We start from the raw sequence: 72,089 nt of genomic DNA on the forward strand, positions 1-72,089 counted from the left end.
TCAATGAGTGCCAAGGCTACATCAATTTTCAAAGACCCCGATGTAGCAAAAACATTGTCTACTATACATGACAAATATGTTGTCATACCAGCAGACAAAGCCCAAAACAACATTGTTTTTGTCTGCAAAACGTTTTATATCCAATGTTTATTATCAGAGGTAGACGTAGAAAATAATAGCAGTGATAAGACCTATACTACTACCACTCTCTCCAAAGAAGAGACTGTGGAAAACCATAAATCTGTGCTATCCTCTTTTGGTCTCTCTACCAAGGACGATGATTGTGATTTACCGTCTATGTACTGGATTCCTAAACTTCACAAGAATCCATACAAACAACGTTTCATAGCTGGATCTGCAAAATGTACCACCAAACCTCTTTCAAAACTTTTAACTTCTATACTCACAACTGTCAAAGAGGGTCTACAGTCCTACCACAACACTTGTTACTCCCGTAGTGGTATTAATTCAATGTGGTTCCTGAAATATTCGAAAGATCTTTTGGAGACAATCAGTTCAAGACTATTATCTGAATATAATAGCATTAAAACCTATGATTTTTCAACAATGTATACTTCTATTCCACATACTCAGTTAAAATCCCGACTTAAAAACATTATACATCGTTGTTTTTTTCCAAAAAAGATGGTACACCTAGATACAAATATATAGTTCTTGGTAGAGATTCCTCATTCTTTGTAAGAAATAATTCCAAATCATCTTTCAAATATACAGAGGAAGATGTTTACAAAATGCTGGAATTTTTTATTGACAACATATTTTTCCAGTGTGGTGAACGTGTTTTCAACAAACGGTCGGCATTCCAATTGGAAAAAATTGTGCTCCTTTACTTGCTGACCTATTCCTTCACTCTCATGAGGCTGACTTTATAGCTGATCTGATAAGTAAGAAAGAATATCGTTTGGCTAGATCCTTCAATCTCAGTTTCCGCTATATAGATGACGTATTATCTTTAAACAATCCTAATTTCGGGAATTTGATACATCGCATCTACCCAAAAGAACTTGAGATAAAGGACACTACAGACACTGTGAAGTCAGCCTCATATCTTGACCTACACTTAGAAATCGATGGTAAAAGAAAACTATTGACCAAACTTTACGCCAAACGTGATGACTTTTCATTCAGAATTGTCAACTTTCCTTTCATCTGTGGCAACATCCCTTCGGCTCCTGCGTATGGAGTGTTCATATCACAACTCATACGTTATGCCAGAGCTTGCCGAAACTACGTAGACTTTTTGTATCGCGCTAGAACTCTAACAAATAGGCTTCTGGAACAGGGTTATGTTGCTACAAGATTGAAGTCATCATTACAGAAGTTTTATGGTCGTTATCATGAACTGGTGGATCGTTATGGTGTATCCATCAGCACCATGAAAACTGATTTATTCAACGGGTCATAGTTTTCCTTCCCTCGTTTGTCTACCCCGGACTTGACTTTTTATGAGCAACTCGGCGGATGTTTCTGGAAAAGCAGAGGACGCGTACCCTACCGGTGCACCTGGTCCATGCTCCCAGTTTTTAGAGGAGTCCGAGTTGCTCATTTACTTTTGTTACTTTGTATGTATGATTTTAGTTACTTTATGTTCTTTGTAGTGTATGTCTGTTTTCCATGTCTGATCTTTGTCCCTGGATTACATTCTTTTGATTACCGCTATAACCTTGGTTCCCTTGATTACTCTTGAACATTGAAACCACAAGAAACTGTACTTAATTTTGCAACTGGACGAAATTCCATTAAATGTTTAATTCAAATACGTGCCATTTACTTTTCTTTGCTTCATCATAATTATCACCATGAAAATCTTGCAATATGCAACAGGCCTACATGCATTCATTTTTAATACGGTAATTATATAATTACTCGATATTAACCTGTGTCATTTTCCATCAAATTGACGCCTTCAATGTGTCCCAAATAATAAATACGAGTGTCATATCTTATCGGTGTTTTGGATCGTCATCTCATGAAATATACAAATCACCTGTCAATCACAGATCACTATTCCGAGAACATTGGGCGAAATGGTTTGTCCCGGCAGAGGCCGCGGATCTCCTAATTAATATTTAAAAAATGGATATTTAAATAACGGAATCAAATTCCGGAGAGGAGTGTAAAAAAATATTTGGATACTTTCGGAAACCACCATCTAGAGGATTTGATGAAAATGTGCCGATTGCTATAGAAGTTATAGGATAAACTGGAAAAAGGAAAATACGACTAAAAATTCTCAAGATGAGATGTTTGCAAATTTTGTTTTCTCTCATAATATTTATTTTAGCTGGAACCGGGTCAGCACAAAAATCTCCAAGATGGATGACCGGTAAGTGTAACAAATTAACCAATTACTTCTCATTGTATATAAAGCACACTACAATAAAATAAAATAATAAATCGTAGAAAAAAATATTTCTAAAAACAAAATGTTTACATACTGACAAAGAGTGCAATTCACTCTTCCTATTTAGGAACTTCTTACATATTGTTTATACGTGTATTGAAAAACGTCGTGATTTTGTTTACATGATTTTGTCGTAAATTAAGTTAGGACATAGAGATTAAAAATCGTAACGACTTGTCCGTCTCACCATGGACTAAGTTGCACGTTAATCTTAAACGATCGATTCATTCTTTAAACATGTTTATTATCAGTAGCTTACAGAAATGATTCAGTAGATATTTTCAGAATGGGGACCAGTTTTGCGAACACCTTCTTCTTATTATCATATTATGTAGGGACTAACATGTGAAAGGAATTTGTATTACTTATACATTGTAAAATGATCATGAATAGCGTTGTAGGGCATAACCACAGTAATTGCCCGGCTCTTTCAAAATATAATCATATTTTGGGTTGTTCTCTTCCTCCTGGGCTATAATCCAGTATATGTATATAACTTCAATTATTTATGTTTGGTTGCTTATCAGAATCGTATGGTGTCTATATTGAGAACCATCATGACACATAAATACAGTACGTGTATCATCCAGATATACAAAGTATAAATATAGTAACATACATGTATGTCAAATTTTCCTCACATCACACTCCATACCATGCAGATCCAAGACACCAATACTAAATCGAAAGCTTGGTCGAGCCCTTCATTGGTTCCAGTGGTTGATATGGGACAAGATATGTAAGGAAAAAAATCATGCCATGTTCTATTAACGTATTTCAATATGAATTCCATTAATCATCTGTAGTGAGATATGTTATTTTGTTTGACGGGCTGTTACCTCGCTTGCGGTTGTACGTGTATTTGACCGTTGATGTTCACCCTGAAAGTTGAAAAAAAAATGGGTTTTTTTATCAGTCACATGTATACATGTACATACACATGTTTGATCAAAGCGATATGAATGTGTATTGTCTGTAGAAATAATGCTCGCTTGAAATTATTTGATTCATTTAAAGTTACAGAGCCGTTGTGATACAAATAAATATTATAGATGTAGCCTTGAAATGCTACTAACCAGACTAACACTATCAATGTGAATATGCTTTTGATGAAGGCGTAAACAAAATTATTCAGTCTGATTCTTATACAATGCACACTGAATACATGTAGCTTTCCCTGAAGTTTAATATGGCCCGTGTATGTAATCTATTATATACACGGGCCATATTCAATTTAAGGGAAAGCTACATGTATTCAGTGTGCATTGTATAAGAATATTAATCTGCATATCAGTCTGGTTTCTTCGTCCAGTTTCTGATATTCTGTTCTTCGTTCTAACTATAGTCGCTTTGTTTTTACTTGCACGTTTATGTATTTAAATAGATGACAACCATGCACCTTGTTTCTGCTACATTTTGAACTTTTAGGTTGCTTATTTAAGTTATGTAGGGTTCGTTTTTGTTGCTGTATTTTATTAATATTTGCGAAGAGTTAAATGTTGTTTCGACCTCTATAATTTTACTAAAATGCTGGTTGATCTAACATGTTTTTTTCTAACCGCATCTCTCTTGGTTCCTCTCTCTATGTACGGATCAAGTTTTTCAAATTGAAAAAAAGGCATGAAAATATTTATCGAGAAGAGCGATAAGGGTGATATTTAACTTGTTAAGAAAAGTCCAAATTTCATTTTAAAATGCGATTTTTTAATTTAATAGGTCTGCACCTGTTACCTTACCTGCTCTGGGGTAAAAAAAAAAACTTTTCGTGTTGTTAACTTTCAATGTTTCCCTATCGTAAAACAGCTAAAACAATATCAAAGCTAATGTATTTTATCGACAATAAATATGTCATTTTTGTATTACGTACATAATTTATCTTTCCTACAAACATTTATTTTTATATCCTAAGACGTGGTACGGTATATTGACATCATCTGTTCTTTGTTTAATTAGATACATGTAGTGGATATATTTATACATTCACTGTCGAAGTACATGTAGGGTATAGAGCGTAGAAATAAGAGAGCAGATTGAATATTCGCAAAATTCTTGGTAAATTAAAGGTCCAGATTTTGTCCTTGACCTCATGATAGTAAATCAAAAATAAAGTTACAATACAAGCTTACACGCTTCAACCACATTTTCGATTCATGTAAGTCTTCGGTCATATATTTCTTAATCTGGTATTTTGAGTTAAACCACAGGAAACGTCTTTATATCGCCGGCTTCCGACTAGAAATTGGAAAAAAAGTTAGTCCTTGGAAGATGATCGTTGCCGTTGTGTTGCATGTAACATTACTCCAGCAATGCTGGAGGTTGTCTGTCAAGCTATTTTCTGACTTGGTTGTGTTATGAAGGAACCGAAGTTAAACCGCTTACATTGTAGGAGTACTTGTAACATTTGAGTTTAGGAATTAAATCGAAAACAAAACAAAAAAAAAATCAATACTGTATCAGATATTTTTATGAAACGAGGTTGGAATGAAGTATTGCAAAAAGATTTAAAAGTAAAAAATGTTACATACAGTTGAAATCTATGTTTTATATCCGGATGTTTTGTTTATAAAATCACACAAAAGGCGTTCATATAAAACTGTTCTGTTATATCGTATATACGTACATGTATTATGCATAAACTGAAATAATTCAAAGCAAAACAAAACAAACAACAAACATTCTGGGAGTATTGCATGAAAATACAAAGTCCTTTAGCCGAAGAAAATTGTTGAAGGGAACAGAATTCAAACGCTTCGTACATAATTTGTTAACGAGAAAAGTGCAGAAAAAAAATCCTAAGGCCAAGGAAAACTCAGCAAAAAAAGAAAATAAGCGGCGTGGAACAAAGTTCATTGTACACTGCGATGTAATGCACTTATTTGAAATGCAAGCATGGCGAATAGTGTCGAAAACTGAGTTTGTCGGACAAAATGCAAATCTATTAAAGCCCCTTTATGAGAAAGTTGCCGCTTGGGGACTAAAAACAAAAGCAAATAAAGCCAGATAAAGTCAAAGGGGACTATAGTTATTTTTTGTTTGTTTGTTGTTGATGAACATCTATCATGTAGCTTGGAAAAAAAATGTGTAAGAGCTATTAGGCTGCGCAAAACATTTTCTAGTCAAAGAGCCAACAATATGCTTGTTTTGCAAATGTTGCAAAAAGGTCTAAAAATTTCCACTCACGAGTTTGGCGAAAGAACTGAACCAATTCACCCCGAAGTAAAAAACAACCTACTTTCTCAGTTGGATGTAAAAAATGTATTCGTACCAGCTATACTTGTACAAAGTCATGCATAATGCAATTTGGGGAAGCTTCCGTATCCTACCTTCTGAAATTAAAACTAATACACGGTTGACATTTTTTTCCTTTAGCTACACGATATTAATAATACTGTACACTGTATTTTTACATAAGGTCACGTTTCACATGAATTAACATTATTTTTTTCAGTGGAGATTGGAAGATAAATGATTTTTTAAATCAATTCATATGAAACCATGTATTATTATTATTAGAAAGAATAATTATTTATTTCTAGTCAGTTTGTCAATTATTCAACTTCAATATCAGGAAGCTGTTGATCACATAAAATGATTCGTACGACCTTTCAATGTATTCTATTAGTTTCGGATATACATGCAAGATGCCCTTGTAATGTTTTAGTTTGTTTTTAATTTTTAGACATTTCACTCTTATAATATACTGTGCATAGAATTTTATACATTTCATTCTCTGTATTAATCTAAATTACAAAATAAACTGCACTAAAATATACACAGTGTTTAATTTTGAGAATGGATTTCAAATTACGACTTGAGATATACAGGACTGGAATGAAGTAGGGTTCTGGTCCAGAAATGCATGAATGGTTTGGACCCAGGCTGTTATTTTTTTTAATTGTTTTTAAATACGCGCATAATAAATAAACGAAGCTTTATAACAAACGGGGGTTCGCAACAATAAGTTACACATGCATGTCGATATAAGAATAATGTAAGCGGCGAATCCATAAAACACTGTAAAATGCAATCTTGGCTTGCAGTTACATGCAGTATACAACTTTCTCTAAAAGCGCAGCTCTAGAATAAATAACCAATGAACGCCCGTACTGAAGAACACATGATTATTTCTATCGGTATAATAATTGTTTTTTGGTCTGGGTTTTTTCTGTTGCACATACTAATACCAAAATACCCAATAAATCTCTGAGAATTTTATATTTTGACAATCATGTTAAAATGATTGTGCTGGCTTCAATAAAAAAATATGGCATATGGTTAAGTCTATAAAATATTTTCGAACTAGTGTTTAATTCATTTTTAATTGACTTCAAGTAAATAAAATACAGATGATGGTACGATGAACGGTTGCATTTCTCAACCTAGTTTCGTGATAAACCCTCGAAGCTGAAATTTTATTAATTGTCAAGTTGAGTTATTGGGAGGTAAATTACTCCGGAGTCAAAGTTGTAAATAAGCAACGAAAATATCAAGTTGTTGAATAAGTTTAGTAATCTTTTTAATGTGATCATATCCTCAAAAAAATCCTTGGTAAAGTGTCGTTTTGTAAATAGTATAACTACAGAGTATTCATCAATAACAAATTATTGGAGCGTTTTGTAAACATAGTCTATATAAAGATATTGTTACTATATCGCAACCGAATTAATGTGTGGTGATACATCCATAGTGAATTTACATGCAGATCAAACCTCAGGAGCAGATTTTATGTCTTCCATTTAGATACAATAAAATGGGTGAAAGCAATGCGCAAATTAATTTTATTAGAGAACCAAGTTAGTAGACCATGTATATATATTAACACAGCTTCAGTTTTTCGATACGAATACATTTTCGATGCTACTGCTTCGAATATACATGAAGAAGACCAGGCATTTTTCGCTTTGAAATATCGTTCACAGTTCTTACAATATACATTTATCGATATTTTCGAATCGTCTTATTGCTTTTCTTGATAAAGTCATTGTTGAATATTTTAGCAATAAATCACCCTAATGAGAGCAGATTTGAGCTTCTAAAAGTTTTTCTAACATTTTCTCATATTATATGTTGTGTATGCCTTGAGCAAATGAAATCGTAGCACTATCATTTTGTTTTAGGTTTCAACAGCTTATGGAATTTGATTGCTGACACAACTCGGAGATCGATTGAGGGCGTTACCAAGGCAACAGGTTTCGACCTTTTCGGAAAGAACCGCTTGAAGTCGGCTGTGCCCACACCACCTGCCGTATTTGATATGCCACCTCCTGACAGACTGCATCAAGAATCAAATTTTGCTGAGCTTGGGCACGAGGCAAAAATTCCCCCGGAAGCACATATGTCACCCGACATACGCATTCCTAAGAGAGCCATGGCTACGCAGAGTGCACAGGTACATTATGTAACTTAGCCAATTTATTTTCTTTTGTTACCCTTATCATGAATTATGTTGTTACCTGGAACTCATATCATAAAATAAGCTGTAAAAGCTCCGAAAATGAATTATGTGAAGCTATTAATAAAAGTCGAAAATCGACATAATCTATAGAAAAAAAAACCTAAATTGAATAACAATAAACATAAAAAACAACAACCACTGGACTGCAGGTTTCTGGCATGTTTTTCATTATTATTTAAGATTGTACACGACATGGTATCCAGTGGCGGATCAAGGGGGTGCATGGAGTTGGCAACCTTCCTTTTCTATTGGAAAATTTGTCATTTAATGTGTAAAATTGACAAAAAAATCCAAAAAGTATCTTAGTAAATCCCCCCTTTTCTGAGAAATCCTGTCTGGTAATCCTCTTTTTCAAATTGTCTGGATCACCCCTGGGATCAGACTACAACCCTATCGTTATTTCTAGGTTACATGTACAGCTGAGTTCGCTAGCCTACCGGGACACACTATGTGTATGACGGACAAACCAGACGTAATAGAGAGCGGAGTGTCTGAGCTCGACAAAGTTCTTATTGTCCGACATCACAACAGACTACGAGGGCAGGTGGAGCCACCTGCAACTGACCTTGTAAAGTTGGTAAGTGACATATATTATTGATTTCCGGGTCCTTTAAGGAACATGATGGTAGGGGCCCAGATAGAATTCCATGTATATAGCAAACTAACTTCTACGTGATCATGTTTTAAATGTTAAAACCTACATGAACTAATGTATATCAATTACACGTAGTAATCCTTTCTATTACGATTCTGTCATGTTTTTCCGTTTGTAAAGCACTAATACATGTATATGAAACACTACATGTTGCAAGGAAATTAATTCTTATTTGGAACATATTACTTCGAGTTGAATAAAATATGTTTTTTCTGCTGTTTCCAGGCGCGTAGCTGCCGTTAGGCAAAAAAGCTTTTGCCTGCACTTAATTTTGCCAATTTTTTTTTTTTTTTGAGATATAATACATCCAGGAGAGGCATAAACGATCCTCTAAAACGCTATCTCCGCGGAGCTTCGGGAGGGGGGGCTTCGCTCCCCTGGACCTGCTGGGGGCCTTAAGCGGCCCCCAGACCCCCTGCCGCAATTTTGCCTACACTTCAATTTGGCCTCAGCTACGCGCCTGGTTTCTTCCTATGTATGATGACTTCCCATCAATGCTGATATTTTATTTGATATTTACAATGTTCAGTTTATTAGGGGGAAAAGCATTCAAAAGCCCACTTTTACATGTTCTGTTCATTTACATTGTATCTTAAATTGAACAAAACAAATTTAACTGTTTTGCTCCATTTTTAACAAAATCTATCGTCGTTTATTGTTTTGATGGCAGAATGCGTTTAATGGCCGGAATATATTTATGACTTCTTCATTACAAGAAACAAAATGGACAAGTTCACTGTTTTGTTGCCAATTTTATAGTTTTGTTTTCCTTTTGTCTTTTGTTTTGTGGCTAAAACTAGAGCAATGTCTTCGAGATTTTTATTACTAAATAAAATATTTCAATACTTTTAATCATCCATCGTTTACTGAAGGATGAAAACATGGATTTCGCAATAAAGTTCTTTCAACTTTGTAAACATTTTGACAATTGATTATAATATTATTTTTAAGTATTAAACTGAATATCATCTGCCTTACTTGAATTGTAGATTTTATAGTTTGGTCGAAATTTGCAGTATATTGGATTGATAGTTTTGTATTTGAATTATGACAAAATTTCATAGAAATTTTGAGTGCATTTACATTTAATTATTAAAACTTTTTTTCTATAAAGCAAGGTCTGCACCGTACAACAATAAGATATCTTGGAATAAGTTCTGAAAATCGTCAGATAAAAACTTAGTCTTTATTGAGTATAGCACTACATCAAATCTTGTCTATTAAGACTATAAGTACTTTACGTTACTTCTCAAAATCCAGTCCACTAGCTTCGCGACAGCTTACATGTGCATGTATTTCTAGTGCTGTTTTTTTTTTTTTTTGGCATTATAATTCTTTAATATGTTGAGTTAGATTAGAATTTAGTAACTGCGGGTATTTTTTAACTTGTGTTGTATTCTTTAACTAGTGTTTCCTATTTAACTAGTCCCCGTGCAGTTCCGGATGTTAAAAGAATAGGCCTGCAGCAGCGCTAAGCTTGTTGTAAAAGGCGATTAACTAGTGCTCAGAACCTTAGCCGGGGGCTAGGGCGCTCTGCCCACAGAGCAACTGGGTTGTGTGCCCCAGGTGGTGGAATGGGGTACCCCTGGTGTGTTACATGCTGGGGTTGTCAGGTTATAATACGGAAAACCTGACCGCAAACCATAGTGGTGCACCGTGTTGGGAAAGATGCCACGTTCCTCGCACGTTAAAGAACCCTACTGTGGTATTCTCCAAGAGTAGGAACCATAGGGCTCCGCCATAGGAGGCTAAATTGCCCGACCCTACCCACCTCTCCCTATTTCCAGTGGCAATCAAAATTTGTCGACCCCATTGTCCTTGTTTCCCAACCCTTTTTCATTTCATCATCATTTCATATTCATTTTATCACCAATTTCATGTTCATCGTCTGAGTATAGATGAAATATTGCTGCTCGGATGTTAAACCCCAACAAACAAACAAACAAACTATTTAACTAGTATTCTTTAACTAGTGTTTCCTATTTTGTCTGTATAGAGTATGTTCAAATATTCCATAAACAAAATTGGACGTTAAATTCCATAAGGTGGTTTGGTTGTTTCAGTTCATTTGACCATACATTAAAAAGGTTGATTAAGGCCTTATAAATGTTTTTAATATGTTCTGGGCCAGCTTACCGTATACGTAATTGTTCTTTAAGTAGTTATCTCATTTTGTCATTTTTATGTTAAAATATTCCATGAAGAGAATGGATGTATTATTCCCATAATTTTGTTGTTTCAGTTCTTTTGACCTTACAATGAAGAGGGTGGTTAAAACTTGCTTACACACGTGTACTTAGACAGTAATAGGATAATTAATTGGAAAGAGTGGATAACCCAAATATTATCACGAATGCCGAAGAACGCCAAGATTAACGAGTGTGCGAAAATTATTCCGCACACGAGTTAAATCTTTGCGAGTGTTCGTATTTTGGTTATTCACGATAACCAATTGATTATCCTAGTTATCCTAGTTACTATATATATATTTTCTTCATAATTTACTTTAATTTTCAATACGAGTTTTAAATTCTGTGATTGGCGGATTGATATCAAAGTTGTGACGTTTTGGCGGGAGAAAGTCCTAGACTGAAATTACAGAATTAATTTCACAATGCGAATCATCGAAATCACTGAGAACATTCAATAAAACACTGCTATCTGTATGATAATAATAATCATTTCGGGTCTTTTTGAAGGTTCTTGTATCTTTTTGCGATTTAATTTCAAGTTGTGTATGTTAGTCTAAGAATCTACATTGTTTGATGTATGAAATTTTAAAATACATGTACATTGTGTTCATGAACATGTCCAATACATGTACCTGACTTGTATTTGTTTTAACACATCGTTTTTATATCACATCGCTTTATAACTGGGCAACGTTTGTATACATGTATGTGTATAAAGAAAGCACACAAATGAACAATTCGCTATGTAGCTTAACAAGCGATGAAATCAAACTTCGGGATTTATAACATCCCAACATGTACATGTACATCCCAACTCCGTAGTCAAGTACATGCGTAGCATCGTGTTCGGTTCGAATGATAAAATTCGCTCTAGCATTTATAGTATTTCGCATGGAACAGTACATTGGTTTATTCTATTTATCGTTTGTCATAGTCCAATTTACTTCCGGATGGTTTTTTTTTCAATTTCTTATTGTCATTGCAGTCAAACTGTCGTCGAAGTAATTTAAGTCTTATGTACATAGAACGCTTTTATCTGCTTTTCATTACATTTCAGTTTATTGGTTTTTTTTCAGTTTTTAATACATTTTACGATAATGTATCATTTTACCAAAACAAAATAACAAAAAAGTTGAAGAAATTGTGTGACGTTCGATTTCAGACAATATTGCTTTGTTCGGTACATTTATAGACTTCCCGAAAACAGGGAACAAAGGAAAGTTTTATGATTGGTTCATTTTTGTGGTTGCGTACGCCCATAAGAGATGAAAATAGTGTGGTTTGGGTTAATGACATCGGAAAACAATTTCGTTTGTAGTTTCATTGAGAAAAAATTGTTTATCTAGCTTTGTTTCCGTAAACTATAGTTAAACATATAACAACTTCAATAATTATTCTATTCGAACAAATTTTATTCTAATTTTCTCGATTTTAACTTTTCCCCTAGATTAAACGTTAAATAACAGTGTAGTAATTATTTTTATAAATAGTACATGATACCCGAAAATGTTGTCTAAATCTATAAGCCTATTTTAAATTTACTCTGTATTATACTCACACGGCTACATTTAATTGTTACTTGAAGAGATATATACATGTACCTTATCTCTGTTGGACTCAAATATGGATCTAGGACAGAGCACCAGGAACACGCTCTACCGCTTGACATTTCAAGGTTAAGATCAAAACTTGAAAGAGTAATCTAGGGAACCAAGATTATGGCGGTAATCAAAAGAATGTAATCCAGGGACAAAGACCAGACATGGAAAACAGACACACACAACAAAGAACATAAAGTAAAGTAAAATCATACATATAAAGTAACAAAATAAATGAGCAACTCGGACTCCACTAAAAACTGGGAGCATGGACCAGGTGTCACTTGAAAGTGACATTGACAGTCACTGTGCATCTCGTTGTCGTCAGTGTTTAAAGGTCAAGAAATGATAAAGAAATACATGCCATCTACATGTTGTATATAATTATATTTATTTATATTGTTTTTTTCATGAACAATTATAGTAGGAAGTAATGTTTGTGTTTCAGATTTGGGATGAGCGACTTGCAAGGGTTGCACAGAAGTGGGCTAACCAATGTGAAGCTGGACACGATAGTGAAAGAAACATCCCATGTTAGTCATTTATCTATATCAGTGTTGGTATACACCTTAATGGAAATTTTAAGCAAGATAAGTTTATAATTTAAGAGTATTAAGTATAATTGTATAGGTAGCAGTGTTTTATGGAATGTTCGCTGTGAAATAAATTTCGATAATTCGCTAATGAATAAATTCGGTAATTTCACTCTCGGAATTTCTCCCGCCAAAACGTCATAACTTTGAAATCAATCCGCCGTTCACAAAATTTGAAATTTATGTTGAAAATAGCAACGAATAATCAAGGAAATCTATATAATAAATAGGATAATCAATTGGTTATCGTGAATAATCAAAATATGATCACTCGTGCCAAAAATGCAGTAAGATTTTAATTTAACACTCGTTAAATTTAGGCGTTCTCCGGCACTCGTGATCATATTTTGGTTATTCGCTCCTTCCAATTAATTATCCTATTAGTATTTTGAAAAAGACATTGCAGCAGTGATATTACTGAGATACTGCATACTTTGAGTATTTCGAATTGATAAGACTTTAAAGAATTTCTTAGTAACGGCTGTATTACCTTTGTGATAGGTAGCATGAGGTACATGGGTTAGTGGCATCGACTAAAAAATTTGAAATCTAAAAATAAATAATAATGATATCAATATTCATCGAATCTCTAACTCTTGAATATTTTTTCGATAACTGATTTCAGACCTGCAAATTAACTATACAAAAATGTATGTACGTCATTTCAAATATGTCGTTGCAAGGCAGATTAAAATCACACGAAATGCCGTTTGGATGTTTTTATAGAAACGATATTGTGACAGAGAAATGCGTAGACCAATACAGCAATAGACTATTGTATACTACGGTATAATGAATACTAAAGTGACCTTTTCCAAACATAAAGATTTTCTACATTTATACATTGCACGTCTCCAATATCTGATAGAATTCCCGAGATAAACGTCTTTCTTAATCCTGGTATTGAAATGTAACCTAATTTGTGATATGTATCAATACCGATTGTGATTACTTTCCCAAACCTCATCACGGAATCTTCATTATTTTGTTGAAATCAAAACCAAGACGCTTTAAGAAAAATAGACCCGTGCTCTTTGACAATTTGATGTACATGTAGTAGAGAAAAACTAATAATGTCAGTAACATCTGAATGTATTAAGTATCAGTGCCTTTAGAAAGTATATTTCAATGAAAATAATGAATATTTACTCAAACAAAACTAAAAATTCTAGGGTAAAACAGACTTCTCAATGTGTAGCGCTGGGGATACGATTTTGTCAAGTAATACGGACGAAAAAACACTTTAAGGGGTCCATATATTATATGAAATAGATAGCATCGAGAAATAAGGTGCCATTGTCATAAAATTACGTAGTCGATGAATTCAATAAAGTCGTGAAAAAATTTCTAGCTCTGGGTATGACAGTTGGGCAAAATGTAGCTGGTGGTTACCGTTCTTGGAAGAAAGCTATTCAACAGTGGTGGGATGAAATACACATGTGGAAGTATGGAATCGAACCAGACTCATACCTAGGTGTTGGTGGTTGGATGAAAATAGGACATTTTACACAGGTGCGTCTGTAAAAATGCATGAGTAGATACTAAAAAGAGGCGCATGTGTCATATTAAGCTTACATTGTAGGTCGCTGTATTTAATGATGTAACTCAGAGGCCATATAAAACAGAATAAGATTTCTAGTTTTTTTCTGTAGTTGAACAGCTACAAATGTACATACTTTTTCATTTGTATATACGGTATCCGTACTCGTTCATCAGAGCTACAATGTATGTACTACAGAAAATAAGGGTAACAACAAAATTACCGAACACTAATCCGATTGATAATCAAGTCAAGTCAAAAATAAATAAGGCAAAGTAGATAAAACACCAACGGAGCAGCTGGTACCACAATAGTCCTGACTTGTTACAGGAATTTCAAACAAAATGGTAGGTTAAATCTTGGTTTTACAGCGCACTAAACCGCTTCCATTGCGGCGTGAGTATATCAGTGGTGATTAAAGATCATTTGTATGCTTTAGGTAAATCAGAGGTCTCATCAGCAAAAAGAAAAAAAATACAAATAAAAAAAAACAATCATTACTCATTATTTTAGAAGAAACTGAGTGTATTTCAACTAAGGACTGATATCTTTGGTAAGAAACCTTTTAAGACGTATTTATGGCGTTCAGGGAATCAGAGTAGATAGTACTTGCTCTAGCGTAGTGAATCAGTTGTGACATATAAACACCATATGCAGGAAATGAAGGGATACTGCCGCACAGGTAAGGAAAATGTATGATATACAAACTAAAGTCGTCTCTTTTATCATAAATCTTAGTGCTGAGATGACCACTGTTGTCAAATTCGAGATGTAGATCCAAAAAATGATGCAGAACAAGCTGCTTCTGTAACCTCCTTTATCTCGAGCTTTGGTGGACATATTGACGGTAACCATTTACCAAACGAAGGGTTGTTGATGCAAAATATATCATCAATATAAGTGTATGTAACGTTAAAGGATTTAGTATCTTTTATGTTTTTATTCTTTACGAAAATCTTAAGAAATTTAGTCTCGTATGAATATAAAAACAAATCGGCTAGGAGAGGAGCACAATAAGTACCTATTGGAATGCCAACTTGTTGTTGAAAAATAGCTCCTCCAAATGTGACAAATGTTATCAATGAGGAAATCAAGCATACTGCAAACTTGCTTTTCTGTATAACACACCTTGCCCTTCGGCGATGTTTTTCTTTCGGGCTACATGTACATATACACGTGTATGATTAATTGATAAGAATGCAATATACATGTAGATAACATGACTCCTTTGAATATTGTAGATGGCCCAGAACCAGACTTTTCTGGTCGGTTGTGGGTTTGCCGTCTGTGAAAATTCTTTGTACAAGCGTTATTACGTCTGTGATTATGCGAACGGGTAAGTTAAACCGGCAACATTTGCATTTAATTTCACTGAAACGAAGCTAATACACGAACTGCCAGTGTGAAAACATATAGGTGGAAATAAAAAAAAATCAAATTTTATTTTTGTGTACATGTACTTTTACCCATATATATGTGCTTGTATTTCTGAACTTGTAGAAATAAAATTAAAAGATAAATAATTCCAAACAAAAATCGCTTCTAGCTCTGGACCACTTGCAACCGTTCTCAGTTTTTAACGTTCCGTCGCTCTGCAATTCAAACTTACAAATGAATAGAAGCAAGCTTACTGAACTCAGTATATTCAAAATTTAGCAACTTTATTTTTTACAGTCAATCCAATATAGCAGTTCCTTACACAAGAGGTCCGAGATGTTCCAAATGTCCCCATTCTTGTGTTAACGGCCAATGTAGTAAGTATAAGAATGGCATTGGCTTCTAACTTGACATAAAATACAAAACAAAAAAAATCAATTTAATATTAACCTCTCAGCAGCAGTGTTAGAATCAAATATTGTATAGATTAACAATAAAACAATATTTAACGAGATATTGAGAATTATGATCATTTGTTAAAAGATTTGCTTCGAATTTTCAAAAGACTCTGACATTGTGCTCATGACAATAAATTCATCAGTCTTGTTCCAATTTGATACATTATGAAAATGTGGTCGTTCGATCAAGGCCGTTAAATAAGAAAACGAACTGAATTCCCTGATCTTTAGAAATTCACGAAACATTAAAACAACAGATTCTACATTGTAACATTTATAATACATGTTATATTATGGCTTGACACTGCCATTGATGGACTTACAGATTATCATTGTGTTCTCTTACTTTATGGTTAATAGCTAATAACTAGAAGTATATCAGAAAATAGATTATGTAGTTCATTAGCAGGATAGTATCGGTAAATACTTCGTTTACGATAAAAGTCTGTTGATGGCCATTAGCCACACGTCTGTCTTTGGTCAATGTCGGAAGAATTGAATAGAGGTCTTTACAGCACAACGTTAGCTTCTTGAATTTAATTACGATTACATCAAAACCCGTCTTTTCCGTATTCATATTCAGGAACCCGTCTTAACTGATTATATTTTCCTATCAGTTGTTTTTTTAACATTAAGAAGCTGTGGAAAATATTATAGAGTAGTCGACTGTAATGGATTGAGCTGCTTTTACCCAGATTCATTACATATTCCAGCATTTATAAGCTAAACGGAATTGATAGTTTCAAAGGCGCTTTTTGACAGGTTACCAGTTCCAATGTTGTATTATTGCAAAAGAGATGAATTATTCGGATTGACACAATCGCATTATAATGTATCACAATCTTACAGTGTTGACATTACATGTATGCTAAAAATCTTAAATCATTTAGACAACTGATATTAAGTAAGGCACATGTATATCTGTTTATTCTAATAACATGGTTGAGGTGACTCCATTCGTTCTTGTTTGACATAGTATTCCAATGGTTGAGGTGACGCCATTCGTTCTTGTTTGACTTAGTATTCCAATGGTTGAGGTGACTCTATTCCAATGGTTGAGGTGACTCCATTCGTTCTTGTTTGACTTAGTATTCCAATGGTTGAGGTGACTCCATTCGTTCTTGTTTGACTTAGTATTCCAATGGTTGAGGTGACTCCATTCGTTCTTGTTTGACTTAGTATTCCAATGGTTGAGATGACTCCATTCGTTCTTGTTTGACTTAGTATTCCAATGCTAGACGAATTATGTTACAACTTCTTTATCGGGTACATGTTCGTTTCGTGTTTAACGCCACTTTACTTGTGTTTTTGCTTCATATTCTAGACTGTAGGGGACTGATCTGCTATAACGGTGGTACACTTGACCCAGATTCATGTACATGTACCTGTACTAAACTCTACAGAGGACAGTCGTGTGAAGTTTGTAAGTACTTCCGTGTTTTCCTTTATATCAAAATAGCTTCATGTCAGTAGTATTTAGAATAAATGACGATGTATATTAAATGTGAAATTAGTTCGTAAAAGTCTATATGATGTAATAATAATTTATATTATGTACATGTATGCATTTATCCGTTTGTCGTATTTTTATTTCAATTTATTTTTATGTCCTTTTTGTATGCATGTTTACAAATTAATTACATCTAAAGTATGAGATTCTATAAAATTTCTAACAGTTCATTAAGAAATTTTCAGTGTTCTTTAATAAATATACATATGTTTTGTTCACATATATGTAATAGCTGTACAAGAGTGATTTATTGTCAATGCTTCCGTTTGAAAGCTTTATACCTTCTGAACATTTCTTTATATTCTTAGTAAAATGTCCGACCGAAGATTCCTTCGTCTGTGGCAGAGACTGGCCAAAATCTTACTGTGATCGATTCTACAACGTCCCCGATGAATGTCCCTACATGTGTGGACGATGCAAATCAAAGCGTTTGTATTATAATTTTAGCGCGGTCTTTTCTGATCATTTTGTTTTCTCACTTACATGTACACGCTATGACGTGTGTACCTATACACATACATGTAAGTATCATGTTAATGAAATTAAAGGGAGTCACATTGCATATTAAGGAAATTTTTATACTAGCCACCAGTACAATGAAGCATACATCTTGATTCCAGAAAACTAAAGTTAAGCAACAGTTAATCTTCTTAACATTTCAAATGCACTTTCTGTTTCAATAATATAATAGTAGATACAATGTATGTAGTCTGATCGTTACGTGTAGATTTACAGTTTTGATATATAAGCATATAGAATCTAACAATTCTATAACATTTGTTTATGGATTTTTTTTATTGAAAAAGCGAATAGTTTTTCTTACACAACCGTGCTGTACATTTACATCATAATACACCTACTACTATCAAATGAAGTTTTATCATGACAATTGTAGTTGGCGTAGGTATGAGTAAACCGGCTCCATCGACATACACATCAGCATGGGGATGTACATTTACAGGACGTCGAGCAGGACCAGGTATTAAGTTATAAAATAAACCACGATTATAAAGTAGTTGTACATACATGTATGTGGTGATTTATAATGATCATGTGTATACTTATCAAGTTATGGACATTTCCGTGACGCCGTCTTATTTTTTATTCAAAATATAATGTTTCATATAAACTTTTTTCAGAAAGGAACTGTAATCATTTTGATAAAGGTATATGAGGTGGGCACCCATACTGCAAGCAGCATGGGCAAAACTAGAAATTTCCTCGCTATTATTTACTATTTTTCAGAATATTTTGCAAAAAAAATTAACAAAATTTCCGAGATAGGGATTTCCATCCTCCAAAAATTCTCTGAACTGGCATTAAAAGCATGATACACTCATTGTTGTTTTGTTTCCAGAGGAATGTTCTAAGTATGGCGACCGTGGAAATGACATTCAAGCGTGTGCCACTCGTGGAGGCAATCTTAACTGTGGTGAATGTACAAAATTCTACAATGTTAAACGTGATATGTGCCCGGTTATGTGTGGATTGTGTGACGGTAAGTTAAATTTTCTTTGATTGGAACATTCAGTTCGTATTTTGTACGTGTAATTAACCAGGAACCATACGTGTCATTTTATTTTTGTCATACGTGGACGTCGGTGGTATAATTTTCTCTATGCTAAGAAAGACAACTCCAACAAAACTTTATATGAAAGACTCAGTGACGTAGACGTTTCCAAATTTATCAACTTACTTCTTTGACTGATTAATTTCAGTTTTAGACTATAGCTAGTAAACAAATAGAATCACTAGCGTATATAACGGGGTTTACAATTGTACAGTATACTTTTACAAGAATTACAATCTGCATGATTTACGATTAATTTTATGTATATTTAAAAGAGATACAACAAAATGACGTTGGTTCGTAAAAAAGAAACCGAGACCCCGAAGGACGAGTGATTGTTTTAACGAATTAACATTTTCATTGTTTCTGTTAATTAAGACTGTTTCGAATTCCAGTAAGCCTTAATTTTGTGTCACTCAAGTGAATTGAATTCGCGTACTCGTGGTTTTTTAATAAAATTATATGTAATTCACATTGATTATTCTAACAAGTAAATAAAATAAAAATAATCAAGGGATTTGCTCTTCGTCATATTTCATATTACATGTATCACCTGTAATACACATCTTAATTAATATATAAAAGACAGAGTAAACAAAATTACACGTTCACGTATCAAGCATGCAAATCGTACTCTTTACTTTCACAGATCATAAGGTTTAGGTAACTAGCATTAGGCTAACTGCGAGGATTTTTTTAATGCATCACAGATATTGTTGAAAGTTACTTAGCAATTATTTGTTTGTAGCTCCGTGTGGAGGTAAGATGTGCCAAAACGGTGGAGATTTAGACACAACAACATGTCAGTGTAAATGCGTGCCACCGTATGAAGGAAACACTTGCGAGAAAGGTAGGGGATATAAAGGACCATACAGGCATATAGCACAATATTTAGTTTAAATGCTTGTGCAATCTCATGTAATTTAGGCCCATTTTGTGTTTAACTGTCTCCTTCGATTACTAATCTTGTGCAAACTAAAGTTAAAAAATGGCTATTATGCCATGCTTGTCACTGTTTCGTACTAATATTTGTATTTTTTAAACGTCATGAATTTGACTTATGTAATTTTACATGCATGCATGTGCACAATGTTTCGTAATTTTATATAATCATTTTTGTACATGTATCTACCCATGCACAATTTTAGTTTCTAATATGACGTGCTTCAAAGCTGTTTAGACCACAACCATGATCAAAAAGTGATAAAAACATGACCAATATTTCGTGCAACACATAGGCTGCGTCTGTTCAAAAAAATATGAAGAAACTAGTCCTATTAGAATCAAAATAAATCACGGAAACTCCTTTTTATCATTGTTTTGTCTTGGGCTGGCCATTTATGTCGCATTTATTTCTTAATTAATTGATTTGAACCATAAGAAATATTTTCTTTCATATTTTAGCCAAATGTCCACCTAAAGACAAGTCGCACTGTAGATGGTGGCCAAAATCTCACTGCACAACCTACTTCAATGTACCCCAGGACTGCCCTTGGATGTGTGGGGTATGCCACTAGGTATGTAACCCAGAACTTCCCATGGATGTTTGGCGTATGTCATTAAGTATGTAACCCAGGACTGCCCTTGGATGTGTGGCGTATATCACTAGGTATGTAACCCAGGACTGCCCTTGGATGTGTGGCGTATGTCACGAGGTATGTAACCCAGGACTGCTCTTGGATGTGTGGCGTATGTCACTAAGTATTAACCCAGGACTTCCCGTGTATGTGTGTCGTATATCATTAGGTATGTAACCCAGGACTGCCCTTGGATGTTTGGCGTATGTCACGAGGTATGTAACCCAGGACTGCCCTTTGATGTTTGGCGCATGTCACTAGGTACATTGTACGTACCCCAGGACTGCCCTTGGATGTGTTGCGTATGTCACTAAGTATGTATCCCAGAACTGCCCATGGATGTGTGGCGTATGTCACGAGGTATGTAACCCAGGACTGCTCTTGGATGTGTGGCGTATGTCCCTAAGTATTAACCCAGGACTTCCCGTGTATGTGTGTCGTATATCATTAGGTATGTAACCCAGGACTGCCCTTGGATGTTTGGCGTATGTCACGAGGTATGTAACCCAGGACTGCCCTTTGATGTTTGGCGTATGTCACTAGGTACATTGTACGTACCCCAGGACTGCCCTTGGATGTGTTGCGTATGTCACTAAGTATGTATCTCAGAGCTGCCCTTGGATGTGTGGCGCATGTCACCAGGTACAGGCATGTACCCCAGGATTGCCCATAGATTTGTGGCGTATGTCACTGGGTATGTATCCAAATATTGTTAGAGAATGTGTAGCGTATGTCACTTGGTATGTATCCCAGGACGACTGCCCTTGGGTGTGTGGCGTATGTCACAAGGCATGTTACCCAGGACTGCCCTTGGATCTATGGCGTATGTCACTAGGTATGAAATCCTGGACTGCCTTTGGATGTGTGATGTATTTCACTAGGTATGTATCCAAATATTGTTAGTGGATATGTAGCGTATGTCACTAGGTATGCTTTAACAATAATTGATACACTCAATTCGAGCGCAAATGACAAACAGTGTGTGTGTATGATAGTTTTTTTCTTACTGTCATTTATTTGACGTAAGGTTAAATCAAGTAATTAGAAACTGTTTGTTTTCGAACATTAAATCTGAACGTGCAAATTATTTTTGCATTGATATTATAAAATTGGTATTCCAATACTCATTCTCGAGTGAAATCTTTCTTATCTATTGAATTTAATATTATTTTCAGATTCCTTTTTTCCTGGAGCTTTTAATTCCAGATAAATGGATGCTGAAGTGATCGACCCGGTTTTTTCTCTCTCCCAGGAGGAGATGTGCCCAGGAATGAACAGACAGGACATTATTTGTGCTTATTGATCAGTATATGAACGACGGACGCTTTCGTGTCAAAAAATTTTGTTTTCGTATTAACCAATGTTCGTTGTCATGTACACCTATACAATTTCCAAGTCAATGTAGTGCTATTAAATACAAAAATACACAAATGATAGATTTGTTGTCTTACTAGAAGCTGGTGTTTTTTACAATGTGTCAGAATCATAAGTTGTTACATGTTGAGTAATAGTTACTGTTTTGAGAGTCCGAGTAGCTCGGTTTTCTGGATGTTTTCATTTTTTCTGACTTTTTATGAGCAACTCGGCGGGTATTTCTAGACGCTTACCCTACCGGTGCACCTGGTCCATGCTCCCAGTTTTTAGTGGAGTCCGAGTTGCTCATTTGCTTTTGTTACTTTGTAAGTATGATTTTAGTTACTTTATGTTCTTTGTTGTGTATGTCTGTTTTCCATGTCTGGTCTTTGTCCTTGGATTACATTCTTTTGATTACCGCTATAACCTTGGTTCCCTTGATTACTCTTTCTCTGTATGTTTTTTCTTTCCTTTTTTGTATTTAATCTTATAAATATCTGTCGAATTTTATATTACGGTTGACATTGTTCTTACATGTGCAGGTATCTTATACCTATAAACGTTATGAATTCCTTCAAAATTTATCAGATATTAACAATAAAACAGTGTATCGGCCACAAATAGATATTTATTTAGCTCTCTCCCTCTCTCTGATAAGTTAGTTTGACTTATGTTTTTGGATGAATAAAAGTGATTGGTTTTGATTGATTAATGACGTTACGCTTTTCAATACTAATCTAAATAATTCAAAATGTATGTACATATTGTACTTCATCTCCATTTCAATGCCGCTCAATCAACAACATTGAATTTCAAGGTTTTTCAAGGATAATATCACCAGTTGATCACTTTGGGAACAGAGATTTTATATCGAATAATCGATGAGTGTTTGATCTGTTAATTAAATTAATCGTGTTCGGTTTGTGATTGATTATAAACTTTTTATTTCAGACAAGAATAGATTTGACGTTCCATACCAGTTATGATAAAGACATGTAAATCTGTAAATGAGTTTTATGTATATTGACTATTTCTTATGTAACCGTACATGTACATATAAAGAAGTGCACATATGCATCTATATACATGTTACATATGGTATCTCGATAATATCACAATATAAATGTTAAAACAAAAATCTAACTCACATTTATAAAGACACGTGATCAAAATGGTCGAAGTATGGAAGGGTATTGCCCCAGATAATTGAAGCAATGGCATCAATAAGCAACGGATATAAAAAAAAATAACGCTAAACTAATAAATGTTAATGCAAATGATAAACACTGACACATACACACAAACAAACAAACAAACAAACAGCATAGAAGAGAAGTCCTGCCAACACAATGTTCCACCAAATTGTATAAGATGCAGTTACATGTATATTGTTTATAAATGCATATGTAGACTTGTAGACATGTAGACCTATAGACCTGTAGACCTATAGATTGATTGATTTATTGTTGGGATTTAACGCCCGAGCAGCAATATTTCAGCTATATTCAGGCGATGAACATGAAATGGATGATAAACGAACAGGAAATGATGATAAAATGACAAAATGGAATGGGACACAAGGATAATGGGGTCGACAAATTTTGATTGCCACTGGAAATAGGGAGAGGTGGGTAGAGTCGGGCAATTTAGCCTCTTGTGGCGGAGCCCTATGGTTCCTTCTCCGAGAGAATACCACAAAAGAGTTCTTTAACGTGGGAGGAACGTGGCATTTTCCCAACACGTTGCATCACTATGGTTTGCGGTCAGGTTTCCTACATTACGGCCCGACAACCCCATCATGTAAAATGCCAGGGTTACCCCATTCCACCACTTGGGGCACACAACCCAGTTGCTCTGTGGGCAGAGCGCCTTAGCCCTCGGCAGGTTTCTGAGCACTACTTAGTCGCCTTTTACGACAAGCTTAGCGCTACTGAGGGTCTGTTCTTTTGAAACCCGGACACGGACGGAGCGTAGACCTGTAGACCTATAGACGTGTAGACCGGAAGATCTATAGACATTTAGACCTGCAGACCTGTAGACCTGTAGACCTATGGACCTGTATACATGTAGACCTGCAGACCTGTAGTACTGTAGACCTATAGACCTGTAGACCTACATGTATGGACCTGCATACCTGTAGACCATAGAGCTGTAGACCTATACTCAAAACAGAAAAGTCAGGACAGAAAACTGAACCCATAGAAAAAAAACAGTGAATATAACAAACATTTGAATACCTAAAACCCACACCCTCATTTCAAGCAATCAAGGCTGAAATATTTAGAAGTGGAACCAGATGCAGCAATGGAACAACAAAAGAGTAATAAACTAATGATTTCTTGAACATTTATTTTCCCAAGATGGTAAATGGATCAGTTATATTGTATAGAACTTCAACCAGTAGCGAAGCTTTTGCATTGTTTGTCATCGCTGCATGAACTTTGACGTCACCAAGGTTACGGTGCATCCAATGTCCACCACTTGATACCTCTTGGAAATCATTGTCGTATAATAGCTTGAACGTAGCTTCCGATGCAGTTTCTCCCCTACCAATCTAGATATATTGATGAAAACATTGCTTTAAAGTTTAATGTGGATAGTTGGAAACATCATAAAAATTAAAACGCACTCTATATTATTTGACATTGTTTGATGCGCCGTCTACAAGTAAATACCTATAAGTGCAGATACTGCCAATGGTAAATACTCGTGATTCAGAAGAAAAAAACAACGCACAAAAGATCATTTTAGATCTACAAACGCCATATTTAACGTAACTATACGTATAGTCTTTTCTGCAAACAGATCTGTATTTTGTACATTTAAAATTTGGAAAAAAACATGCAGTCATCTGCCAGTAAAATCGACCAAAGAGAGAAACCGATATATAGCTCTAGCAAAATGGCAGAACCATGTACAGTCTATATAATTTTATTTAATTTTAATTTTATTTTATTTCATTTTATTTAAAAACTGCAACAAGCGAATAGAAAACAAATATAATGTGATCTATAACTGTTTCTTAATCAGAAATAAAAGTGAAGTATGTGGTTTTTGACATGCACGAATCACTTTATAATGCTCCTATTTGACACTATATTTTATCTCTCATAGTTGAACTAATTAAACATTGCAGTACATTGATATCATAATGTCGAAAATAACCGGGTATTTCTACACGATACATGCTCATGCTGTATAAATTGCAGAATAAGTATTATAATAACCATCAACAGACATTAATATATGAATCTCTTATTTCTTATTGATACGATTGACTTTTGTCTTAAATTGATATAATTGATGTTGTATTAAAAAAAAGACGTAATCGGCTTCCACTTAAGCACTACCGGATATTAATTGTTACGTATGTATTCAATAGTATGGACGGTTATATTATAACAAAGTTTGGCTTGCCAAACGCTTTAGAATACCTTAATATTTAAACGGTTCGAGTTAATACCATAGACAAATGGAACAGACCACATGACTTCAATTTGTACGTCGGTGCCCTCAATAGTGTAAGTCAGAATACCAGCAGTACCAAATGTAGCATCTGAAACAAAAAAAAATATTAAAATAAACCGCAGCCATATTATTGACTATACAGCTATGAAGCTGATACTGTTCTTGTATCAGAATAATCCAAGGTGAGCGATGCCTTTCGTATAAGAAATACATCCACCAATGAATTGATTCCGTTAAGTCTATAAAGACATTTTATTTGTTTTTTAATGATAACGATATCGTGGTACATTTTAACTCAATTTCTGGAGGAAAAAGACTGAAGTACGCCCTCAATCGTACAGAAAATTGATACCGGAGATCACCAAAGTCAGCTTACAATGTATGCCCCATCTATTTACAAGCACACATTGAATTTGAAATCAATCCATTTATTGAGAACAAAGATAATTAAGACGAGGCTTGGGTGGACAAGGTGATTCCAATATACTTGTTCGTTGTTTGTAGTGCATTGTTCGAATGAACAGTATTAGAGAAAACTTCTCGCATAGTAACTGCAAAGTTTTATACCGTCGAGAAAATTGAAAGAAACCATAGTTCGTAGACTTAAACTCACAGTTGGTTTTCTCAAATGTAAATATCCCTGCTTCTCCTGCTGGTATAACACGTGGGAGTGGGTTCTTGATTATACCACTATCGAGATACCACGTGGGTTCAGTCAACTTCCGGTTTCCATTATTAGATAGTCCAATCACACATACTCTGGAAAGGTCTATTTGTTCTGCTATTCCTTTAAGTAGTCCAAACCCAGCCGTTGCAGCGGAAATGATGCCTACAACTTGATAAATAGACGTACTAACATGAAACTACATGTACATGTATGTCGTATTACCTCAGATTGAAAATTATGTTTGTTTGTTTGTTTGTTGGGGTTAAACGTCCGAGCAGCAATATTTCAGCTATATTCAGACAATGAACATGAAATGGATGATAAAATGAACATGAAATGAAAAAAAAGGATGGGTCGACAAATTTTGATTGCCACTGGAAAAAGGGGGGATGGGTAAGGTCGGGCAATTTAGCCTCCTGTGGCGGAACGCAAAGGTTCCTACTCCTATCGAATACCACAGCAGAGTTCTTTAACGTGCGAGGAACGTGGCATCTTTCCCAACACGGTGCACCACTATGGTTTGCGGTCAGGTTTTCCGTATTACAGCCTAACAACCCCAGCATGCAACACGCCAGGGGTACCCCATTCCACCACCTGGGACACACATCCCAGTTGCTCTGTGGGCAGAGCGCCTAGCCCCCGGCTAGGTTTCTGAGCACTATTTAGTCGCCTTATACGACAAGCTTAGCGCTGCTGCAGGCCTATTCTTTTAACACCCGGACCTGCACGGGGCGATTGAAAATTAAAAAGTATTGTTGTGTATTTCTATAAAGTCGAGAATTCGAACGATCATGGATTTATAAAAATGCTACTATATAATATCAAATCTCGATGCTTACATACATATATATAGAACATTCCAAACTTTGGTTGGGATAATCATGCTATACAACTGGTTGATTATATAGCTGAATGTAGTTATTCTCGTTAAATGTTTCAAATTGCTTAATATGGTATGCACCTTCTGTACTCGACCGGTCAACCAACATGTATGCCGTATACCATAAGAAACGAAATGATATAAAAAACATGTAAGCTGTAAAATTGCTTAAACATATAATTACCCCTTTTCTGTGGTACTCCATGGTATGTTAGATTTCGGAACCCTTCGTTAGTTTCAAAAAGGTTTCCGAAGTCAACGTTTTCTACATCCGCCGCGCGTGCAGCATCTTCTAGATGGAGAACATCATCGTCTTGATTTTGGGAGAGAAAGAGTGTTCCTTCGAACACACTCCTACAAATTAAAAATCAAAATGAATACGTAATAGCCTGATCTACACCTTTTAGATTGACCGAAAAATTTAACTTTTACAATATCTTCACCTTCCGTTTCACGCTTATTCTAGTTAAAAACGGTAGCTACAGATATACTAATACATTTGTATGATGGCATTATTGGTGTATATGTAATGAAATAATTGAAGATCTGTATGTTTCTGCTGCAAAGATCTAAATTTTCTAATATAGCACTCTTAATCACGATAAGGAATTAATGATCAGAAGCTTGAAATGTAAATTAATTTACAAATTTTCAGTATTCCAGTTGAAGTCTCGAATTGATTTGACAATTTGCGTACTACTACTTTCTTCTCTGACTGTTCGACATGTTTTTAAATTGAAAGATCACATGTAGATAGTTTTACCAAGTAATATCTATGATTTGGTTTGACGATTTAATTATCCTGTTCATTTGTGTAAGCTTTCATACGTGTACAAAAACTAACTTACAAAATCAAGACAGCGGTGAAAACCAGTGATTGCACCATCCTTCTTTAAAACACTTAAATAAAGATGAAAAAGACAAAAATGCAAATATTCATTGAAATTTGTCAGAAAAAAAACAACATTGAAACGTGTATCAACATAAAATAGTAGTTTAGTTTCAGCGCATAAGGCATCAACGACATATTTTATAAAATGTTCTCATCTTAAAATGCTTACAATTGAAATATTGAATATGGACGCATAACTGCACGTACTTAATGCACCTCCAACCAATAATTACATAAATTGAAGAAGAAATTTTTAAAACTAGAGACCGAAATAACATCGTAATTAGAAAAAATGTACACACACACACACACAAGAGGCGATGGAACAATCCGGACGTGCTAAAACCTGGACAGTTAATGCGATATACATGTAGCATGTATGATCTTAAGTAATCTTCGTCCTCCATTGTTTACATGTATAAAACTAATTCTTACCTTTTCCAATCCCGTAAGAATGACTAAGAAGTACTTCCAGTTCTCAGAGCGATAAGAATATACCATGTCTGGAAAACATGGTCGTCTGATTATTTTAAAAATATACGAACACTTTTATACACTGAACATTCTGTTCAATTGTTTGTAAAGAAAACATATTTTCCTATAGCTTGACGAGGGGATATTTTCCGAGGCATTTTAGAATCGTGAATGTATAACGCTTAACGGATATGATTTACACTAAAATCAAACATGACCTCTGACTTTCAACGAGATATTTGAAAGATAAGAAATGCACCAAGATACTCAGTAACACTTAATGATTAGCTACATGTATTTTTTATTATCGGAGGCCTAGGTCCACATGTACGTCTGAAGTGTAATAGAATCAACTGAGGAATATTACACTGGCAGTCACTACATGTCTACACCAAGCATGTGGGATATAAAGGAAAAAAATGGTGACGACTGGTTTGCTCGTGGTCAGATTGGATGACAAGCCCTTGTCATACACTGTAGGTTTTAGCAGTAACTATTGAGTTTAACAAACGTGCATTCATAGAAAAACAGAAATCACCACTCAAATTTCAACACAAGCACAATTTGTTCACTCCTTGGGATGTAGGTACTAGGCTGGAGCGAACACACGTACATAACGTTAAAAGATCAGGATTTCATAGCTCCCGGTTTCATAAATATGTAGTTACATATATACATATGTATAATTAGTTTAGGTTTACAAGGTTCTTTTTACGTTTTATTTTTACATTTATGTACCTATTTCAAAGAACTCAAACATTTGTTAGGCATACATGTATCCAAACAAACCCAAACCCAAAATGTCCCAGATGAAGTTGGTGGTATATCTATAGTATGTATATATATTGTTATTAAAGGGGTATGTTAAAAGATATCAAAATCAGCCCCAAACGTGAGTGTTTCAAATAAATTTAATAATTGAATAATTCACTTGTCGAATACATGCCTTCATTGAAAACAAAGATAGGTGTTAATGCATGAGTAATCAAGGGAACCAAGGTTATAGCGGTAATCAAAAGAATGTAATTCAGGGACAAAGACCAGACATGGAAAACAGACATACACAACAAAGAACATAACGTAACTAAAATCATACATGTGCATGTGACTTATTATTGTGATGCACTAGAATTGTAAAAGGAAATAAAGCAAAATTAGAAAATTTAGTCAAATTGAATTAAAATCACGTGTTTCATTAGACATTTTCATTTTTTCATGTAGAAAATATAGAGCGCAATTGTCAGACTCTTCGATATTTACACAAAAAAGCAATCTGTATCATCACAACTCCTAACAAAAGATTTTGTTGTTCAAAGCTTGTACTCTGAATTTTTGGATTAAAAAACTAACCAAAGTTCTCTTATTTTTGTAAAAATTCTTTGAAAACTGGGTAGAAGCTGAATTGTGTGCCCTCACTGTGACTAAATTAAGACACAACACTGGTATTTACTTCACAATAGGATTCGAACAGTGCTGTAGCATAAGAATATGAAAATAGTAACTTTCAAATTGAAATTTCAGCAAAATAGTAGGCCTGAAAGTAGTGTTGGTGAATCTACCCATTAAAGTGCAAACTTCCATCCATTCTTGTAGAAAAGTTATTTGTCAAAGAAAAAAACAAAAGTCGAATCTATTAACAAAATGAATCCATACATTAACTTTCAAAAGCAAATTATGGTACAAAAATATTTGCAGAGAATTGCTTACCAAACCATGTACTTGATACTGGTATTTTGGTTATTTGCGCAAGGATAATGGCGTCGTCACTAACCTGTGTCTAAATAAGAATGAGTCACTGTTCTAAAATAAATTTACCGGTTACTAATTTGCAGCTTTATACTATGATGCGCAAAATGATCAACAGACTCTTTGATTCAATGTTTCAGGACAAGAGTAAGCAAGATTTAGTCAGTGAATATGAAATACGTATACATGTACTTTGTAGGATGTAACGTGCAAAAAGGTGGCGACAATATTACACTACAAGTATAATAGTCTATCGTACAAAATGCGTTACATCTCAGTTATCGAATTGTTGAATATAAGATGCAACTTTTTTTCACAAATTGTTTCGCTTAACTTTATTTATATATAATACTTCTTTAAATCTTAATTTTACAAATACTCTGTTGAACATGCAGTTTTCATTTACATGAATATTTAATCTAATTATTATTTCTACATTTAAATGTATTTTCCTTCGATTCGATTTACATTTTGTATAATCCACTAAGACATTTAGGAATCGATAAAGTTAAGTTTAAACTCATCTTTTTCGACTAGACTCATCTAATAAAGGTCCTATCATAAACCCAATACATATTTGTAAACGTGTAATTCGTTACGTCGAAAACGTCGATATTTCATTCAATATAAGTAGCATCCATTGTACACCATAGCCACGTGGTCCAGCTAGAGTAACAGCTGGAGTCACTATTGACCGTCTTCATCTTTTTTCCGTCCCTTAATATGGCGTACATAGGTTTAAATGTAATATTTGTTTTATTATTATTTATCATAGAAATATTGGCAAAGAAAGGTAAGACAAACAGTTTTAATTTAAATAGCTTAACCTGATATTTACAGTTAAAAACGGTTAAAATGTGCGCTTCATTAGAATGATTTACCCAAAGGTAATCCTATTACGCGGTTTTTGCATTTACACATGTACATATATTGATCAGTAAAAACCAAGGAAAAAGAAAAAAACGGAGATTTTTTTAACATTTTACATAAATGAGAGAAATATTTATCGTTTGCTTGTTTGTTTGTTGGGGTTTAACGTCCGAGAAATATTTACGGAGCAACTTTAATAACAGAAGGTTTCACTTATTTAAGAGAAAGATAATGTGTCAACGTACTTAGGGTACTATTGCTTATTTCTCGCGTTAATTAAAAAAGAGGGAGATTATTTTAAAATCTGTATATCAACCGGTACGCGACAGGACTTCAAGACAAATGCAAGATCTGCTCGTACGAATCTTATGTGACTAAGACAAACTAGATTTGAGAGAAGAGAGTTGGCGTAATAAGAATTTTCTGTAAAATAATTGACTAGTGCAAAATTTATGTGTGGCGGGTTAGATTGTTTTTATATTCCCTAATTTACGTGGCGACTGCCATTATACATGTGTACATGTACAAGATGAACATATGAATGTAAAGATTCTGTGAAAATTTGACATCAAACTTGAAGTCGTTTCTATACAATATTGCAAATAAGCAAAAGGCACTTGTCAAAATTTTCTGAAAATGCAAACACAACGAAAACACTTAGGAAAGATGGACAAATAACATATCCACGCAGTGGCAGATTCTGGGAAAGAGTGCAGGGGGTTGGCACCCCTCCTTTTTATTGGAAAATTTGTCAATTTTGTACATAATGTATGTAAAATTGACAAAAAAGGAAAATAATGTCCCCTCCTTTCCAAAGTGTCTTGATACGCCCATGCTATGCATGTATGTATTGACCTGTATATGCATGATGTTGTGCTTATTACAATGTACATACCTCAAGCAATGATGATGTATAATCATGATTATGCTATTCGTGTATTTCATGTACGTATAACAAGGCTAGCAATAATGGCGATTCGATATTAAATAAAACTACAAGTCTTCAATCAAAATGTAACAATTTACAAGTAAATACAGCTTGGTGTATTTTTAGAAAAAAAATAATTGTAATATCCACCAACACGTTGCTAATCCTTCCATCGTGTTTTGTCTAAGCTCAATGGTATCCATCGGCATGTGCCTAAATGATCTTGAACTTTGCAAAACATAAAATCACGTTGAGCTGCATACATACATGTACTAGGTACTTGTACATTTGTATATATACAGTTTGTTTGTTGTTGGGGTTTAACGTCCGAGCAGCAATATTTCAGCTATATTCAGACAATGAACATGAAATGGATGATAAAATGAACATGAAATGAAAAAAAAGGATGGGTCACAAGGATAATAGGGTCGACAAATTTTGATTGCCACTGGAAAAAGGGAGATGGGTAAGGTCGGGCAATTTAGCCTCCTGTGGCGGAGCGCAAAGGTTCCTACTCCTATCGAATACCACAGCAGGGTTCTTTAACGTGCGAGGAACGTGGCATCTTTCCCAACACGGTGCACCACTATGGTTTGCGGTCAGGTTTTCCGTATTATAGCCTGACAACCCCAGCATGTAACACGCCAGGGGTACCCCATTCCACCACCTGGGGCACACATCCCAGTTGCTCTGTGGGCAGAGCGCCTAGCCCCCGGCTAGGTTTCTGAGCACTATTTAGTCGCCTTTTACGACAAGCTTAGCGCTGCTGCAGGCCTATTCTTTTAACACCCGGACCTGCACGGGGCGTATATATACAGAGGGATGTGGCAACTGAAAACACAGTGATATGCTTGATTTTTTAAATACTTTTCAGGGTTAAATCTTGACTATTATGAGAGATACAACATTATGAAAGTTTTACAAGGCGGAAAATTTCTGAAAGGAACAAATGATCCGAAATCGGAGACGGGAGAGTACCCGATACAAGTCCGGGAAGTTCAGCCGTTTTATATTGATGTTTTTCCTGTAACTAATGCTCAATTTTTGTAAGTGTGCATTTTATATAATTTGTACGCGTAGCTTCGTGACTTTATTTGAAATGTATTCTAGACATAGTTCCAATCTTAACATATCATAATAGAAACTCGAAAATTATTGTTTTTGTTCAAGATCGCCTTACTGTCACACTTCTTCAATCGGATGCATTTTCCATAATGCACCTTAACAATATATCCCCTGTAAACATCTTTCAACCACCCTCAGAGTAATAAAGCTATCGTTTCATCCCCGCTTGGTCATATCTTCCACTTTTAGGTATTCTTAACACTTTCTGATATACATGTTCACATAATATTCAGTCGTAGTATAAATGGCTTTGAACGAAAATTTGATTGGAGTTCGAAGTTATATACAAATCACTTACTATGCAGTTCCATTTATTGATCTAGATGAAACGGCCTACAGTATCATTTGAATCTATTTGTTCGAAATGCAAGCCATTCAGTTGTTTAGTATTTTCTGTTTGGATAATATTCGTGATGTTAATATTTTCCGGTTTTATTTGTAGAAAATTTAAGCAAGTGAAAGGTGGATTTAGAACCGATGCAGAGTTGAATGGATATTCCTGGGTGTTGAGATCGTTTCTGAATTCAACTAAGAACAGAAAAGGGGGAGACTGGATTGAAGTGAAAGATGCTACTTGGGAAAAGGTACATGTAATAAGAGAGCATCTATTTTAAGGGTGATATTTAAAATATCCAAGATATTTGTTATACCTAATCATTGGACATGTATATTAATGATTTCTGAGCGTAAAATATTGCGCACAATTTTTAATGTGTAATTCCGATTTTTAGTGCGTATTTCATTTATCTGTTCAATTTAGCAAAATCTGGTGCATGTTTGAAATCATAGTGCAGAATGTAAACTTTGAGTGCGGAATAAACATCACATTTTATTTCAACGCTTATGACGAGAACAGCATGCCATAATAAAATATATATTTACTTTATTTCTTCTTATGCAGAGATTTTTTCACATGAATAAAGGAAGGGAAAAGCGATTATCATTACATGAATTACATAAAAATGTACTTATTACATGTATCAGAAAGAAAATTAATGAAAGCGAATCGCTGAAAGTTACACAGCAGGTGGTCAACAATGTCCTTTATGAAAGTTTTGCACAGTCTGAAGGTATACTGTACGCAAATTCTACTGAAAAAGTCAAGTTCATCAATTTCTAGTTCGAAATCAGTATTGTAGGAGAGTAACAGAAATTAAACGTTAATTGGTTCAGACTGTCTAGGTATACGTTAAACTGAATTGGTTTAATTTCGCTGTGTATACGTCTGAATAGGTTAAAATTCTCGTCGCTTGATAGCCTCGAATCTTTTTATCTGATCCCTGACAATAGCTGACCATGCTTTCTTTGATGGAAATTTACCATTGTCCATGAATGTAGCACGGTGTTCTGTCGTATCATATTTATGAGCTAGTTCAAGTTGGGTTTTAGTGCATTTATATTTAGGTCACCATAATCCTTGTAGGCAATGCATTCGATTTTAGTCCACATATTCTTCCAAAGAAAAATAACTTGCATTTATCAATGTAACACGCGATGCTGAACCAACCTAACAGACTTGTACACTTGTCCGAACGTGTTCGTTTCGGGAGTCCTTGTTGTAACGTTTTACATGCGAATTTATGTGACCGTTCGAGCATCTCGATTTCAGATTGAGTTAAGCTACTCCAAGGTTCACACCCATACAAGGCTTGTATGTAACACCATTGTTGTACTATCTTTGAACAAGTCAGTGGGTTTACAATTGACGGGTGAATTCCAAAGTTCAAACAGACAACACGGATGAGCGTAAAGACCGACAGGCATTGGAAGTTTTGTTCTCTAAAAGTATCCAAACATGTTTAGAAGAATTAACTAAGGATATTGTGTCACAATAAAATGTCAGTTTGTTTGAAGCATTACGGGGATTAACACCATAATGTAAAACTTGACTTTTCGAGGGAGAGAATTTAAACACCCATATAGTGCTATAATGTTCACATAAATCTATGAGATTTTGCATTTCGTGTTCGTTTGATGATATCACAGCTACAGTTGTATATCGTCAGCTTGCACAGAGGTACCGACACAAATGTCAAGTAACATAGCACCGCTTTTTGACCGGTAAATATCATGAAGTAGATCCTTAACGTAAACAAGGTAAAATAGAGCTGACAAAACACTACCTGGACTAAAAACTGGGAGCATGACATGCAATTTCGTACTTGAAAAGTTACATGTATGAAGACACTCACCAACTTCCTGTATTCGTTTCGATTCGTTTGTTAGCGCATTGGAGTTGAATTCCTACCCTTGTGATGCTCTGTTTTATGTAATTATAATACTCTGAATGAATGAATGAATTCCAGGCCTTCGATGCAGATTGGAAGGAATTCAAATTCAGGTTGATATTTTTGGGATATATAATTTGTCTAAAATTAAGTGTTAGTAATATTATTTTCCAATTGTAGGAGAAGGGAGGGAACAGTCCCCCAAACCCTGCGTAAAACCAACTCCCTAGTAACTAGGGTTAATAGCGGAGTTCATGGCATTTATATACCAGTATAGAATCAACGTGTTTTTCTTTCAGCCAGAAGGTCCAGGCACAACAATAATGGACCGCCTTGAATATCCTGTAGTCCATGTCAGTCAAAGGGATGCGAAAGCTTTCTGTGAATATTACAAGAAAAGACTTCCCGATGAACAAGAATGGGAATTCGCTGCTAGAGGTGGCCTGTACGGTACGATAATTTTACTAAATATCTCTAACATAAGAAAAGCATCGGATTAGCGTCTATCCCTTTCTATGTTTTTTTTAAAGATATGCAAAATCCATTTGCACGTACAATGTACATGTATAACATACACAATTTGAACATAATGAAAATAGTGTATTGCAATATTATTGACTGTGGAATTAGTTAACTACAAAATGTAGGCTATCGTTCAACTGCCATTTTCAGTTCAGATTCATGTAACAATGACAAAAATGGGATACAGTTTACCTTGTAGTTTCAGAATTTAGATAACTATATAGTCTTCGTCTTTATTTTCTTTAGGAAAAGACTATCCCTGGGGAGACAGGTATCAAAAAGGCAGAGCAAATCTCTGGCAGGTAATCAAGGTGTACTAAATAAGACAATAATGAAATACGATTTTTTAACCAAAAAGACAGAAGACGATACGTCTAAGTACCCGCCGTGCTTACAAAATAAAACATGAAAGTATCCAGTTTCTATCATGATTCAAATATCCTCATGAATACGCTACATGTTCTGGATAATATCATTAGTAATAAGGGAAGTAAACCTAACCACAATTCTAGTAAGTACAATCCATTCACGTATTATTTATATATGTATGCATCATGTTTCTTTTAAGAGAACTTCGTCGCACATGTACGTCAATTTCTGAAATTAAAAAACGAATACATGAAATCTTGATAAGTCGTTTTTTTGCAAAGCATAGTCCGCCTTGCTAAAGCTGACCTTTTGTGTTCATGGAACTTTAATTGTTATAAGAATAATAGAAATCTACACGTGTTAATATCATGTACACTTACATGTCTCATGTCTCGAAGGGTTGTTTATACTTTAGTAAGTATTGTCATATTTTACACAGGGTAAATTTCCCGATGGAAACACGAAAGCTGACAACTGGGCGGGAGTTTCACCAGTCGACGCATTTAAGCCACAAAATGATTTTGGTTAGTATTAATTCTGATCTGTTGTAACACTGTCATTGAAATTCATATAATATTGTATTGTAAGTCGAGGTATGTTTATCTGCCCTCATCAAATGGAATGTAAACATTGATTTTATTTGAAATTTTACTATTAAAATCCAATCATGCAATATGTACTTGTATTGTGTGCACATGTTTGGGACGTTCATAATCATTTTGTATGCAGACGTTTTACTTTTATATTCATACCAGTGACGGATCCTGAGGGTGCAGGAGGTTGGTATTCCTTCCTATTGGACAATTTGGTATTTACATATATAAAATTGACAAAAAGGGTAAATAATGTCCTAGCACCCCCTATTTCTGACGAACCCCAACTAACACCCCTCCATTTCAAAGTGTCTGGATCCGCCCCTTTTATACAGTCGTTAAAATTGAATATTGTTCAAATAGGATCAATAAATTGAAGAAAAACTTATCCAGAAAACCAAATTATTTCCGCAAATTTCGTGAGCAGGCAACAATCGCAAAAATAAATCTCCACGAATAAGTCCCTACATTTTTGAATGCATGTTAGACTGAATGCACGAATAAATATCCGCGAAGAAAGTTAGCTTGATTTAATAATCTTTTTTTCTGAAACCGATAACATGACATGACTTGTGTGTAATATAGATATATCGTATTTTAGTGAGCATTTAAATCACTTTTTTTTTAATTATATTATGATCTTTTTATTTTAGGTCTGTATGATGTTCAGGGGAACGTCTGGGAGTGGACATCAGAAAGATATTACGAAAGAGTAGTACCACGTGACGAGCAGCCAAGAATGTTTACGGTCAAAGGATGTTCATTCGTGGATACTAGAGATGGAAAATTTAATAGTGTAGTTCGTGTATCACAAAGGTAGGGCAAAACATGTATACATTTTGTACATTTACATTTGTATCTAGCCCTTTGCACTTTTGCGCAGTGCCTCTTGACCATAATTAAAAAAAGATTATTAGATTCCATGATTTAGAAACAGTGATTTTAATTGCCGTTTAAAAAAAAGAAAAGGAAAGAATGCACTATTCCAATATGTTGAATGATTTTTCTACAATTACTTAATGGTAATCAGTTTGAAGTTTACGGATTTTGAAAAAAAAAACCCTTTTTTTTCTAGAATGGGATACGAACCAAGATATACGGCACAAAATGTTGGATTTCGATGTGTAAAAGACGCAAAACATTATTGGAAAAGACCAAAACCACCACCGAAAAAGGAAGTGCATGTTAAACAAAGACCACCGGGTCCGAGGAGACATTTAAGATCGGAGATGGCTGACCCAGATTTAGCACAAAAAATTAGGAACGAGATAAAAAAGAGAAGGAAAGAAGAATTATGATGGCCAGACAGAATAGGATAGTTACTGTACTTAAACTGCTGTGTGTACTTAGCCTGACTGTACTTAAACTTTAATGTGTAATATACTTCAAAAATTGTATTAAGTATTGCTTTGATAGGTTTTAAAATAAATATTCCGTATTATCTAGGAATCATTGCTGTTCTTTTTTTTAATGACCTGGTCTTGCATTTCCCCTAATGTTTTAAGCCGACATGCAATGTTATGTACAAATGTCTGTCTGTGCGCCCCTCGTAAACTTATCGCACCGTAACTTACGAAAGCTTTGTTCGAAATATGTCAATCTTCACACAGTTGTTATGATGATCTAGTGATCTGTATACTTTTTGGATAAAATTAGATAAACAGTGTCAGGGTAATAGGACTTTTATATAACCATTTAAAAAAGTGAATGAAACGATTTTACATGAAACGCTATATTTTAAATGTGACTGGTTTGATTTTACAGAATGTGTTTTTCATATTTCGACGTGTATCTTTAAAATGCCTTATCTTACTTGCTTCAAACTTTAAACAGCGGTTTGTTAAAACGATCTCCAAGTCAGTAAACCTCCAAAAAAATAATATTTGTTTGTTTGTTTGTTGGAGTTTAACGTCCGAGTAGCAATATTTCAGCTATATTCAGTCGACCAAAAAAAAATAATAAGGTGGTCTTTTACATGTCGGGTAGTATCGTGAGAATGCCTTTTTGAATTTCTTAAAATTATTTAATTTTGAGAATGGTTTTTATTTATTCACCAGAGCTAGTCAGATATTAAAAACTACCAACACAGTCTTTTCGGTGACATTTTGAGACCTTCACTTCAAATTTTACGACAGTGGTCATCTCAGTACAAAAGTATACGACAAACCGTTAACGAGACGATTTTGATATTTAAATGAGAAAGTACGTTTTTTGGGGGGGGATCGGCCCTGTTGCAGTTTTTCTTAATTCTATGCTGAAACTACCCCAGAGGTATGTATTTATAGATATATATTTCTTTTTACATTTGTTTTCTTTTTATGTTAAAGTTGAAAAATTAAGTACATTTCCGCGTTTTCCAAGTCCGGAGCCGATTTTGATCTTATTTTACCACTTGTTGGTTCATAATGAGAATACATGTGTGTGAGAAAAGTTACTAATAGACTGGCGAGTAACTTTCATAATAGGATGCATGTGATCAATCAACAAGGCATTTTACATGTAATTTTACAGGGCTGTTTATATGTATGTCAAAATGTACAATGTATTTTCTCCTTACTATACTATATATGGAATGCTGAACTGATTTGAATGTGTCCGTAACCACTTCTTGACCTGACCTTGATGACGTATGATCCACACGCGCAGGCTTCTATTCAAAATTTGTGATTGCACAAGATTTGGTTAGATCGGTATAAGAATATTAATTTCATCTTGAACTTGACGCATCTTCCCCAGAAAGACTTCTTTTGAAGCTCGTATTAAGGATATAATGATTTTTTTATTGTATTTACAGAAATCAAAGTAGCCAGTCGCGAAAATCTTACAATTAACCACGCGTTTCTTCCTTGGTTAATCGAATCACGAAGATAAATGCACGCTAAAATTGCCGAATTTACAGTATTATTTTTTATTTCCACTTATATAGTGTTCATATCTTCTGTAAAAGTACTATGTTTAACTATTGACAATTTTATGTGGTGAATAAACTGCAGATAATAAACTGTTATTGAAGCGGAGGATAAACTCACCATTTGAAATTCCTGTTCCTAGTTCGGTGTTTCCCAAATTTCCGATTTTCTTATATTGCCATTTGTTATACGGACTTTCCTTTTGACTATTGCCTATATAGATTTTATCAGTTCGGTAATTTTGTTATACCTTAATTCATTGCTAAAGACTTAACAGCGTTGATCTTTAGGTCTGTGCACTTTTCCTAATTTCCATGAGCTGAAATATTGCAGCTCGGGCGTTAAACCCCAAAAATCAATCATGCATTTTCACGAGTAACGGCAGCTGTTCAGTTTGCTCAATATGGGGACAGGAGTATCATGCGCACGTGTCACAGCTGATTATATCTGGTTCACACAAATGCATGTACATCGGATAAATTTCTTGCGTGCGTAGGAAGCATTGCATAAGCGAGATTCTCCCGATCGTATGGTGTATTTGATATTCTTTATCGTTCATGTAGATGGCGGTTAAAATTGAAATTCATGCGTAAATAAAGAAGCAGATGAACTAATTTTAGCATCTATGCTTCTGCATTAAAAGCATGTACAATGCATACTTAATATGCTATTGAAAGAATCATAAATTGCCTGATCAAATACTGTGGTTAAAAAAACGAGTCATTCCTGAATTTATGATGTTGCTGAATTCTTCGAACATCTTAAAAATATGTTTATCACCATATACATGTACAATGTGCATGATTACTATAATCTTAAATAATCTTTTTTAAAGTTAAGTTGCTTTCTAGAATCTATATGACTGATGTAAAAATATTTAAAATTTTATTATTAATCTGTATGTCCCTATACATGTATGTGAGGGCGAAAAAAAAACCATCTAAAACACGAATATCTCGAAGTCAATCATTTACGTGAAAGATACATGTACATGAATCGAACTATGATTTATTTATAACACACGTTGTTTTGATTTAATAGGTCAAATTATTAAAATAAATAAATACATGTTCTCCAAAAGTGTTTGCCAGTCACTGTGTTGCCAGTAGGCGCTCTGATCGGCAACTTGCTGCATGACACTTTAACTTTTATTCCTAGATCCGTCCCAACAATTCAAAATTCATTACTATTAAATGAAGTATTATAGCAAGACCTCATGAACGAGATTTACTCGAAATATTCAACCACTATATATACAAATTGAGTGTCTCTCTGGAATCAGCTGATTCAAATATTCCTCAATATTAACTATCTGCCTCAAGTTTCTGCTGCTTATCGAATAAGTTCAATGCAAAATTATGGTTTTAACATCATATTTTAACCTCCACCTGATTGCAGAGAAAAATGGTACTTAAAAACAGATAAATTCTGATAGCAATAATTCTATTATACCAATGCTTTTATCTTTTTTTGATAGTTTCAGTTAATCATTACATTCTTATATCACCCACGTGCATATGCACGTCCGGAACGTGGAGGTAATCGATGAAACTTGTTAACGGGTTTGTTTATTGACACAAATAAATCAAACGTATAAATCTATAGTTAAAGATGATTACCTACATAGCTAAGCCTACAAATATATAAGCAATGACCCATCTATCAATGTATTTAAAGCTGAAACTTCTTAGGTATAAGTTGATGCTATTTTCAACAAGTTTAGCTGTCTGTCGAAGTGCGAGTGTGCTATAAATTAATTTGATGGAAACCAGCTAGAAATGAAAAATGGAGTGGAATTTTGTTGTCCTCATTGTTTATTCATTTATTTTGGTGCACATTAGTTCGACCTCGAGAAAATTTATCGACATCGATATCGATAGTGGCTACGACGACGGAAAAGAGCGATGGCTTTCAGACGAAGAGGTAAGGAAAGGCGTAACTATGCATGTACATGCACAGCATTATGCTAGCGCAAATACACGTTTAAGTTTGAATGTTTTCACATTTTCCAAATTTGACGATGAACCTGCTTTTACTTTCATTCCTAATTTCGTGCTTCATTGAATTCTTAATAGACTTTTTGTAACAGTTATAATCGGTGAACAAAAACAAACGAAGCAAGTAATAAAAAAAAATATCAAATGACCGAAACCTTGCACTGCTAATTAATAGAACATGGTAACTTGAAATTAGAGCCTGTTTTAAATTTCAAATACGATTAAGAAAAGACATACATACATTGTAAGTACAGTCAACCAAACAAATGCACTAATACATAACAAATGTACATTGTGATAATGCGCAATAAACAATTGTACAGCATACATCAGTCTTGTGTACAGTCATATTCATTCATACTTGTAAAAAGTAATCAAGGGAACCAAGATCCTAGCGGAAATCAAAAGAATGTAATCCTGGGACAAAAGTCAGACATGGAAAAAAGATACATACACAACAAAGAACATAAAAAAACCAAAATAATACATACAAAGTAATAAAAGTAAATGAGCAACTCGGACTCCACTAAAAACTATGAGAATGGACTAGGTGCACCGGTGCGGTAAGCTTGCTCTGCTTTTCTAGAAACACCTGCCGAGCTGCTCATAGAAAATCATGCCTGGGGTAGACGAAAGAGGGGAGGAAAACTATGAAAGAGTAATCAAGGGAACCAAGATTCTAGCGGAAATCAAAACAATGTAATCCAGGGACAAAGGACAAACATGAAAAACTGACATGTATTATTTTAGTTACTTTATGTTCTTTGTTGTGTTTGTCCGTTTTCCATGTCTGGTCTTTGTCCTTGGATTACATTATTTTAATTTCCGCTAGAATCTTGATTCAAAACAGACAAACACAACTAAGAACATACAGTAACTAGAATCTTGACTCCCTTGATTACTTTTTGACAACCAATCTTACCGATTTCAACTTGTAGCAATTTTATGCTCCCCGATTGTGATGAAGTATAATACATGTACCTGAAATTATCGCACCATGGAAGCGCGCCATCTTTGTAAAAACCTACAAATTCTGCAATTGCCTGCAAAATCAAGTCAGGACCATTGCGGTGGTTTCCAACTTTCTAGTTTTTCTCTGAATTCTATTTGTTGCGCAGACTTTTTTTGGACTATTCCTTTTGATTTCACCTAGATTGTGGGAGTGAATTCTGCAAGCTTGTCAATGAAAGTGTTTACAATTAAGTCATGAATAAGTGTACGCTCAAGTTTGATAACATGTACCTGAATGATACGTTCATTACAAAGAAAAAAGCGTCTTACATCTGTACATGCATGCGGCGGTACAAAATTAATACTCTTTCCGAACGAAGTGTGAAATCATCTGTTCTAATATGACGTCTTCATGTCGTCAAACAGTGTATGTCGGTACAACCCCACCTTTAGCACCTGCGCACTGTCTCTTTTCTTTCGCTGTCGCCTCGAGACAAAACACTCATTTACGTGATGATTTAACAGCTGAGAGGTTATATCTAATTGAAATTAATTATATAAAATACACACATTTAACACATACGATGGCATAAATATACAAGTTTAATCCAACTTCCATACGGGGGAGATTAAACGGAACAACCGTTATTTTGGCTACGCCTAGGGAAATTTTTGTCACAAAAATCCCGTATTTGTCATATGAGAAAAGAAATAATATTTCTTAATTGACGTCACGCGCGTTGATCGTCCTCTACTCAATAGACAGTAGCAGTGCACTGACTTGACAAAAACTGAAATACGGACGAGGCTAAGAACAGCGGAAAAATTCAAGGCTGTGCCGAGCATTTCACCGGTTCGAGCCGAATTCGAATATTAAAGTTTTTGTTAAGTCGTTTAACTGTTATTGTCCTATACTGCAACAAAATTTTATACGAAAATAGCATTTTAAGTAAGAAAAACAACGTATGACGTACTGTTAACTTCAAAGCATTGTAACAATTGATATTAGTGACCGAATATCACCTTTGAATTTACGGTCAATATATTTTGACTGCTCATATAGAACGGTTGTAGTATAAGTACAATTTATAATTAATCGGCGCATTTGGATAAAGTCATGTCCAATACTTGATTACTTGGTATTTTTGTGATTAAGCATCACTTTTGTATTCAATAATTGTAACGTTAGGACAAGGGCATTTGCTGTCCAGACGGATATAATTTAAATCAATAACATACAGAAACCGGGAACAGCTAACTGGAAGTAACTAATATATAAATAAAAAAAAAAAGAAAAACATATCGAAATATAGCAGAAGTTATTTATGTTGTCGAGACAGAGACGTACGTGCATGTTCTACATTTAAGAAGGCTAAAGTGTTTGATTATAATTATGAGTTAAATTTAGACCATGAATGACGAGGATATCAAAGTTTTAAATTAATTAAATGCCTATCAAAAACCCACGTTGAATCCGAACTGATTATTTATTTTTACATAACTTAAGAAAGTGACTTTAGTATCGTTTGAGTTTATGTTTCTCTGAGATGAGGTAAAATCGAAGTTAAGATGCCAAGGAGATGCTTAACGTTTAAACAGATTAATCATACAAATGTCATTTAAAGCTTTTCCGTTAACAAAACATTTTATAATTGCTCCTCTCTGAAGATTTCTTCTACTTGCCAAGATTTGATGCAAGAAACCGTTAAAAATGAGCTTCCGAATATTGCCAGACTAAACAACATTGGCTGGTATACCGAAACCGGATGTACTAATAACTTATTTTATCACGTGTTACAGTACATGATACAGTGATATTACTAAAATATCATACATGATACAATATTTAAAGAATATATATCATACTTGTACATGTACAATATACATGAAGACGAAACATCTTTAATTTGTTATATTATCTCCACACCATAGGCGTCTCCTTTAATTCATTTTAAATGAGAATACAAGCGAATTCTAGAAGTTGATTGATAGCACTTACATGTACATGTACGTGTGACGAATTTAACAGATGTTTGTGTGGTTAGGTGGTAGCACATCGTAATAAATAAATGATTTTACATCTAATGGAATGTGATGTGTCGAAATTGTTACTTTCAAGGAATCTATTAACGCCCGGAGTTGCAATCGTTGCAATAGAACGAGGTTTATAGGTTATACTGCTCCTAGCTCCCGAAATAATTGAATTGTGCCCCTGTGAGGTGAAGTACATGTAAATGTAACTCCAATTTATTTCTTGCTCTCGCTATCTACCATGGAGATTACTTCTATCTACCGTGGAGATTACTTCTATCTACCATGGAGATTACTTCTGACCTCTCTTAAAACTTATCATAAGTCGACAGAAAGACGGTTCTTGCATTGTCCGGCTAATACGTGTAGAACAGTGTAAGGGCCTTGAAAGATTTCTTGCGAGTAAACACATTTTTACCCAGAAGGAATATATATGACAGTTCTTTTCGGAACGACAATAAATTACGATCCACTGACGATTCTAACCTATAGTGATATGTGAGCAGTCTTCGCATTTTTAGCGTTGAGCAGTTGATGTTCGGATATTTTGATTACATATATTTTTTCGTTCTTTGTAGATATAAAAAAAAATATGTTTTATATTTGTTTGACTGTCTGGAGAGAATTAGGTAAAGATGTCTACGTGTAGTTATATCTGAAGATTCTATGTCAAATTGAATTCTTACCATTCTAGCCCATATCGATTTATGACAATCATAAACCATTTTTTGTTAATTTTACGCAAGAAAATGACAATTTTTTCCAATAAAGAGGAGGGGAAGCCAAATCCTTGCACTCCCTGTTAAAAGCAGTGACCTGCACAGTTAATACAATTAAAAAAATATGAAGCTGAGAATTTCCTAAAATCCTTAATTTTTTCCCCAAATCTTTAATTCCAAGAGATTTGATTGGTCGAAACTTGAGTTGAGGAAATATTTGAAGAGTCTCAATATGAGATACTTTATGAAACCAGGTTTTGTTTTGTACGCTTCCGATTGACCAGTGATGGCTAACTATAATCATGATGATGATGATCACATCCGTCTTCCGCTACTTATTAAATGCAGATGTTCAATCTATTTAATTACGATCTTTCGTACTAATTAGTTAATATTCTATTATATCATGCTTGTAGCATATCTTATTCCAGTTTCTAATATTGGTGGTTTATTATTGTGTCTAAGAATCTTTCTTTGAAATACTACTCGTGTTGCACTCAAACTTGGCATTGCATTAGGACTTTAGTGATTAGCAATAATGAGCAGGATTTCTGATATATACTGTGTCTTTACGCTTTGATTACTGTTATTAACAAAGTCAACACAAATTCCTCGAATTTAGATTTCCTGAAACTCAGGGAATGTCGAATGAATCTTCACAAACATTGCTTGAATAACCCACATCGATCTGTCCTTTTTGCCTCGCGTCACGTGGCTTGACGTCAATTACATTTGTACAAGACTAGCCGATATATACATATACTGGAATATACAATAATTCAGTAATTTGTTCTCCTAGTAGTTAACAGTACCGTAAAAAGCCAAAGAATCAAATTAAATGGAGGAATTGATGCAGTCTACGAGGGAAATTAAACTTCAACTATACAAATTTTCATTTCTTCCAAATTTTAATACGAGGTAACTTTAACCTGTACGTGACATAACAGATTTTTTTTATAAACCGGAAGCAATACGAGATCGGCTTTTAATTAGATTGCCTAAGAACATAACCGACATAGGATCCTTTAATGTCGAAAGTTATCATAAATCGAGAAAAATAAGTCTTAGGAAGGTGCAATTTATAGTCCCAGGCCACCTCTTTGTATGATCGAACAGACAATCTGAAACAGTTCATATACAATTACTGGTTGTTTCGCTGCTGTATATACAAAGAAAAGAAACACCACTCTGCAAGAAAACAGCCAAAGATGTCCTACATCCGGGGTCTACCTTTACTGGTTCGGTGATATGTAGCTCACACTATACACAATAAGTAAAGAAAATCCCTTCTCAATATTAGATTTTGTTCCCATATATAAAAAAATACTCATTCTTTAGAGAAGACCAGCTTAAACCTCTCAGAAATTATGTAAGAAGAGCCGGCTGTAGAAAATATCGATTAAGGATGGGCGCTGGACATGTTCGTAATGCGGGGATTATTCCAAACTCTTGGTTAACAGGGATAATTAAACCATTATACAAAAACAAGGGAGACCCAAGCAATATAGATAATTACCGTGCAATTTGTCTTACGTCAAATCTGGGAAAAGTGTTTACCTCTATTCTTAATTCGAGACTTAATAAATTGTCAGATGAGATTGGGATTATTATTGATGCCCAGGGTGTATTTCGAAAGGGTTATTCTGTTCAGGATAGTATGTTCGTCATGCATGCTTTAATTTCATTATATTTGAATTCGGGTAAAAAATTATTTTGTGCCTTCGTAGATTTTAGAAAGGCATTTGACACTGTGTGGAGGGTGGGACTTTGGCGAAAAATTGAAAAAAATAATATTGGAGGGAAAATGTTTAATGTCATATTGAATATGTACACTGATGTTAAGTCTTGTGTTAAGAGTGGGGAATTAATAACTGAATTCTTTCCTTGTGAAATTGGTGTAAGGCAGGGAGAAAAGTTATCTCCCTTTCTCTTTGTCTTATACCTTAATGACTTGGAAGAATATTTGTCTGAAAACTCTGTGGATGGTTTAAAAATGTTGAGTGAAAAGGTTATGGACAACCTTAATATGTATATAAAGTTGTTTATTCTTTTGTACGCCGACGATACTGTTATTTTTGCGGAGTCGGCACCAGAGTTACAAAAGGCACTTTCTGTCTTTGAAAAATATTGTACTGATTGGAAATTGAGTGTAAATGTAGCAAAAACAAAGGTTGTTATCTTCTCTAAAAGGAAATCACAACAACATGTTTTTTTTTAAATTATTTAATCAAAATATAGAAATAAAAGACTCCTATGTTTACTTGGGTCTTTTACTTAATTACAATGGAAATTTTGTCCATCTACACCAAACTTTATGGTTTATGGGGAACTTGGGAGATTTCCACTTAAACTGCAGATCAAACTGAAAATGGTTGGATTTTGGCATAAATTAGCTTCTAGTGAAAATAAACTGTCTGGCAAATTATACAAATTATTATTCTACATGTGTGAACATGGTGAATATGATTTTAAGTGGATTAACTATTTAAAATCTATATTTGATAACTGTGGACTCAGTGAAATATGGAATATCCTAGAGAATGTTGATGGTAATCTTATGAAAATTAACGTTAAGCAGCGTCTTGACCAGTTTATTCAAAAATGGTTTACTGATATGAACAACTCGTCTAGAGGTGAATATTATTATAATTTTAAACATGAATTTCAATTGGAGCCTTATCTTTTAAAATTAAAGTTGAATTACCGGATAAATTTTTGTAGATTAAGGGTATGTAATATAAAGTTTCCCCTCGAAACGGGGAGGTGGAGGAATATCCCAAGGGAAGATAGAAAATGTAGAATTTGTGGAACTGGTCTTGGGGACGAATATCATTATTTTTGTGAGTGTAATAATAATGTAGTTTTAGACTTAAGAAGAAAGTTTATACCATCATATTATACGAGGTATCCAAGTAGAGAAAAAATGTATGGCATGATAAAATTTTGCAATATAAAGGTATTCATAAATGTGTCGATATTCATGCAAAAACTGCAAAAGATGTTTAATTAGATATGCTATTTGTATGCAATAATATTGTGAAAATATTGTCTTGATAACTTTATGTGTGATAATTTGTGTTTATATGTATGTACTTTATATTTATATATACATTTACATACTCCTGTTACGCAGTATTCTGCGGCTGAGTTTTTTTTTTTTTCTAATAAACAATAAACAATAAATACATTTTGACGATTAATTTATGAAGGCTTCTAATATTGCTACGAATAAAAAAATATATATTATTAGTAGGTTTTATTGATTAAGCTTCAGTGAATATGGTTCTCGGTGGTAATAATTATTGTTGATTCTACCCCACTAGTACATTCATCTCTCTAATAGCAATGTTGTTCAAATAACCTTTAAATAAATATAAATAACTACAAAAATCAGAAATCTAAGAGAATTCAGAACGTTTGGAGTCGGTTTCACTGTACTGTATATGAAGTCATCGTGACATAGGAAATAAACCCAGGTACTTCATTACCTACCACATAAATATAGTTTGAAGATCAAGAGAAAAGAATAAAGCGGGGATACAAATGATTAACATCAACTTATCTCTAAATTCCAAGCATTAATGCTTCATAAATGAACTCTGCCCCAGACAACTATATAAACATTAAAAGCATGATATGAATTCTTTTAATAATAAAGGACGATCGATGTTATGGCTAGGTTGTTTCGATCCTACCCCCGCATCTCAATGGTTGTTTAAGCAACGTGATGAAAGATATTAGAAACCGTCTAAGTGATGAAAGATTAATTATCTGCAATGTTCAAAATTATTTTCTGGTTTTTTCTTTGTTGATCTCATTAATTTTGATGAATGATTTCCACATATTGCAAACAAACATTTTGCAGGATGAAATTTAAATAACATAAAAAGATTGGTATTTGTAATTAGACTAAATGCTAGCTTTGATATAAGACTACGTTATAATGTTAATGGCTTCAAAATATTTGCGTTTCATTCAAACTAACTTAATATGATAGTTACAATCTGTCTGAATTAAACACTGACTTCCTATGAAAACGGTCGTAAATAGAATTCGAAATGCAGAATCCAGATATTCCCGTCTCAATTCCGACAAAAAATATTTAGTGATGAGACTTGTGTTTATTTATTAGATTCATCATTAAATTTAGTCAAATGATTGTAGAGCTGTAAATAGAAAAGTATATATTTGATTTTATTTGAGAAAAAAATGAGTTGAGGCGACGTACCCCCTTATCTGAGATCATAGTTTTCGTGTTTATATAATAGCTGGGCTGCATATTTGATCGTGGGAGCAAGCCCCAGTGATGATGGTCAATACATTTATGTATTTTCGAGAATTATTTTTTGATTACATGTGTATAGATAAAGTAAACTTTGTGAGTTTTTTTTAACGTAAAAATTGCATTCGTTATTCCCTTTTAGAATTATGACACTGTGGATTACTTTTCTGATTCGATACCAGCTACAAATCTTCAACAAACAGAAAAATGCCCACCAGTACCGGAAGTGATTTCGTCGTCTGCTTGCATGGCGACACCATGTTTATCAGACGAGGCTTGTGGGAATGCAGAAAGTCATTGTTGTGATAATGGTTGTGTATTCACGTGTTTTGGTTATTCGGTCGGGCCAACCTGTGAGTGCTCAAAATATGTTTTAAGTATCTTAAGTGTAAGTCTCAGTGAAAATCAGGCAGTGAGTGAAAAATGGTATTAAAAAAAAACACCATTTTGAAAATTTAATTTGACTATATTGTCAGATCTGTGGGGTTTTGACATGCATGTTTCTGATTTTTTTTCCCATTTGGCCCGATTCTTACAAAAAAACTTACACGTAATTATATATACCTTATAAACCAATGTGTCCGTTAGCTCTATGCATGTTTTACCCAAGTACATTAATACCCGAAAAAAAAGATTACGACGTAATCCGAGTAGTACATTCTTTGAACACATTTATCAAGTTGTAATTGCTACATTTTAACATTTATATCGATTCAAAACGAACACCAAAAAAATGTTATCTTGGTGATGTTGAATCAATTTCCAAAATTGCTTTTTTAGTTTCTTGGTTTCTTTTAAGTTTGTTTGTTTATAAACATGTATTACGTGGTAAGAAAGATTTACATGAGAATAATATAAATTTTTCACCTGACTACTTGCTGATCAATATGTTTTATATACTTGTCCTTGTAGATATAGATTGGGTTCGCGAGCCAAAGAAAAAGCGTCATAATGGTAAGTTCCAAATGTGATTTAGAACAAGTATGATTTTTCTTAGTTTTGCTGTCCTTCGATGTTAATGTCCAGGAGCTAACAATTCATTTAATGACACCATGAAAAGTACTTAAATTACTTCGGCGAGACAAAGGAAGCATTAAAGGTGGAAAATGAAGATCAGAAAAGAAATAACGAAGGCACAAAAGGTCCCGGATGAAAAACATGAACCAAAATCAAAATCAAAAGCATGAGGTTTGAAATATTTCAGTAGTTGTCTTATATTTTTGAATACCAAGCCTTTTCAAACCAACCATCACTATAGAATTAAACATTCTCTGCATGACATCCGTGTTATTGTAAAAATATACATCCTTTCCCAATACCTTTATTCAGCCCTGAAAAAACACAGAGGTGCATTAATTCCGACGTAAAAGGTATTGAGTTTGCTTTGACATCACGTGACACCCATGATGCTTAACTGTGGTAACGTAATCGCTGGATATTACGACATCCCATTTCATTGGTCATAAGGCTCCAGTGTCGGGATATTTTGAACCTTTAACAGTTTTTGACTTTCATATGTGTTGGTTTATTTGTTGAACCAATTAAATTATCAATTGAAATACGAAACATAGCATATTGATCACTCGTACACAATTCACCATATAAAATGTAAATCGGATTTGTTATAATTATATTTTAATAATATACATCAAAAGCAAGAAAATGCGTCGCCCATTTATTTTTAAACAGTACTTGTTTTCTGGTTTACTGTACTAATTTACATAAAGAGCTGGGGTTTATTATAGAGCAGGAAAGAAAAGTCAAAACCTTGAAGTATCATATTGAATATTCTTCTGCGAATGTGAACGGAATACACTTGGTACTGTTCTCATATTCATTACATTGATAGATAAATTTTGAAACAACAAACAACACCATTCGTGAAGCACGTTAAGTACTCATTTTATGTTTTTCAGGTATATCATGGCTTTTAAAAGAACCAAATTTTGCAGTAGAATGTAAGTACAGAACAAAATACATGTAGTTATAAGCTCCCAGGTAACTGTCTTTGATTATTTGGACAGTCCGTAGATTCTGTTGTTGGTTGGCGCGTTAGCCGAACCCCTCCAACATGTCTTCTGACTGTCTAAATAATTATAGACGGTTACGGAAGCTTATAACATATTTGTACGATTTTGCTGATCGATTGTGGGGAAATAAATTAATCTTTGCATCAAACTATATTTCTTTGAAATATTTTTGGAAATTTTTCAGTGGTTACTAGGTAAAATCTATTTTATTCTTGGCGTCCAGGTCAAATGCACACACTAGTCGGTGGCGTGATCGAACTGTCTAGGTCAAATTGTTTAAGTACTTCTCCGTTTAAGAATCGGGCAAAATGTATATAAGGTGTGGCACATGAAGAAAAAAAAACGCAGAGATTTTATTGCATTAACCAATTAAATATACCTTATACCACCAGAAATAACCATCTAAGTGTTTGCAAAATTTGCCTTTTTGAGATATTGATAGGTCAAATTTAGTTAAAATGGAGTATGGAAGAATGGCGGGAAAATGTTCCTGCACTTTTTCCCTTATATAAGCAGTCAAAAAATATCTATGTTATAGATGCTTCAGGATAAATTTAAATAGCTTTTCAGTTGTTTTCTAGATGTATTGAGTACATTTGAGGCAAAAATGACAAATTGAGAATTATGATGTGCCACCCATTGCCTGATTCTTACACAGAATGGTATTTAAAAGTGCACACTTAGCGTGCGCCGTTTCATATATAGAACTATATTAGTTTCAACGTCAATCTGTAACTATTGTTATCATTGGTGGATGGATTTTCCTTATATGGTCATTTGCATCTCGTTCATTCTAATATTATCATCAATGTTAGATGGATTTTTCTTCATTTGTATATTGCTGCTTCGGTTATTTGGACAAATGGTTTTATCCAATCACGAGTGGTCAACACAACGCAAAATCGTACAATAATTATTGAAAAGCAATCATTGTATAAATATCCATCCATATTTTCGTGTAAAACTACATACATTTACAAGCAGCTACGTATAATATTTGTCATACTTGTGTTTATTGAATTCAAATATTATACAAGTAATGCTGATTGCTAGGGACAGAGTCGTCTTTTGAATTAGTGTAAAGTGAAAGAAGAATGCCAAAAGAAAGTCTAAACGAAAAAGTGTAGGACGCAAAATTTGACCTTAGACCCTTTCTGTTTCTTTAAACTTTTCACCTATCCGTAGCACCTGATCATGAGTTGACCAATGACCTAGTGCCGTTAATGTTCGTTTAACTATGTGTACATAATTGACTTAAATATTTGTTCTTTTGCATTGTACGATATGTTATCTTTTGGTTTTCCTGATGCTATTTTTTTCACTTTGACCGAATAAGCTTCTGCATACCCAATCTGCATATTATAGAAACTATATTTGTTCACTACAGTAGAACCATGTAGTACAACCAAACACAAAGATGAAGATCCATTGTTATGCCCAACTGGGTATATTTGTCACGTGGAAAAACCCGGAAATTCGAAAAAAGACCTACCAAATTTAGGTCACTGCGTTCCAGAAAAAGATGGTGAGTCAGCGTATTTATTGTGACGATTGTGAATAAATATGATTTTAGGCTTTGCCAGTGGAGACGGGGATTTTTATACTCAAACAACAATTGACTTCATTAAAATTTGGTGAAGCACCTTGTGAAAAAGGGGAACTTTGAACCCAAACATCGTGTGCTTAAAATAGGAAAAAGTAAACGTTCATGCGCTTTGACTTGGCTCACATCTTGGTCAGGAAAATGAAAAAAAATAACTGGAAAAAGTCAGTTTATAGCTCCGTCATTGTTTTAATGGGATGATTTTTTTTTAAAGCTTCACTATTGTCGCATGTGAGAAAGTCATGGTACTGTTCTAACTATAACAAAAGTTGTGAGTGCGATAATCACCTAATTCCTAACTGTTCACGTCATTTCCGATATGCGTCACTTCTGACAGCATGATTTTGATCATTTACGTTTCTATCGGACGCCCATATGAATGTCTGGATAGTAGATTGTTAATGAAAGATTGATCGATTGATATCAACTGAATGTAAAAAAAAAAATACATTGAATGTAACGTGTAATGATACAAAATGAAAACCAAAATCGTATTCATTTAGTCTTTACCCATTATTAACATCTAATTCCGAATCTATTAACCACCTACATGCAGATGATATCTTGTTCGATCTTTCAAAGGTTCAACGAGTTAAAACATTTCTTATCACTGGACCAAATCTTTAATGTGCTTGTGGAGTGTATTAAAGCTTTAAGAAGTACGTACATGTACACGAAAAAGGGTGAAGTTTGTAATTTTGTTTTGTTTTGATTTTTAATGATGATTAATTTATTTAACTTTGTAGTTTTATTACCGGGCAATAATAACAGTAACTTCGAAAACGACTGTTTCTTAGATAAATACGTTCTGGTAGATGGAGCAAGCATTAAACTCAGGAAAAAAACATGGTGAGTATTCCCAAGAGTTATTTCCCTTTGGTGGATTTATTTTCTATTGAAAGCAAGTAATGTGTCTAAGAGACAAAAACTTTACCAAACTCTGATAGAAATCAGTTTATTGTTTTTTAATGAGCGATGAGAAATTTCTCACAGCTGGAGTGTGCCTTCGATCGACCTTTGAAACGACAAATATTTCTTCTACCTGTAATTAGTATAATTGAGTATTCGTGTAAACTCATTTTGTTCGTTACCTCGAACAACAAACAGCATAAATAAAAGAAACATAATTAATTTTTATTTTTTTTAAAGTTTTTGCAAGCAGGGGTTTTTGACATGCTTGAGAGACTAATTTTCAAGAGGGATACATTCCGATGCATCTACCTCCAGTCACCATGACGTTAATTTCGGAAACAGGCCTGGTCCGAACAAACATTGGTGCTAATATTATATATGTTGCATGTACATTGTAATATATATTGTACATGTACATGTATGTGAAGGAGCGAAACGAAAGGAAACTGACTATAAAATAACATTGATGCGGTTGACTTTTTGCTATTTACGTAGTTAAAAGAGTAAAATTTTACAATTTTCATGAAACTGCAAAAGTTAATTCACACAATGCATGATGTCTCGTGTATTGTGAGTAGTGATACATGTAATGTATTTGTTATTAAGTGCATGAATAAAGATGTACAGTGACTTTGATGTTTATACTTGACCAAGAAACATGTAGCCTAAAAAGTACATGTAAAATAACGCTGTTACACAGTGTATGAAAAAAATCATGTTTGTTTTTGTTGTATCACATTCCAACACAACCCGGAAACCGATGACATCCATATTTACCCATTCGAGGAAGTGTACGAGTCGAGATGTTGTTGAAAACATATCAGACTGTTTACCATATATGTATTACACTTGACTGTATGTTTCAAAAGCTAAACATAGTTTATCGTTAATCAGACTGATCATGTACAAGTAGTTATTAGCTTGAATCAGAATGTACAGTTGCAGCTGATTAACTGTCATGCATCCTTTACGATTAATTCCATGGCAGGTGAAATCAGTTAATCAGCAACACCATCAATATTATCGAAAAACAAATACTCTACCGAGAAAGTACGTTTGTATATTTGTCATCTTTATGAGTATTGCTCCGTAAGCCGAGTACTTCTTCACATTTTTAGGGAGACCTTGTAATCGCTTAACCTGAGACTTACGTTACAACAGCAAATAGAGAATAATGAAAATGTGTTTAATGATTAACAAGACACTCTATTTGATACATGTGAATAAAAATAAAGTGAGGGCATTCGGTTACCTGATCCAGAAGTGTCAGACATATTCCTGTATTATACACACGGTAAGGACAGGCTTACGGTGTACATTATATACACGACTTTGAAGCCTCTTCCGAATGTCCTGTACAAAGGGTATACTTGCTTTTCTAGGCTTTTACTCTGTCACTCTCAGTATTCAAGGTTACCTCTTAATGTTAATTAGTACAGAAAAAATGAACAGCTTTGACATGTACACTGTATAATGAGGTGGTAATGCCATGTATTTTTTTTAGATAAGCTTCAACACGTCCTTTCCCTAGGTGAAAAAATGGGGGGGGGCGAGGGGTAAATTATGAGACTGAAAATTATGAGTTTAGAGAAGGATAACAGGATTGGGGTAGATATTTTTATAACTAAATGTGTGTAAATGATGCTCTATTCACCATTCACATGATAATACATGTAGTTCAAACATTTTAAAAATGCATTAAACAGTACTGTATCTATTATGTTAAGTATGTAAAGAACATCCAGGTTATGGTTATAGTCCATGGGATTGGAGGGTCCACCGTGCACCCCCAATCATCAACTTCATTGTGATTTGAGGTACCTTTATACCTCCCATCACCGATTCAGTTTGTCGCTAAGAAATATTCTCTGATTCTTTATCAGTATAAGCCTTTATTTGTACTCCACTGGTTCAAAAAGCCACGATTTTTGTGACTGAATTGTTCGAGCGTCTGAGACTTGCTGGTAAAGCATGCATGCGTAAACACACTAAACAAATTCAGGTATCATCATGTAGCCCAACGTCTCAGCTTTACAACGGTATCAAAGAGGTTGCGGTAACACTAATGGTTTGGGGATAAAATGGAAAAAAAATGTACACCTGCCCCACCGAAAATTCGCTTAAATTGACATATTTTTCTATATCAAAACCCCTAGAGTATGAATGTTTCAGTAAAGAATTGCTTATTTGATATTTTCTGTTTAGTATATTCACAATTAATACTTCTTGGGTTCTTTTGATTAATTTGGCGATTTTGGTAGTCAGAATTTACAGAAGTCACATAAATTCGAAATTCGACTCTACAAGTCGGTGGGGTAAGTGTACATTTTTTTTTCATTTCCCCCAAAACCCTAAGCGTTACCGCTGTTTTTTAGTACCATTATAATGCTGGGATATTGGGTTACATGATGATACATATATAGGCCAGTTTACTTCCTTTTGTAGAAAGAAAAAGTTCCAAGAATGAAAAAACGTAAAAAAAATTATTTGTGCGTGAAGATAAAGGTTTAAAAAGTAGTTACTGTAAGAAAATACAAAAATGCGTCAGTTTTTTGGCGACAAAAAGATTCGTAAATGGGAGGTATAACGGTACCTGAAAATCATATTTTAGTTGATGAGTAGGGGGTGCACGGAAGGTTATCTCACCCCACGTACTATTTGGATTGACCCTTCCTTAAGGTAAAAATAACGATGCATTTCCTATCATGATAACATTTCCATCGTGATAGTTTTGATAAGTATCACGATGCTTTTGACAAGCATCACCGACGATACTTAATTGTTAAAGCGTCGTGATACTCTTATTAAAAGCATGATGACATTTGCTCAACACATGACTCATATGTGGTAAACGCGATGTGGAAGTTTTTATCAACTATAAGTGATCCTGAAAAAATGATACGGGTGATATTTCTACAAGACAGTGAAATATACTCAGTTTAGTACATGACATATCGCTTGTTTACGCGAGATTGTATGTGCTCTTGTTGAACAAACTTATTGTGTAAAACCTGGCATTGATTTGATACGATAAGCCAGCAACCATTTGATTTTCGAGGAGGGTTACTAAGTGGCTTTGTATAAATTTGAACAAAAAATGTTTCTGAAACCTGCAGCAGGAAAAAATCATGGGGTAAAATACAAAAATTAGCACCAGGAGTTGTTAAAGAAGATTTTCGACATTTTTGCCCTAAATTTTAGTCGGAAATTCCCAAAGAAACACTATTGTGTTTTTGTGGTCTGTGTTGTGAAAAAAAATGCATCGTCTAAAAGCGCAACATGGTTTGTAGTGTGCTTTTTAGGTGAAATTGTGATATTTGGTTAAAAAACACATCACAGAAATAGTCAAAACACTATGAAGCTTATTACGACAGTTGTGTTATGTAGTGTGTACGTAGCCCGAACACTTGACAGTTGTTATCTGCAACAGATGTAACTGTTTAGGAAAAGGGGTTTAGCTTGAACTAGGGTCCGACATATTTTGCCTCATTATAGCTTCAACTTGCGAGCATATTTTCAATGACGAAAATGTATGGAGTGTTGGCTCAAGCCCTTTTCGAGAAAAATAATTTGTCGCCATTAATGTAAAAAATGTGTGTTCCAAATTCAGCATAAGATAAATGTATCACAACGAAGCTAAGCATTACGTGAAGTTAATGCAGATACTAAATCCAGTTAACAACAGTTATAACTGTAGGTTTTGAGCACAACACAGATTCGATATTCAACGTACAAAAAAATCATCCACGATACGAAAACCAAGTGTAAAGAGTAACAAACATAGACATCATTAACACAATAATCCGTGAATATTCAACACGCATGCTCAAACTCACTTCCTGTGGGCCATTACAGAAGTTTCCAAGACAAAGTGTCACACAAACTATGTGTTCATTATAAAACGCACATCTGGACGAATTGTTTGGTGCTATACCACGTAGTCTGTCTATCTGTGAGTAAGAAAATGAATATCCGTTGCTACAGTCTCTTATATAGCTAACCAATGAATCTGTGAAGCAAATAAAAAAAAAAATAAACAGATGGAATACATTAATCAGTTAAAAATGATGGCATTACTTGTTATTATGAATTGTAAAATGTAACATTAAATACATTTTTACATGTAAATAGTATATAAGCCAGTATTAAGATAACTATATATCAAGTAAACTTGTTATTATACATTTTTTATAAATATGATATATCATCAAGTAAACTCGTTATTACACATTTTTTATAAATATGATATATCATCAAGTAAACTCGTTATTACATTGGCTATAAATATGATATATCATCAAGTAAACACATTATTACATTGGCTATAAATATGATATATCATCAAGTAAACACATTATTACATTGGCTATAAATATGATATATCATCAGGTAAACACATTATTACATTGGCTATAAATATGATATATCATCAGGTAAACACATTATTACATTGGCTTTAAATATTAACATCTTTAATATTATTATCGTGTTGTAACGGTTTCAACATTATAAAAAAAAACTTACATCTCGTCGTTATTTTTTCTATCATGCAGTAGCTCTCATTTTCTGAACAGTTTTTTACGAATTTCCCCATTTCAAGCTTACTGCTAATGAGTTTACTGTTACCCGACTCGCATGTAGGATCGTCAGGTTTTGTCACTGCACATGCATAACAAGCAAGTCCGTCTGAAAAAAAAGGTGTTAAAGTAGATGCCGCTTTTCTTCTACAATAAGGCTTCTGGAACGGGGTTATGTTCTACAAGATTGAACTCATCACTACAAAAGTGTTATGGTCGTCATCATGAAATTGTAGATCGCTACGGTGTATCCATCTGCACCATGAAAACTGATTTGTTCAACGTGTCATAGTTTTCCTTCCTGTTTCGTATACCCCAGACTAGACTTTTTACGAACAATTCGGCGGGTGTTTCTTGAAAAGCAGAGGACACTTATCCTACCGATGCACATGGTCCATGGTCGTAGTTTTTATTGGAGTCCGAGTTGCTTATTAACTTTTGTTACTTTGTATGTATTATTTAGTTACTTTATGTTTTTTGTTGTGTTTATCTGTTTTCCGTGTCTGGTCTTTGTCCCTGGATTGCATTCTTTTGATTTCGGCTAGATTCTTGGTTCCCTTGATTACTCTTTACAAACCCGAGTTTGGAAGTCGTTTGAAATATGTAGCTCATGAGGTCAAAATCACACAGACATCAGAAATTTCAAGTGACCCACAAGGCTACTTACACATGGTTTGCAAATGTCATTCAATTCCATTAAAATGTATATTGAGCGGCGTAAAACAAATTGGCGGAAGATTGTGAATTTTGGACGAAATCGTTTTAAAATCAAATGACTGGTTTTTATTTTCTAACTAATTTCGCATGTTGTTGTGCACGGTATAGAAATTTAAAGGAATGACTACATTTACCCGTAGTTTACAGAATTATTGTAACAACGCACTTTTTTCGCCTGAAAGTAATACTTGAGTTACTACATGTAAAAATGATTACCTGCTGGTGCTATGAAGACATGCATCATTAGAAACAGCAACGCAAATCTAATTAAAAGATAATCCATAGTACATGTATAAAATAGAAGGGAACACAACAACTGGAAGGGAAGGAACGACAGCGGTCAGTTTCCACAATTATACAATTATTTAAAATAACTGTATCTCCAAATGACCATAATATATGTGGTATATCCTTTTAACTCCTAGATTATATCGGTATATTCTTTTTGATGACTTTGTTTGGACTATCATCCGCTCATAATTATAAATTTACATAATGATAATGAAACGTTTCTGTTGATAAGTACATTAAGTTACCGCCCATGTCAATATTGTTCGCGCGTTTCACACTTTCTTCTGGTTACTGGGCTATACACATTTAGTTTATAATTTTTCAATATGATATATATTTTTCATTTTCATTATAAATTAAACACAAGCGTGGGTCAGTGCTTTTAAGTAATGTAACTGGCTGATTACAAAAGAGTCAAAATATTTGATATGAGTGTTTACAACTGCAAACAACACTAAACAAATTCTTTTAACACATTATGACAGTTATATATATATAGAGCCTTGTCGTCAGGAAGTAAATGAATCAATTCAGAAACATCTGCCCTGGTAAACGATGTTGCAAACAAAATTGCACCGCCACAGCTACTCCCCGTCACAGCATACTCGTAAAATATGTCGTGACTAATCAGGAACGTCATTGAAAATAGCAATCCTGTAAAATACGTTTCTGAATCGGTCAATTGCAGTAAATTTATTCCAGAAGAAACCAAAATACAACATTAGAACACAAAAAAATAAGACCAGACCAGCAACTGTCAGTCTCATTAAAAATTTATTGAGAAAAAAAGCTCGAGGTACGAAGTCGTTATGATAGAAAAAGTATGCAAATTTAACAAAGGCCCTGAACCTTGACAGTCTGACAGGAAGTGACATCAAATGCGGAAACGAGCACGTATATGTATTAAAAAAAATTCATCCTCTTCGTAAATTTTAATTTTTATTCAAGTAGAAAATGGATCCCAATCGGATCTACCACTATTTCGTGGACAACCAATCAAAAATTTTTTAAATTAAATTTCCGTATTTTTTGTGGAGTGTTTATATTACAAATGATACGTTATGCCAGAGCTTGTCGAAACTACGCAGACATTTTGTATCGCGCTAGAACTTTAACAAATAGGCTTCTGGAACAGGGTTATGTTGCTACAAGATTGAAGTCATCACTACAGAAGTTTTATGGTCGTCATCATGAACTCGTGGATAGTAATAGTGCATGAGCAGGTGTATGATTTTTTTATGAGCAACTCGGCGGGTGTTTCTAGAAAAGCAGAAGACGCTTACCCTACCGGTGCACCTGGTCCATGCTCCCAGTTTCTAGTGGAGTCCGAGTTGCTCATTTGCTTTTGTTACTTTGTATGCATGATTTTAGTTACTTCATGTTCTTTGTTGTGTATGTCTGTTTTCCATGTCTGGTTTTTGTCCCTGGATTACATTCTTTTGATTACCGCTATAACCTTGGTTCCCTTGATTACTCTTCCAACAGATAGTATTCAAACTATATTTGCTTAACATTTTGTTTGCAATAGTAAAAATAAATATTCATCTTAAATTTTTAATGATTCTAGAATTTTCGTAGCAGCAATCTTGAATGTTTTCTTTCATATTAAATGTAAAATCTAAAAATTATCCTGAAACAATTTACCTCATATTATTAGTATGCAATAAATGTAAAAGCTGTACTGATTTTAGATTTATTTTTTTATTGAAGACCTTTCTTTAACTATTTATTTCCTATAAAACTTTTTTTTATCCTCTTGAAATTGAATATAACCAGTTACCTCTTTTCAAAAGAAGTAATGAGTGAATATGTCAAAATTTCCCGACATCAAAAATATTGAAAATTTAAATTTCAGAATACTATTATTATACATTTAGAGAGTGTAGCTGCTGTGTTACCTCTAAGTTCAACATGGGTAGAGAGGTGTTTTCCTAATGCTGTGCTGAAAATGTGAAAACATTTTTGGGGTAAACTGCAAGGCATCTAAATGATGCGTGCCGTGGAGAACTTCCTCTTAATATTTTCAGTGTATATTTCAAAGCTGCAAGAGTTTTATTTACAAGAAATAAATTGACTATGTCTGATTATTCATGCTTAAACGTCAGTCTTATTATTTGGTTATAATATTTCATGAGTTTAGTGATAGCTTAATATGAATTCCAATTTAATGGTATAACTGAAGTGAAGGAAAGTGTAAAGAGAATACATAAGTCACCCTCATTTTCCTTCCGTTGGTTATGATAAAAAACTAGAAATACCATAGAAAACTCCCAGATGTTGCTAGACTGACTTAAATGATGTTTTACTGTTTAAGGGAAAGATCACCTTTGCATTTAGTTACGCTCTTATGATAAATCGTACCCACGTAAACAACAATAAATAACCTTTAATGCAAAATGCGCTTTCATAAAATCCTCAAGGCTATGCAAAATTTGAAATCTTTGAATCAAAGAATGTCAAAGAATGGCTAATTAACATTCTGTGTGCACTAGAAAATAGTCCAATCTTTAAATTATATGCCAAACCATTATTTAACATGCAGCTGCACTAGTATTAGTGCATCACTATTCTATACTAGTTTAATTTTCTGTGCCCCTGCATTGGCTTTTGAAGTTCATGCTAATGGCTAAAAAATATCTGTGTTTCTACTTATATATGACAGGCTTAAAAGTTACATTGTAGCACTATTGAAGTCTGAATGTGTCTCCTAACCAGTCTAAAACTTTCTAAATATATACTGGTATACATGTATAAAGTTTTTCATACATGTACCTAACAATCCTAGTTTGTAACAACATCATATTAGAAACTCAGGTATTTTTTTCTGCCATACCATACACATGTATTTTATCATGAACCACTCATTTTGCAGTTGCATTGCCATTGGTATCAGTACATCACTATTCCATTCTTGCAATCTAAACATTGCCTCCAAACTTTCATTAGTACATTTTTGTAATTGTAAGGAAGTCATGGAGTAACTTTTGAGGACACTGAAGATGAAGAAACTGAACAGGTAGATTTAATGTGTAATGTTCTATTCCATCAACTGGAGAATGGAGAATTTAATATCATCTATGTACATCCTGAAACATATTCAAGGAAGAAATTTGGTCATTTACTATGCAGCAAGACTTATGAAGATAATGTCTGTGCTGTTGTAGTAGATGCAGTGCATATGGTTTCAGAATGGTTTGTATTGCAACTTAGATATATGTATGTTTGTTTTTCCATAGTCCCTTGTCATACCCAGAATTAAAAAAATGTACAGTAGGGTTTTTAAAAAAAATTTTGTAATAGCAAAAATATCTTATACAATGTAATAATGGTAGAAAAGAACAATGACGTAATTACAACAGTTACAAACTTTTATACATCGTAACATGTAGAGGGTCTGAATTTTGTTAATATATGGTATAAATTTTCTCAAATCACACATGTAGTAACTAAATACAACACTTAGTTATAAATTAGATTGGAATACATTTGAAAATCCTCAGTAGTATAGTGGTTATTACGTCTGCTTTGAAAGCAAATGACTGGGGTTCAAATCCTCACTGAGGAAACCATGACGCTCGAAAAACTTATTTTATTTCATTTCACATGGCAGTGATAGAATTTAAGTGGAACTACATGCTAAATTCAATTTTCCTTGTAAAAAATATTTCTACGTGCTAAAATTAGCTTTGGAAATTCTATATGTATCATATGTGTAAGTCCAGTTCAGAATTAACACAAAAAAACTTATATTTAGTGATTGTAATTTTTCAGTATTTGCTAATTTAAAACTTAACTAGTGAAAAAAATTCTAAAATTCAGTCCTTACATGTACATGTATTAAATAAACAAAAGCAAACCCATCTATATTTCAAATTCTTTTCTTTAGATTTAAACACATGTATGACACATTCATAATTTGATGATTCGAAAAAATCCCTAATGGAACCAAGGTTTAAATTTGAATGGCCTCTCAGTGTAATTAATAAACATTCAATTGAAATACTCTTTTGTAGGGGTGATGATTTTAGGCCAGATTTTAAGAAAGTTGATGAGCTGACTTGCATTTTCGAGAGTGTGGTTCATTTGGCCCTGACAGCAACTGCCACTGTGGACTTAATAAAGGAATTAGAAACAGAATTAAATTTGATAACCCTAGTGTAATTTGGGCTAACCCAGACAGACCAAATATTTATATACAAAGTCTGATAGTAGCGAGTTGAAAGATAAGCTATCTAGTTTTCCACTAACAATTTTGTATGCTGAAAGTTTGGAATGCTTTGGATACTTTTATCAATATTTAGCTCATGAATTGAAAGATGTGCAATTTATTGGTGATTCCATTCCACAGAACAGAATATTTGCCCAGTATCATAACAACTCGAAAGAAAATAAAGATTCATTTAAGTTTTCAAAGTGTAAATAAGTTTTGGACATTTTCAAATGAAGCATAAAACATTTAATGAATGAATAATATTTAATATAAACTGTTATCACAGATCAGCCTGACCTTTTTCGATATTGTCAATATAATGATTTATTTGCTAAATATAATGTTGCTTTCATCCTTTGTATAACCTGTACACCAAATATCATTGACCTAGCATATGGGGTTCATGTTTAAATAAACTTAATGCTAAGTGTGTGGACGCCGCAACGACTGAAAAAGCAAAACATAAGTCTCGCCTTCAACATTTTATCGTGGGTGGGACAAAATTACACCTGAAGGGAGTTGAACCCTTCACTCATACAAACTGAGTCCTCCAAGCAAGTGCTTATTTCAGATTATATGTAAACGCACATAGTACATATTTCATACATGTTCAATATTTTGTTGTAACATTTTACCTTTTAAGAAGGACACTCATAAAATTACTTTATTGTCTGGATGGAATCTAATAGCTAAAGCTGTATAAATTCTTTGAACAGCAGATGCTTTTTTGTTCCTGCAGTTCAATATCATCCCATAAATGGTCCCTACTGTTGCCAGCGGTGAGTCCACATCAACTTTGTCACCTACATGTACATGTAAAACAATTTAAGATTATTCAAATCAGGAATCAGTTGCACACACACACTTTAGTATAAATGTATTTATTTGAAAAAAAATTGTAGTATTGAATAGGTATACTGGTACATGTATTACAAGCATAGCCATGCAAGGATAAAGTAAAACAAGGTATGAAAATGAAAAATTATCCTGAGATATGATGTGAAAAAAATTAAGCCCATGAAAAACCAATGCATGAATACAGGAAGAACACGAACACCCTTTCCCATTCCATTTAATTTATTTATATGTTTTTTAGAAATATGCTTTTGTAGACTTAGAGCCCGCTGTTTTCTACCATTACGATTTGTTTTGTAGACTTAGAGCCCGCTGTTTTCTACCATTACGATTTGTTTTGTAGACTTAGAGCCCGCTGTTTTCTACCATTACGATTTGTTTTGTAGACTTAGAGCCCGCTGTTTTCTACCATTACGATTTGTTTTGTAGACTTAGAGCCCGCTGTTTTCTACCATTACGATTTGTTTTGTAGACTTAGAGCCCGCTGTTTTCTACCATTACGATTTGTTTTGTAGACTTAGAGCCCGCTGTTTTCTACCATTACGATTTGTTTTGTAGACTTAGAGCCCGCTGTTTTCTACCATTACGATTTGTTTTGTAGACTTAGAGCCCGCGTGGCTGTTTTCTACCATTACGATTTGTTTTGACCATTATTTTCTATATTCTATTGTATAAAAGTTTTGGTGAAGACAGTCAAAAGCTTTGCAAACACATGTTGGTTTTTATCTACTAGAATTTTCAAATCTTCACCTCTTAAAGATAGTCTTGACGGCTGTAATTAGATCTAAATGTTGACAGATGAATATTAAAATATTATAATGTGAGTAAAACTTTCTAGCAATTGTTCATCTGTGGGCCTTTTAAGACATTTTGATGCGGTTGATAAGATGCTACATGGTCTACAGTTGCATTTCAATAAAGTGCTATTCTCTTTATGCATTAGCACAACTAAGGATATTTTTAGTTCGAACATTATTGGAGCTATATTGGTCCGCAAACTTAAATGAATAATTTCAATCACTTATAACATAATTAAAATGAGCTTTTTCATATTTCAATAAACTCATAGAAGTCTGACAGGAAGTCGATCTCGTCTTTTATTTCCATTAAGACTAGTATTACATCGGACTTCGGTCTGTCGGAAACGAAAAAAAGAATCTAGTAAATTTGAATATTCTCAAAGCTTTTAATTTGATTTAAGTATCTGACGCAGTAATATTTTGTGATAATTGCACGCTTTTCTATTCACCGAATCGTATTGTCCCAACATTGTAGGTGTAATATCACTATTTCGGAAACCAGTTGCCCGCACATACGAGAAAGTAGTTCGTAATGACACGAAGTAATCCCAATATTGCACCCTATCATTTTCCTTGTTTTGGAAAGGTATATAAACTTGGTGTCATCTGAAAGCTAAATGAATCAGCAATACTCTAAACACTTCATTTTCTTTATTCAGTGTAGGGTAAAACAATTCTGAACAAAAACTCTAGGCCCCATGATATAGCTAAATTTCAAAACGACAGTAGTAATTTCTGCACCTGTCTACATTCACTTTACCGTTCTTTCTTAGAAGGCACATAAGGTATGTTGATATTTTCATGAGGATTGAGGTACATGGTGACCATCATAATGATACTTCTCTAGCACCATCTGTACTGAAGTAAAAACATTTTGAGCCTTATAAAAAGCTGAATTTAACATAGAAAGTAATGGAGACAAGAAATAGTGGTATGGCACCTGTAAAACGTATTGATTGGTCTATAGATATCAGTACTTCCGGTTTGTGCATAAGGATAAAAAATCAGCTGGAGGGTAAACATGGGTTACCTGATACCTCGTAATCAGGTCAAATTATCATATCTCTACGTTATAAGAAATAGTACGCAACTTAAACACGATCCCCGCGCCATTTAAAATTATGAGTAGCTGTTTAACAATTTTACCATTATTACATCATTATCAATAAACGAGTAATAAGTATTTAATTATATTGATATAATATATTTATAATATGTGGCAGGTGACGACGTTGAATATGATTGTGGTTATTTCCCCTCTTGTCACTTAATGGTTCTTGACAATTCTTGACGACTTTTACACCTCTTGGCTCTAATTAGTTGGAACAGTTTTACTTCGGACTTCGGTCTGTCGGAAACGAAGAAAAGTATCTGAATTTAAATTTTTATCGAAGTCCATTCAATAAATGCTTTTTACTGAAGTAGATAAAGAAGTACCAAACTTTGTATGGGAAGCTCCGATACTACCGAAAGACGTGATCGACTTCCTCTCAGGCTGCTATGACTTTATTTCGCATTAAAGACCGTTTTGAGGACTTTGTCCTCTATTAATATTAAAAATGAATTATAAATATAAATAAATGAATAATGAAATTGTATTATACTAAATTTCTAAATACTTTATTGGCACAAACTCTTCAACAATAAATGGTTAGAAACCACTAATTCCACTTCCAATAAGCTTCAATGCTAATTTCACAACATCCAATGGATTCTCTGGACTTTACCGTAACTTCAGCCTTCAGAGGACAATATATATATATCAGCATCATTATTGAGATTAGGTTTTATAGCACGATGTACATATAGAATGTACAGAAATGTATTTTTACTTTCAGAAACAGTTTTAATTTTTTAAATAAAATGAGAACTTTTTTCACAGCACTATGGGGAGCAGGATGTAATTTCTGCGCAAGACAACAGTGTATACGTTCCAAATGCTCATTGGTTGAATTGGTGGTCTTTAACCTACAAGTAAATGTTTTGTAAACGAGCCTTCTTGTCTACTTTGGCTTGCCAACCCATTCATTTACATTATGATCATTTTATCCTTATGAATGATGATACAGATAAAAAAAGTCAAAAGATCAGTGTACCCCATAGCTTTCCAGATCACACTACATCAACATAACTGTTTGGTTACTTCTGGTCCCTATATATTTACTTCATAGATTGTCAGCCTTAGCTACCCTTTATCAGCATACTATTTTGGTGACTCTTGGGCATCCTGTATAATAATGCCTCATGTGTTATTTCTGGTCACCTTACATTAACATGTATTAATACATATCAGTGAAAAATAAGTAATTTCAACTGGGTAAAACCTTCTCACGTGGTATTAATTAATCTGCTTTAAAAAGTTTCACCAGTCAGTACCATGCATGATGTGATAATGCCCGCCTACAAGTTTAGAATTACATCCCATCCTCTTATTCAAACGCATTCGTGATCATGTGAATATGGCGAGCACGATTTGCGTCGCTTTCTTAAACTGAAATGTTGGGGAAGAGCGCATCTAGCATTCAACAGGCAACAAAATTCGCAATCAGAGTTTTTAAAGAATATTGTATGACGAAACATTCCTATATGTCGCCAGTTGCTAGTGATATCTTGCCAAACTCCGCATTAACCTACTTCTGGGAAGCTTTTACGCTGAAGTTAGGAACCAAGACGGAGGCAAATAATCTGTTCAAACTCTTTGAGCCATAAGAGCTGGAATTCAGAGGTAAGCCTTAGAATCCAGTATTGAAAACCAAAATCAATTTGTAAGAATCGTGTCAAATTCCTTTGTAAATATTTTATGACACTCAAAATGATTGCCTTCTCTTTTTTTGAAAGAGCAGGGAAATGTTTGCCGGGGCATGTAGTGATCTGGAATGGTCTGGTTTAGGTAACGTGACTCGTAAACCGTTGAACAATGAAAAGGACGTGATTAAATTCGTCAGTATTTTGAAAATTGGAAATCAAATCCATTGGTGTTGATCAGAAAAGTCTGCTTCGACCTAATGCTCTATTGCTGTAGAAAATATATTGGTCATAATGGTTCTGAAGTTACTAAAAACCACAGAGAATATATCAAAAATTGTACTGGTGGTGAAATTTAGGAAGTGAAAGACAGTGAAATGTGTCTGGTAAAATCATACTCCGTGTACACGGAAAAATTAAATCCTGAATTAAATGCACTGTTCCAACGTCCAAGACCTAAATGTAATATCAATGATGGAATATGCTTTGAAAATAAACCACTTGGAAATTATTTCTTGGGTGATGATTAACATGTCGGTCTATCACAAACTTATACAAATCATTCCATCAGATCCACATCAATTACCTCAATTAGTGAAAGTGGATTTGAAGATCGAAAAATCAAAACTGAATCGGAACATAAATCGTTGCAAAGCATTGAAAACTACATTAGTGACACATCTTTTAATGACCTCAAAAAAGAAATTTGTCAGAGGCTCTTGCCAAAACTGTGTATAATATGAAGCGGAAAGAACCAACTGTAAGCAATGCCGTAGCTATCCCACAAACTAACACTATCGTTATTCCGCAAAATAATAATATTACTATACTACAACCAAAAACAGTAGCTACATTTTCCCCCCAGTTTAATATGATAGCTAAACAGCAGTAAAGTACCGTTGCTGTCACGCAGATAAATTATTTACGCTCAGCACTGCAACAATCCACTTCATCAGATCTGCTACACAGCCATAAATTTTTCACGTGAAATTCATGTTAATCGAGCTTCACATAAAATTTACGTGATTTTCACATAAAATTCACTTTGTCGCGTGTACAAAGTTTATTTGCTCAGTTCGGTAGAAAATCACGTGAAATTCGTGTGAAAATCATGTGAAATAATTTTGCCTGTGTAGACATTGACATTTTTAGATGACAATTTTGTACTTGACCAACAATGAAACAACAACTTGAAACAAAATGCTTACAGAAGTCTCTGCCTCACAATATAATGTTCAGATTACTGTGAATCGAGAGTCAGTCAACAAATAACAGAAGCATACACATTCAAAACATGTCGGAAGGAGTTTTCAATGTACACGTGTCAAAGTGAAACTAAAATTGTGTTCATAAATAACATTATGTTCATTATTGTGTTCAATACAGCAGTGTTATAACAGTGTTTGAATTTAGTTTCCACTATTGTTGAAGTTAACGAAAAAAAAAGTAAAAGTCATGAATGTTAACTGATGTAATTTTATTTTGTTAAATAGAAAATAAACATGATTTCAACAAGGCCAACAAAAAAATCATAGACCCTCGTGGCCTTTAAAATTACATTATCTTCAATTAAATAAACACAATTGTTTTTCGGCCGATACAGAATGCATTACATCGATAAATTGACAACCATTGGAACAGCGATATTGCCTTCAACCATGACGATGCTCTCGACTGAGTCTCGAGCACTATTTTGGTCTCAGGCAATATCACTGTCCTCGGGCAGTCAATTTATCGTGGTAATGCCCTCTTTATGAGCAACTATTGTATAATTACTGTAACATACAACTCGTATTTTAAAGTTCCCATTTCAAATGTGTACTTCTGACACATCCATATTTTGATATTGCACGCATGAAATTTTGTTAACAAGTGTTATTACATTTCGTATCTAGTATTTTCCATTTAAACAATAAATTTCTGACATACCAATATTTTGTGATATTGCACGCTTGGCGTTTTGATAATATAATATAAATGTGTTAAATAAATACGTAATTTCATATTGGCCCTGTTATAGGATTCGGTCAATTATGTATACGATATTATAGGGTTATTGAATGAATGCTGGTGAGTATATTGTTCCGGTCGTAGAATTTAAATAAATTTTCATATTGCACTAGTGCAAATATAGTTAATACTCTCCCGAAGAGAGCGTTTATCGTTGTATTATCAACTTGGTTGTGTATACTTATGTATACTTGTGTAAGAAAAAGCATCAATATCCGGTTTGTACCTTCATTTTCAGGAGCTGAAAAACAGCATAATGGCAGCTTCATTGCGTATACTTGTATATGTGCGATTTAGAGCCAAACCAGTCTTGGAAAATTTTTGTTAGTTTCGATAATTAAACAGAAATCGAATCACAGATTTTCCAAGATAGGATTGGCCTTATAGTCTGCAGTATAGCGCCCAGATGTTTATCAAAATTACGTAATCAATATTACACATAATTCTCGATTTATGATAATTGCGGAACGAAAAAGAACCACAATGTAGATTGCACATTACCAGAAATTGTTGATCCACTGAATTCTATGGGAGTTATACCCTTTTGAACCTTGGAATGGGGGATAGGAAGGGAAGAGACATAAGTTTTTGAAGGCAAAGACAAATCTATTTATCTTTTATAGTTTGATAGCTACTATCTGGAGCTATGCCATTGAGTTTGTAGAAGATCTGATTGAGTATATGGTTATGACAAGATAGTTGACAGTCATTCCAGCAATGAGGTACAGATATATTCACCAAAGTTTCCTTCATGTTTGTGGACTTAGAGTAAGGTAAAGTTCAGATATTATGTTTTTAAGTCCTTATAGCAATTTTGCCTCCTCTCATTGCGACGTGGAAGAGGATATAGAAATATTGATGTCGGTGCATGCATCTGTCTGATCACACTTGTGGAACTAACTCATCAATTCGGCTTGACAGAATTTATTTAAATTTTGTTAGTTACCATATGTAGTAGTTCATTTTGTGCCACCATTATGATTTAACAAATTTTACACGAGTTTTGGGATTTTTGCACTTTAACTTTTTTTACGTCATTGATAAACATACAGTGTATGTTTAAGCCATAATACAAGTTTCTTTCTATATATATTTCCTTTCCTTACATATTTTGGAACACCATATACACTGTCAAAATTGCCTTCCGTCTATCTGTCCAAATAAACATGCAGTAACTTAATTTGATGACCTCTTGTTCAATAGACTTCAAAGTTTTGATTTTTGATGGTTTTCATTCATATTCTATATGGAAAAATTACCATTTTAAATTTCAGTCGTGATACTAATTTAAAAAGGGGGGGGGTTGTGTTAAAAATGTACCTGTACATGTTGTGCCATATTTTTGGAATGGCATGTTGAAATTTACTTCAAACTTTACCGTTGTC

The 72,089-nt window shown here is 34.0% G+C and overlaps 5 protein-coding genes and 1 non-coding gene across 7 annotated transcripts; 4 read left to right on the top strand and 2 right to left on the bottom strand.

Moving 5' to 3' along the window:
• The first annotated feature begins 2,017 nt into the window (after window positions 1–2,017).
• Window positions 2,018–22,381, top strand: LOC148601146 (uncharacterized). The gene is made up of 14 exons (XM_088556204.1): window positions 2,018–2,347; window positions 7,543–7,814; window positions 8,287–8,457; window positions 12,774–12,858; window positions 14,270–14,430; window positions 15,700–15,794; window positions 16,133–16,212; window positions 17,618–17,716; window positions 18,112–18,231; window positions 18,699–18,782; window positions 19,161–19,301; window positions 20,122–20,223; window positions 20,778–20,890; window positions 22,126–22,381. Exons 1-13 carry the CDS (start codon window positions 2,260–2,262, stop codon window positions 20,888–20,890), a joined length of 1,611 nt encoding a protein of 536 aa, XP_088412330.1. The 5' UTR covers window positions 2,018–2,259; the 3' UTR covers window positions 22,126–22,381.
• Window positions 22,382–24,635: 2,254 nt separating this feature from the next.
• LOC148601147 (uncharacterized) lies at window positions 24,636–28,780 on the bottom strand. 2 transcript variants are annotated; one of them, XM_088555385.1, is made up of 6 exons: window positions 28,646–28,780; window positions 28,167–28,218; window positions 27,503–27,672; window positions 26,385–26,606; window positions 25,738–25,859; window positions 24,636–24,857 (listed from the first exon to the last, which is right to left on the bottom strand). In XM_088555385.1, the coding sequence occupies exons 2-6, from the start codon at window positions 28,202–28,204 to the stop codon at window positions 24,651–24,653; spliced, it is 759 nt and encodes a 252-aa protein (XP_088411511.1). In that variant the 5' UTR covers window positions 28,205–28,218; window positions 28,646–28,780; the 3' UTR covers window positions 24,636–24,650. The 2 variants fall into 2 exon arrangements, with proteins under 2 accessions (XP_088411511.1, XP_088411512.1); XM_088555386.1 differs by lacking the exon at window positions 28,646–28,780 and adding an exon at window positions 28,513–28,581.
• Window positions 28,781–31,076: 2,296 nt separating this feature from the next.
• Window positions 31,077–38,514, top strand: LOC148601148 (inactive C-alpha-formylglycine-generating enzyme 2-like). Its single transcript, XM_088555384.1, has 8 exons — window positions 31,077–31,223; window positions 33,103–33,274; window positions 33,796–33,937; window positions 35,881–36,031; window positions 36,350–36,405; window positions 36,912–36,996; window positions 37,719–37,881; window positions 38,141–38,514. The coding sequence occupies exons 1-8, from the start codon at window positions 31,154–31,156 to the stop codon at window positions 38,361–38,363; spliced, it is 1,062 nt and encodes a 353-aa protein (XP_088411510.1). The 5' UTR covers window positions 31,077–31,153; the 3' UTR covers window positions 38,364–38,514.
• Window positions 38,515–41,624: 3,110 nt separating this feature from the next.
• LOC148601149 (WAP four-disulfide core domain protein 1-like) lies at window positions 41,625–55,130 on the top strand. Its single transcript, XM_088556378.1, has 7 exons — window positions 41,625–41,897; window positions 50,097–50,307; window positions 50,867–50,908; window positions 51,871–51,912; window positions 53,372–53,509; window positions 54,334–54,436; window positions 54,737–55,130. The coding sequence occupies exons 1-7, from the start codon at window positions 41,760–41,762 to the stop codon at window positions 54,774–54,776; spliced, it is 714 nt and encodes a 237-aa protein (XP_088412504.1). The 5' UTR covers window positions 41,625–41,759; the 3' UTR covers window positions 54,777–55,130.
• Window positions 55,131–56,814: 1,684 nt separating this feature from the next.
• Window positions 56,815–60,214, bottom strand: LOC148601150 (uncharacterized). Its single transcript, XM_088555766.1, has 3 exons — window positions 60,010–60,214; window positions 59,024–59,185; window positions 56,815–58,508 (listed from the first exon to the last, which is right to left on the bottom strand). The coding sequence occupies exons 1-3, from the start codon at window positions 60,074–60,076 to the stop codon at window positions 58,240–58,242; spliced, it is 498 nt and encodes a 165-aa protein (XP_088411892.1). The 5' UTR covers window positions 60,077–60,214; the 3' UTR covers window positions 56,815–58,239.
• A 3,363-nt stretch (window positions 60,215–63,577) lies between these two features.
• Window positions 63,578–63,649, top strand: Trnas-uga (transfer RNA serine (anticodon UGA)). Its single transcript has one exon. It is a non-coding gene; the product is annotated as a tRNA-Ser (tRNA).
• The last annotated feature ends 8,440 nt before the right edge of the window (window positions 63,650–72,089 follow it).

Source organism: Perna viridis, chromosome 12 (genome assembly GCF_037379345.1).
Source record: "Perna viridis isolate PV_CMFRI_1.1 ecotype Kerala chromosome 12, ASM3737934v1, whole genome shotgun sequence".
NCBI lineage: Eukaryota > Metazoa > Mollusca > Bivalvia > Mytilida > Mytilidae > Perna > Perna viridis.

Coding starts and splice junctions, on each gene's coding strand:
- LOC148601146 (XM_088556204.1), top strand. CDS start 2,260: ATGAGATGTTTGCAAATTTTGTTTTCTCTCATAATATTTATTTTAGCT. Junction 14,431..15,699: donor AAATAGGACATTTTACACAG/GTGCGTCTGTAA, acceptor TGAATATTGTAG/ATGGCCCAGAACCAGACTTT. Junction 15,795..16,132: donor GTCTGTGATTATGCGAACGG/GTAAGTTAAACC, acceptor TATTTTTTACAG/TCAATCCAATATAGCAGTTC.
- LOC148601147 (XM_088555385.1), bottom strand. CDS start 28,204: ATGGTGCAATCACTGGTTTTCACCGCTGTCTTGATTTT. Junction 27,673..28,166: donor TTCACCGCTGTCTTGATTTT/GTAAGTTAGTTT, acceptor TTTAATTTGTAG/GAGTGTGTTCGAAGGAACAC. Junction 26,607..27,502: donor TGGAGTACCACAGAAAAGGG/GTAATTATATGT, acceptor CTATTTATCAAG/TTGTAGGCATCATTTCCGCT.
- LOC148601148 (XM_088555384.1), top strand. CDS start 31,154: ATGGCGTACATAGGTTTAAATGTAATATTTGTTTTATTATTATTTATC. Junction 33,275..33,795: donor GTAACTAATGCTCAATTTTT/GTAAGTGTGCAT, acceptor TTTTATTTGTAG/AAAATTTAAGCAAGTGAAAG. Junction 33,938..35,880: donor AAGATGCTACTTGGGAAAAG/GTACATGTAATA, acceptor TTTTTCTTTCAG/CCAGAAGGTCCAGGCACAAC.
- LOC148601149 (XM_088556378.1), top strand. CDS start 41,760: ATGGAGTGGAATTTTGTTGTCCTCATTGTTTATTCATTTATTTTGGTG. Junction 50,308..50,866: donor TTATTCGGTCGGGCCAACCT/GTGAGTGCTCAA, acceptor TTGTCCTTGTAG/ATATAGATTGGGTTCGCGAG. Junction 50,909..51,870: donor AAAGAAAAAGCGTCATAATG/GTAAGTTCCAAA, acceptor TATGTTTTTCAG/GTATATCATGGCTTTTAAAA.
- LOC148601150 (XM_088555766.1), bottom strand. CDS start 60,076: ATGGATTATCTTTTAATTAGATTTGCGTTGCTGTTTCTAATGATGCAT. Junction 59,186..60,009: donor TGTCTTCATAGCACCAGCAG/GTAATCATTTTT, acceptor CTTTTTTTTCAG/ACGGACTTGCTTGTTATGCA. Junction 58,509..59,023: donor AGAAAAAATAACGACGAGAT/GTAAGTTTTTTT, acceptor TTTGCTTCACAG/ATTCATTGGTTAGCTATATA.